General features: G+C 41.5%; 1 protein-coding gene across 2 annotated transcripts; it reads left to right on the top strand.

The window, feature by feature from the left end:
* The first annotated feature begins 35,398 nt into the window (after positions 1–35,398).
* her9 (hairy-related 9) lies at positions 35,399–37,345 on the top strand. Of its 2 annotated transcripts, none has more exons than XM_010741069.3 (4): positions 35,399–35,759; positions 35,910–36,005; positions 36,110–36,197; positions 36,314–37,345. In XM_010741069.3, the coding sequence occupies exons 1-4, from the start codon at positions 35,652–35,654 to the stop codon at positions 36,892–36,894; spliced, it is 873 nt and encodes a 290-aa protein (XP_010739371.1). In that variant the 5' UTR covers positions 35,399–35,651; the 3' UTR covers positions 36,895–37,345. The 2 variants fall into 2 exon arrangements, with proteins under 2 accessions (XP_010739371.1, XP_010739362.1); XM_010741060.3 differs by having other exon boundaries at positions 36,311–37,345.
* Positions 37,346–72,089: the final 34,744 nt, after the last annotated feature.

Here is a 72,089-nt window from a genome sequence, read left to right as displayed (position 1 = left end):
CTCACTGTTTTGTGAGCATATTTTAGTTCACTCCAATGTAAATATATCTGCTGTGCATACGTTGCATGAGGTGTTTTGCAGTTTGGGTGTGTGGTTTGGTGAATTGTGTTAGTATTTTGATAAAACCAGCCTAGTTTGCAAAATTGTGTTTAAGCAAATGGAAAAAACTGTAATAGTCTGAGAGGGGCCGTTCTTTTTAATACTTACTTTTAATTTGTATTCTGGAGTTCAATTTGCTGCTAATGCGTCAATTTTATCAATGCAGCACTTTCCAAAACAAAGTTACAAAGTAGTTTTAGTCATAATGGATTATTTTTTTATAATTGAGAATGGATACTGTTCCAAATCTTGCCTGCACATGTTTTTTGGCAACTTACCAGTCGTCATGATGAGCACTTAAACAGTGACTTTCAACCTGTTACAATCTGGAACTTCCCTGCAGTCATACCGCAAATACCTCTTATGCACAGATGATGACTACACAGCTGCACTAGTCCAGAACACCAACTCGTCTTAACAGATCAGGTGCCTCAACACCTTTGCTTCTCTTCTTCCTGCAGGCTGACATAGGTGTAAAGGTTGAAGAGTGTGTGTGTGCGTGCGTGTGTGTGTGCGTGTGTGTGTGTGTGTGTGTGTGTGTGTGTGTGCAACAATGCAGCAAATGGTCCCATCCTGTTGAGGGAGAGGCATCAGGATACCGTGATGTTTGCAAAGGAGATGAGTGATGTCCAGCTGCAGACATTTTCTCATCTCTCAGAAACTTAAAGTTCTTCCTCCTCAGGCCTCTTAAGAATTTCACTCCACAGATCACACAGTGTTTATTACTCATGACTGTTCACACACACACCTTTACAAATGTTGCAATCCAACAAAGTAACATCATCTTCAGTTTTCTCATCTCTATTATTTTCCTGATTTTTAGGTTAGTGGTAACCCTAACCTCCCAGTTCCTGTTTTCCCGCAGTTGACTTTTTTTTACATATTAGGAAAGCACTGGTAATATTAATAACATTAACTGATGTCTCTGTTGTATTCAGGGTGTCCCAATAAGCCATGAATGGGAGTCAGCATGCACGATACCAGGGCCCTAAAACTGAGGCATCACTGATTTTGTAGTTTACACCTGCTCTTTTCCTTCTGTGACGTGTCAAGACGTCCTCTTATACTGCTCCTCCTCTCAAAGTTTTAGTTTGGTTTTAGTTTCCCCCAGTGGCTTTTACACTGTGTCAGCTGCAGCTGATTACTTCTGAACAAAACATAAACATGTGTAACTTGACTGCAGTGAGGCAAGCACAAGTATGAAATCTGACACACCAGGGCACCTGCAAAGCTGCGATCAGTGATGAAAGGAAATGACAGTATGTGTTGTGGCATCTGTCTGAACACAAGTGCATGTGGCAGACCACAGCCAACTCCTCGATTTACAGTAGTCATTTTAGGCACCACTCCCAGACCTCCCTAATCCATGGATTACAGGAAACTTGACTTCCCTCTGTTAGTGACAGACCAGGCAACACACTTGATCTGATATGATGGGCACCTACAGGCAGACAAAAAACTTCAAAACAAGGAGGGCTGAGTACAAAGTTTGAGGCACACAGATTGTCAAACCACACACGAGAAAATGGGTGCATGTATGAACATTCACAGGGGTGAAATTCATTTATTTCTTTCACTCCTCTGATACAACTCGTTGGCTGAATTCCCCTGGTAGGTGCGGCTTTCTCACAGGTGATGACATACTGGTTCCCTGTTCAGTTCATGACGCCATTGAACCGTACGTCTTCCCACAATGCATCTCTTTATCAGGTTCTACATGACAGCCTGTCAACCAGTTCTGTGCCAGTCTGGCTTTGCAGCCCACATCTCCAGTAAAACCACTCCCAATTCTCTATTATTTGCACAGGCTGCCTAAACTGACGCTCGAGACTTTCAACTCACAGACGATGATAGATGTCAGTGTGTGTGATTGTCAGATCTTTGTTTGCTTTTTTGCATCCTCACATTAATCTTCGATCCTCAAGTTAATCGTATGATTGACTCCAAACTTATTGTCTAATATTTTACAGTTTGTAAGACTGTCTCTTCTAATAGCTGTATGTATCAGTGTACTGATACTTGTCTTCATGGTGGAGACTACATGTCTGAGTCTCAGCTTTATGGTAAAAATAACATTGTTGCACTCTCCTGTCAATTATCAAAATACAATCTCTGCCAAGATAAAGTCAGCAAAGATTCCTCAGTGACAGATTGCATGCTGACAGTTGCAGGTTAAAAACCTCAGTGGACCTTGTAATAGCCTCACATTGAGACACATAATGTTTTATCGCATATCATGACTTTTCAGCATCTTATCGAATAATTACTGGACAGAATCAAGCTTCCTGTTTGACTTGTTTCCTAACGCCAGGTGAACCTGTTGACACATGTGTGGGCCCTTTGTTTTGAAGCAGTTAATGCAAAGTTGTGCCTCAGTACGCCCTTGCCTCTTTCCAAAGAACAGCAGGTATTACAGACAAACTGATCTGAGATAGCAGTGATGTTTGTGACATTGCAGTGACAAATCATTCCTATCTAACTGAACCAGGCCTCTCCCAGTTGGCATGACTTCCGTGATCTGAGGTCAGATCACATTTATATGATAAGGACATTGCCAAATACCAGTCTTGCCTGAATAACCACTATGCATGTTCCCACAAGAGATTATTTCTAAAATTTGTTACTTTCTTTTTAACTCCCACTTACACTTTGGTACATTTACTGCAGTATTTAAAAAATACATCAAGAGGACATTTTTTCTCCTGCTTAATTCAACGTCCCAGTAGGAAAAAACGTCTCATATTCAAAAGAAAAAGGGAAGATGTCCTCACACTGAAAAATATCATTTTTCAATTAATATTGATTTTTAATTTATACAATTTTGCGGCTACAATCTCATCATCAGGCAAACACTTATTGGTTTCTTACTTATCAGACAGACAAAAACATAGCAGCGCCACCTGCAATGAGATCACATAATACTAGTATACACATGTTATCCCCAAATTATGTCACAATTGTCCAAAAAAAGGCAGGCAGAATGTGTGATATACACTTTTCCTTTACAATAATGGTTTACAGTGCATGCAACACACCTTATTTGCTTTGAAAGCATATGGTCCTGTCCTTTACTTGGAGTATGCGGTGAGTAAATGTCCATTTTCTTCTCTCCTGTGCCATCTTGTGGAGGTGAATAGAAAGCACAACTATAATTCAGCTGAAGTGGATCTCAGTACTGTGGAGGGTCTTTGAAGTCATGATGTTACTGCATTTAGTGTGTTATACATAAAAAGAAGATCATGAAATACGCATACAAATATGCATCATAAAATGCTTCCAAGAGGGGAAATTCAGGTGTTACAACAGCACAAAGACAGAGAAGTAAAAGAAAGAAAGATACAAAGATACAAAGAAACAAACCAATTAAAATAATAACTATACTGGAACTATAGTAACTACAGTATATAAGTTAGGTTTATATAAGTTTTATGCAATAGAAATTATTTTTAACTCCTTTTGAGTTAATACAAGTTAGACAGAGATTAACGTGTACATGGAGAATTTATGGCAGCAGAGGGCAGCAGACTGACACTCTTCAAGACTGCTGAGTGAATTCATGAATCTTCTCAGTTTTTGTAGAAACCGCTGTGAGTGTGAGGATGTTTTGACAGTTGTATGTGTTATGTTATGTTATATAGTGTAAAATGCATGTTCCCAAGCAGAGCGCACACAAAAAAGGATACTCAAGTCAATTATTATAAACAACAAACTAACTAACCTAAGAATAATGAATAATGAATTTGTTATTACAGGTTTGGTTTATCTTGTATGATACCAGTGAATGCAGCCTAACAGATATCCCATTCATAGGACAGTTTTTTAAAAATGTTTTTTAACATGTTTCTTATGCAGATAATGCTGCAGGTTTACTCCCTCTTTGCCCCATACCATGACCCCAGACATCAAAAACAAGGACCAGGGATGTAGGCTGGATGATCCTTTATGTGTTGATACACTGTGGGGTGTAACCCATGAATTAAAAGATCATCAAAACAAAGGGGTCTTCTTTTGACCCAAGCATTACATGGATTCAGCCCTAATAAAAAAAAGTGCTTGAGTGCTTGAAATATGTTTTGTTATATGCCCCATGGTGATGCCACGGTTTTAAACGGTAAACAACATCCAGTGTTGGACCTGGTGACCCTTCAGCTCCGTCATTCCAACACGTCCCGTTCCAGATAACTTTGAAGTCAAAGACAAAAAGAAGAAAATGTATCCCTGGGGTCTTTGGAATTCATGTGAGGAACCACAAAAACAACACTTCATCAGGGGCACCATTCAGAAGGGCGATCAGCAATATATGGGGGAATTCAAATGAGAAGCATTGTGTGAGGGAAAAGCCAAAGAGATTTGTCTCATCCCTGGCCCCTTCCTCCTTTTTAACCATCGTCTCATGAGTGACTTTGATGTGGACAAGATGATTGAAAAACAAAGCGGCATAGCTCGATTTAATTCCAGTGGAGAATAGGTTAGTGGGATGAGTGGGTGGGAAGGGCAAGCAAGGGGGAGAATGCAGTTTCATAAGGGAGACACAAGAAAATCACATTTCAGCCAGTGTATCAATCTGCCAAGGAAAGGAAAGGAGGGGAGGATAGAAGAAAGAGGGAGGGTGAGGAGGAGATACAGAGCAGGGTAAAGTGAGCGGGGTGTGAGAAAAGGAGCTCCAGTTGATCGCTCTTTAGAAAAAGCCCCCCCACTCTCCTGCTGGGTCCTGCTCAGCTCTTGTCCTCCTGGTACAATACTGGTGGAGCAGCTCCCCACCCCTCACCACCAAGAACCCCCTCCCCTCCACGTGCCCCCCAACTGCCCTCCATGTGCTAGAGCTACGCTGACAGCCTGGACCCCAGACCTCAGCATATGGGGGCCAGACCAAAAGGCCTGCTCTCCAATGTGCTCCACAGCTGGGACTCTGCTGGAGTGGGCAGCAGAGCTTCATGCAACCACATGTTCTCTGCTGACTTGCTTCACCCACAATGTTAAACTTCTTGATTGGTGTAGACAAGCTGAAAATTGGCGGACTTATCAGGTCAGTTCGCCCAAATTATGAAAAGAGAAACATCTTTTCTCATTTACGTCAGTGATATCAGATCGTGCATATGCTGTTGTTTTTATTTGAACAGACTTTAAGATGTCAGTCTTTGAGATTTCTGCAACCTCACCAACACAAACAGTCTTTTTAGAACATAAAAGAAAAAGCACAGATGGTAATAGTGACATTAATGATGACTCTGTTCTTGTCAAGTCCCAGTAAGTTGTGACAGTGTAACAGTGAAAGTTTATGAATTAAAAATTCAATAACAACATCTCTTTCCTGTTACTGTCCACAGAACACCTATTATACAGTAAACTGACCTCTGAGTAGCGATATGGATGCATAAACACTATCATTAATATATTGTATATTGTTGATAGCGGGTTATACGGTGTGCCACCTCTTGCCTCACAGAAAGAAGGTTCTTGGTTCAAACCCTGGCTGGGTTTCTGAGTGGAGTTTGCACGTTCTCCCCGTGTCTGTTCTGTTCTGGGTTCTCTCTGGGTACCTCAGCATCCTTATACAGTCCAAAAACATACACCTAACAGGTAAATTGGTGACTCTAAATTGCCGGTAGGTGTGTGTGTGAGTGTGAATGGTTGTTTCTCTCTATGTGCCCTGTTATAAACTAGCGATATGTCAATGGTGTACCCCACTTCTCACAAGAAAGTCAGCTGGGATAGGCTCCACCCCTCTGTGACCTTGGTGAGGATAAACGGTTAGCTTCTTCAATCCCACCTACCCAGCAGTGGTCCATCAAGTCAAATTTAAAGAAGTTTATTTTAGATTCTGATCCAAGGGGTGCCAAATCATCAATCAGTCATGTCATGCTGTGAAATGTAGCCTCTCAGAGCTGATCTTAATCCTTTTGGGGCAAATTAAGTCAGGTATTGAGAAAAAAAGTCTCAAGTTAAGTTGCAAGTCTTCATAAGCAAATTTATAATTATAATAAATGGCTAAGTATATTGATACATATTAACAAGACATTATAGATACAGCCAAATGGCTGATTTAAAATTTAGTGTATTTACATATTTTATGCTTTGTATGTTTCTAATAAATAATTCTACACAAAAATGAGGCACTATACGATGTGTGAAAATGGTCCACAGTTAAAAAAGGAAACTTTATTTAATTTCACCATCACTGGAAAGCCGCATATGAACTGAGCTCCAGTAACTCTCTTATTTACACTTCATACAATCATCATGTTGACCCCGTGAATCAAACTATGAACCAAGTCCACTTGTTGGTTGCAGCAAGGGCTTTAGTTTGTGGTGCGACCTCGACCCCGCAATTCTGACATGAACTAATGTTGACTCATGGCAGGAATATGCGGCCATTCTGATGCTAATGGCGGCTTTAACCACCTACTTAACCACATAGCCCTCGCTCTCTATACAGCTCCACTCAACCTGATCCCAGTGTGTGTGTGTGTGTGTTTCTCTGTGTGTGAGAGAGAGAGAGAGAGAGAGAGAGAGAGAGAGAGAGAGAGAGAGAGAGAAGAAGAAGAAGAAGAAGAAGAAGAAGAAGATGAAGAAGATGAAGAAGAAGGTTGACAGAGTAAAGAGCAGAGAGAAAAAAAAAGGAAAAGTGACAAGATGGGAGGGAGATGCTCAGAGGAAGCAGCAATGCAGTGTTTTCTACAAATAAACATGTTGATTACAGCAAGATAAAGCCACTTTTGTTTATCGTTCTGCATCTTAAAGCTTTATTTTTGTCACACAGGATTATTATTATTATGGTTTAGGGTTCGAGGTGATTGTGCTTGTTACCTGTCTGGGTGGCTTTGGCTGTCAGGCTTGTGTTGGTGGAGACAAGGGTCACCAGTTAGCAATATGACCCTTTAATACCACGGGGATGCTTGCTGCTTGGCCTGGCATGGCACAATATAGTGCTGAAGCAAAGACAGGTGGTCATTAAAACTGCTGTAATCCCCTCCATGAATACCTCATGGGCAAGAACACAGAGAGGGGAAAGCGACGGATGGAGAGATAGGGAGGGAAAGACAAAGAGAAAAGAGACAGACAGGGCAACAGGGGGAGAGAGAGGTGAGGGTGGGGAGCGTTTGATGCTTGGACCATGGGGCTCTTTAGCACAGTCTGCGGGCCGTGCTTCAGAGCGGATGTGTTAACAGTTTCAGGCTCAATGGAGGGAGAAATCCCCACAAAGGGAGGTGTACAAATATTGTGGGAAATCCGTCCTCTCTTTAATATTTCATGAAGGCCCACAATCCATTCATGGGACTCCATTCCTTTGGAGGGGCCCACATTCAGGCTCACTCCGCAGACTCAATGGGCAGCCCTTAATTGAGTGCCCGCTCATTCTTCATCTCCCTGGCAGATTGTTCCCCATGAAAGCCCCTGCCTCTTCATCCTCCTCTTCTTCTTTCTGAGAGTGGCCAAAGAAAAAGGGGCATGCCTTGCTGGTGGTGCATGTGGGAGGGTGAATAAGTAAGAAGGGGGCGTGGGGGGTAGTTGTGGATCAAATATGATAATAGGGCAAGAGGGGATGGTAGTGTGCAGAGAGGTGGGGGTAGGGGGCTAATCCTTGGGGTGGGTGATAGAGAGAGAGGGTGAGAGGTGGGGGTTGCATTCCCCTAGATGGCAGGAGTGTGGTAGCGTGTCTGTGGGTGTGCGTGTGGGGGGAATGTGTGTGTTCTGCTTGGCAAAGAAAGGGCGAGTTGGTATCAAATTTTCCGTCATTTCTGTCTCTTTTAGACACAGCTTCAGGGGCAGACGCTCACTAATGTTCATCTAGCATCACTTTTTATTAGATTAACAGCAGCAGTCCACTTAGACACTGTTTGGGATTCTGCTTCTTCTGTGTGAGTCAACATGTGTGTGTTTAATAGTTCAAGGGTTTTACACATGGTGATCCATTTACTCATTAGTACGCATCACTACTCAACCTGTGAAAACAGTTGTATCATGTCTTCTGTGGCTCTGCAGGGAGCTTTTAATATAACTTTAAAAGATGTGTGCCTTAAGGACGCAGGGTAAGTCTAATGAAAGATGTTATTGCTTCGTGTCATGGGAAATAGAGCATCCCTTGTTTTTGGAGCTTTAATGTCAGTATATCTTGGCCTCTGCTGCTTAAAGTTTATTAAAGTTGAGTCCTTCAACTTCATGGAGGTCTAACAAAAGCATTTGTGAATTCACTGCTGATTTATCTGGCAAATATTATCAACGTCCAAGTGTTGGAGCTTTCAACATCTGATCTCATTGCACCAATGCATCCAACCGTCTTGGCACCTCCTTCGAGCGTGATAACAATGAAAGCAAGTTCACCCAAAAGCTTTTCACTAAATCACAGCCAGATTTTTGATCTTCTGATTCATAAAGTGTAAGTTGAGTATGAAGAGTGGAGTGTGGTTTGGATTGGCAACACAGAGAAATCCATGTCCATGGACATTATTCAGACTGTGTGGATGAAGATCTTGCAGATTAATGTTAAGACTTCGTCATAAATGTCCACCTCATGCCTGCACTGAGTGCTTCATCCAGCCTAAGGCTACCTCAGTGCCCTGGCTCAAGGTGGACAGCCAGCTGGGAGTGTGACCTGGGGGCTCTGGCATAATCAGGGCTCCTGTGGGCATCCAGCTGCAGCCCAGGATCCTGATCCCTGATTAAAGGTCATCCTGCTCCTTCTAAGGGCCTGTAAGACCCTAGGAGCCTGGCTCACTCTCAGTGACTCCGCTTCACCCCTCCGATGTGTGTCCAACAGGCTTATACTGGCTCATGAGGGACAGAGAGAACCTGCAGAGAGGGGTCTCAGAAAGTGGAAAATCCTCTACATCCACAGCACAGGCTCACATTCACACGCACAGAAAACGCAAGCAAGGATATACACACACAAACACTGGATGCATAATTTATCCCTGTGGTACCACGCCTGGTATCCAGCTCAAGGAGTGTGGCAGAGCCATGCTAAACGGATTCTGGAGAGGAAGAGATTTAAAGCTTTCATGGCGCTCAGTATGTTCCAGGCGGCCGCATCTCAGGGCTTTGATGGATTGTTCTCAGGTTCATTTCTGGATTTTCTGAGAGATTTTACAGCAGTAACCCTACTATGACTCAGTGCTGCTAAGGTTTAGTGAGATTTGTATGAACACAGGATTTAATTTTGTTTTAGAAGTTAAGGTCCTGTGTGTAATTTTAAACGGGTCCAGAGTTTTGATCCTTTACTTGCACCTTGCAGGAGAAATTTAGAGATGGTGAAGTTGTTCCAGCAATTTATTTATTAACAGAACTATGGCTAAATGAATTTCAAAGTAAAGTAGATATTGCCTGTTAAACATACTATACATACACATAAATTCTTTTATCATGGTCAAGGAGAAATTTCAAATTTCCTGCAATAAAGCCTTCAAAATAAACAGAGAAACACATTGTTTTCAGATGTATAAACAGAAATTATAACACTGTGGACATCAGGACTAAGTCTGAAACTCACTGCTGTGCAAGAACTCGGGAAAAGAAAGGACCGAATCTTGTAATATCATTGTACTTTGCTTGTTAACCTAACAAGTGCAGATGATTAAATTCACTGACATAATCCCCGGCGGCCCATGGGCTCAGGAGGAAGTGGTTCAGGAACAGTCTAATCCAGCCATCTCCGGATATGGGACACTCTCACCATGCCGCTCCACTGGGCCTTTGTATCAACAGGTATTAACACCACAAGTGCCGCCTGAGACGGCTGAGATGGGCACATGATTAAAAGAACTACTGACCGGCTGAGCTGAGAGAGCTGCGAAGGGGCAGATTTTATTCATGAACGCATAACTTTACACAACCTTTATTTTCCATGATTATTTTTTTTATTTGACTGCATCCCAAATATTTAATTTTACCACCTTAAAGTGTGGTAAAGTGAAGAAAAGTGTTAAAAAGCTTGACCTGCCGCAGCCCTGGACTATAAATAATTCTGCTAAGTGGCAGCCCACAAGCCCTAGAGTTATTTATACTTTTACTATTGGTCAGGGTGTCACTTAGATAAACACAGCAGAGGTTCATCTCATCTGATCCACAAAAAGCCAGAGTGTGCCGCCACCAATGGCTCCGCTGAACTTTGACCCTGATGGGTCACAGAGAGCATTTGTCCCTCAGTAATTGGACAGAAGGACCCTTTCGCTCTTCATTTAACCTTTGGGGTCCGAATCTTTCTTCCCCGACTACCATAGAGCCTCTGGTCCTGACCCAGTGTTTTCAGACCTATCTTTCCACCCCCATCACAAGCCTTTGAAAGCAGGAGAAAAGCTGAAGTGTGCTTGCCCTGTCAGGGACAATGGTAGAGTTAGTGACCCCTGACCCCGCAGGCTGAAGCCATTCTTCCTGGATCAGGCACTGCCTTTCGCTACGGTAGGTTATTGCTCCACAGCTTGGCAACAGAAAGAGGGTAAACACTTGTTAAGATTCTTCTTTTCTATGCTCACCCCCACCTTCTTTTCTCTCTTGGTTGCTCAACTTATATATTTTTTTTCTTTTTGGGGGGTTAGTGGGTCTGTTTAAGGATGGACAGGAGTTAAGGCAGGTCTGTTGTTTGAAATTCAGGCAGCAGCTTTAGCATCCATCATTCTGACAGCTCTTTGTCACCGGTCCAATGAGGACAGCAGTCCCAGTTGGTCTGAGCATAGAGAAAAATACACTAGCTAAAGTAATGTAAATGGTTTAGACATGCATCTGCTTGTGTTTAGAAGCCGTTGGAGGTTTCTTGAAAAAAAAAAAAACAGTTTTTGGACAAAGGCTTTTGTACAAATATGTGAGTCGTAGTGTGTCCAATTCTGACATACATAGAAAAATGTGTAACAAATTTGCAAACTCCATTATAAAATTTGCTTTGGTTTTTGGATGTATTTGTGAGCTTCTTTTGTATAAATCACATTTGTTATCCGCATGTGTCCAATTCTGGTCTTCTTGCACTCAGGTTTGCCCGTTGGGGCATTTGCTGTGACTCTAAATCCAACAAAATTGGGATTTCACTCCATCCAGAAGTACTTCCTTTCCTTAATCTCTCGAGTGCTGCCCTGAATCCTTATGTGTCTCTGCAGTGTTGCCAGGGAGACCCTGCTGCCCTCCCTTAATGCTGCAGTGGTCACTGAGGAGAGAGACGGTGGACCTCATGTGTCCAGATGCTGAGCATGCGGCCGCGGTGTGAGGAGCATCCTGTGAGGCGGCCGCAACCATATGGGCTGAAAAAGAGGACTCCTCTGGAGCTGCTGGCCTTCTCCTTGGGGACAGAAGCCTTTTGTCCCAGCTCTGCCCTCCATGCCACTTAATGGTGCAGAACAGCGCTGTACAGGATTGTAAACTGCTCTCTGCTCCTTTTGCCCTGTCGGGCCCTCAATAGCAGGGCCCTCTCCTTCTTTCCTTCTCACTCCGTGGGGGTTTTAGTGCCCTCTTCTTTCATCCCTTTCTTCAGCTGCCTCCTCCCTTTGCTACTTTTGCTGGGTTGCTCAATGTTCTCTTGAGTGATGGTCTAATTGTCAAGGAACAATTAAGCCATCTGATTTCTCCCCTCTCCTCTTGTCATGTTCCTTTGTTTTAGAATGGGGCCGCCTGAGTACAGGAAAGGGCTAGAGGTCACTTCAATATCTGTCTGGGCTTTAATGTAAAGCCCTCACCACGTGGTCCTTAGTTAAACAGAACTTCCCAGATAGAGGTCTAATATATGAGACATAACCCTTTTATTTTTTCACACTGAATTCATTCATTTTCTTACGAATCTGCTGCACTTATCATGAGCTTATGACTCATGGTCATATATGTTCTTGCCAACAAGCTTGTGGAGAGTCAGACCTCCCAAAACAAGAGGACAAGTGATTTATTGGCCCTCGTGTAATAATCAGTCGACTTTAAGGGCTCCGCCTTGTAGACCCAATAAATCTGTCTCTCCTTCTGTAGACTCCAAGAAATATGTTCCCTTTTAATATACAGGTGAATCAAACAGCTGGGAGACAGCTTTGCCTCAGATGGGATGTCTGCACACTTTTACCCCCGCCACTCCTATTGTTAGTGTAATGTCACATCTGTGACCCTGTCTGCTCCCTTCTCCCGTCTTGTCTTTCATCCTCTTCTCTGCTCATACCTTCCGCTCCATTTCATACTGTCTAGGTTCCTCCCTACACGTGGAGGCAAGACTCTGCACCGTAGTGCTGCAATAAGAGGACCAGACCCTCGTGTCTAATCCTGTTTTAATTTGACCCTCCTCCACCGACATGCAGCGATTTACCACATTGAAAAACAGAATGTAAATTAAATTGTCAGACGTTTGGTTTGAGACCGCATTCATACTGTCTGGATGACATTTTCTTCCCATGTTTCTGTAGCTTAACTTAGACACACTTAAAGCTGTAGATGATGTAGTCACAGTCTGAGGTAGTAAACTTTGTTAGTTGATCAGGTCTGCAATTTTGTTTTATATCTTCAGAGTCAGATAAATAAAGATATTCTGGTAGCTCAAGTACAAAAACATTTATTCCACCTTTAGCATCTGTAAATATGCAAAAACTGTAGCATTATGAGTTTAGAGATTTGAGTCCTTGTTGTTTCTAAATGCAATATTGAATCATAATTTTACATTTTATGTCTTGTAGTCATATATATTTCAGATCTGTGAGTGTGGTTTCTGCTCTGGGTGGGAAAGGAAAAAAGCAGAGTGGATGGGAATTGTGGGATTTCTTCGTATGTATTTAAATCCAATGTGCTTCCATAATACATATTATAGTTATGAAAGTGTAAATCAGCCACTTTCTCCTACGAATGCAGAACTGCTAACTTTGGATCAGTCAATTTTTTTCAACCTACAATAACTTTATAACTTTCTGCCAGCCTCCACCTACCATGTGCATGAAGCAACCAGCTACATACAACATATTTATTTTACCATACTTTGCATTCTGCACCATTGCAATAGTGTCATATTCTTATTCTATTATCTATATCTATGATCTATCTAGATAGATAGATAGATAGATAGATAGATAGATAGATAGATAGTAATATTGTAATATTCCTTCTGATTTTCTTTCGTTTTATGTTCCCTTTGTTTAGATTCATAACTCATCACTCAGAGATGCTGTTGTTATCACTTACATATCCACAGTGTGTTAAAACTATCTCAACAGCTTATATTATGTATTCTCCTTCTATAAGCAACATTTCAGATCACTTTTTTTTTAAGTAGCTCAGACTATAAAATGTGGACTGGACAATCTGAGAAAAGTTTTTTTTTCATTGTCAGTCTGAATATTTTTCACATCCCAGCTAGTGGTTAATGATCTGCCTGTGAGAGCTCGCTGTGTGACAGCAGTGCAGGGCACTGTGGTGCTAATGAGAGAAGAGGACGGCCAGGCCTCCCCTACCACACATACAGCCTTTTGTCTCTCCCTCTGCCCCCCATCATTAGCTTAATGTGTCCCTCTCCCTCAACTAAAAAGGCCACTGCCAGTTTGGCAATGGGTTCACAGATGCAAATCACTGCCCAGTGCTAATGGAGGTAAATGAAAATTAATTGATTCTCATTCATAGGCCCTTTTAGTTGCCTGTTCTCCCTCCGTGTTTTCTTAATATGCAGACCTTGCCTCTTCAACAATACACGCTTGCCCCTCCACCTCAACAATTCAAACATATTGCAATTTACTTGCCATTGCTATGCAGAGTGGACGACACAAAAACGAGCATGGAAGGACATCGTTCTGACACCTCGGTATGTATGAGATGTGTACCTTTGCTCTTTGACCCAGACCACAGCCCAGTGTGGCCTACTTGCTAAACAGTAAAAAGGCAGAGTTCAAACTTAGGTTTTTCACTTACCTGCATAGGCATAGTGAACAATGAATTATCACATGAATTATCTTTCCCAGCCAAAATAAAGAACATACTGTATGCAGCCCTACCAATTTCAGAGCTATTTCATCAAGTAGATACTGAACTGAATCTTAAATTTCTGAGCAAAGTTTCTAATCCACCCTAAAGAGTTTGATTAAGCTAAGAATTTGAAACTTGAAATTTTCTTGAAAAGAGAAAGTGTCAGGTGGCTGTTGCTGATTTAAAGACATCTTTTACTGACATTTGGCAGTTGAAAAATAAATATTTCAGACACTTGCATCATGCAGTATCTTCCAGAGCCTCACATATGATGGACTTGTACCAGCAACATGAAAAAAATAAAATCTCAGACTCCTGAATTACTTTGAAAGGAGTGACCATTTAGGCAGGAAAGGTCTCATTAAAGATGTGATCTAGTTGTGTTTGTGTCAAATGTAGGACCTGTATAAAGAGGATTCTGCTTCTCTGATTTTGACCATTTTCTTGTGAGCCCAACAACTTTTTCAAAGTACAATACTAAATCACTTTAAACCTTTAGCTTTAAACCATCTCCTACAACTTCCTCCTCATTTTTTAACATCCTGAGATTTGATAGCAGGCAGGTAGTCATCTCCATCAACACCTCTTGATACAGCTATGATAATGAGGTATGATGGATGGAGGTGTCACATGTGGAAGATAAGGAGGGTCCCTTCTGCTCTGCCACTGCCTGTCCAGCCTGTTTGTTTACCAATCAATCGATCACCCTCTGTTTTCCTTTTGTGATTAACCAAGCCTCCCCTGCTCCTTTTCCTTCTCCCCCTCTCTTGCAGGAGGAAAAAACAGAGGACTCGTGAAACATTAACCAGACGGAGGAGAAGTGACAGTGATGAAATGAGCCTGGAGGGATGATGCCGTTGTTATCTACCAATGGGACGATTGTTCCTGGGCCTGTAAACTGCAACCCGGGTCAGCTGAGGGGTCACAGTGGACTTTCAGCCAGGCTTTATCTTCTGGATGAGACAGGGGCTCATTATGCTGATATACAAGACCATATTTGACAAATATACGACTTTGGAACTAAGAAGACAAAAGCAAATGCACTGGATTTTATGCCTTTTCTGAACAAACAGGATGTCACTTGCAGAAGTAACGCAATTTAAGGAAGTCTTTAGGAGCATCTGAGCTGACAAGACAGGATATATAGCTGTTTTAACTGTGTGTGAAAGTCTCAGTGCTGTGTATCTGGTTGAATTTATGGAAAGCTGTGAAAATTGCACACATGGTGTTTATCTCACCGAATGAAAAACATCACGACCTCCCAGGAAGTGCTATTCATATAAAACTGAATCACATTCACTGGCTTTGGCCAATGACAGATAGCTTTACATCATTCCACAGACCATACCGTGAGACCACAGCGCCCATCAATTTAACAAGCAAAAATGTACAAAAATACACCCCCCCACACCCCCTCCTCCTCCACTCCTTCCCTCTAAACACCACCACCAACACACACCCACACACTCCCCCGCCCTACTCCAAAGTTCACACATACAAAATCACACAAAAACCAACACGTTTCAGAATCTCAAACCAATCAAACCCAATAAAACTAACAAAGCTGGGCAAGTTTTTTGAGTAGGGTATGAAAGAAAACGAGAGATGGCCCTGCAATGAAAGCCAGTGAAAGGAGGGCCATTTGCTAAGCTATCATTCATGAGGTATGGGTCCCATGCCTGTACAAGCTTGCTCCCAGCTCTACACACTTGTTGCCATTGTGACACACTGGCAGAGAGAAGCCTCTGTAGTCCCGGGGATCAATTCAAACCCTGACAACACCACACTAAACCAGGGTGCCATTTGTTCAGAGGAACCCCCCGAAACCCCTCTCCCCATCTGTCAGGGGGCCTCCGAGGCACTTTGTGTCCATGTGTATGTGTGAATGTGAGTGGGTGGGAAAGGGGGAGTGAGAGAGGAGGTTAATCAAGATTTGGATGTGGACGGGAGTGGGAGGAGGGCCTGCATGGAGAAGGAGTACGTGTATGTGTGCGTGAGAGAGTGAATGTGTGGTAGGGGAGCATGGTCATTATGCTGATTTTCCTTTTTCTTTCAAGACATTAGAAGAATACTTTCTTTTACGTTCCTTTTTCCTTCAGCCAGGCAGTCTTCTGCCACCTATGCTGCCCACTTTTATGCTACGGCAAGGGTGGTCAGAGGGACAGAAATCTGGGAATCAGGTCAATTATGGATGGTGGCTTGCTGATAAGACTGAAAGAAAGCGAGCAAGAGAAAGCTGGAGTAACAGGGAGAGGGAGGGAGACTGCTGTTTTGTTTTTTTTAATCATTTGGTTGAATACTGCTGGGTCGCTGCAGCATGCCTGGCCTGACCTGACCGCTTGTTTTGTCAGATCTGTTGTGACGCACCTAACTAGATCTGTTCTCACACAGACCTCCCTCTTGAGTACCACATAAACTTGATTTTTTTTTATTTTGCATGGTAGTACTCCCTCCAGTAGCTTCACACGAATCCGTGCACACCTGCAAATTCTCAAACCACAGCTTTGTTTTCTATTTGTGTCCATGCCATTGATCATGCAGAAAGGACGCGACAAAGCAGGACAACTATTTGTTCTTTACTTAATTAAGAAACCGAAAGAGTCCCTTTCAAACGCTTCCGTGCGGCAAGATGCCTCAAAGCACAACTCCTGTTCAGTTCACACATCCGTGGCCCTAAAAACCAACTGGGCACTGTTTCCCGCTGACCGCGGTGTTCGATTGGGGTTCATGTTGGTTCTAGCTCACAATGGGACAAGTGCTGACCTCTGGCCTTGGAACTGACCCGCACTCTTCCAGGGGTTAGGTACTGAGACAGATGTGGGTAAACTTCCCCATGTGAACAAGAGAATGGGGCCCACTTGTTAAAAGACTCTGTTTTCTCCCTCTTCTTGGAGTAAGTAAACCTCAAAGTGGAAGGTGGGTCTAATTGGGAAAGGTCTGGATATGGGGTTCAAATAGCAGTGAACCAGCTGAAGGGCACAATGATAATCAGTGAGGAAATGGGAGACTCCTGAAAAGGTTTTGGTACAATCCTTCTCCTAATTGGCAGTATGAAGGTGTAATGAGCATTAAAAGAGGCTTTTACTAAAAGACACATCTAATTACACACCTTTCTATCTAACAAAAAAGGAGTAAATTCTCAACCGTAAAATAATAATCTGAAATAGTGTGCATATAAATACTGTCAGCATCACAAATGAAAGTATAATTTAGATGTGCATATCTTTATCTATACCCAGAAGCCAAATAATAAAACTTTTTTCAAAAGAAACAGATTATTATATCTGATTAGCTAAAATATATTTTACATTATGAATCACACTCACATCTCACTGTTTTCCCTGCTGTTCTGAAGAGACACCAGTAGGTGGCACTCCAGGTCTGAAGTGACATAATTGTCTCAACACACAATAAGTGATGAGACTTATTCACCATCCTATACAAAAGAACAGAGTATGGAAATACTTTTTAAAGTTGTCTCCATCTTGTGAAATACTAAATAAAGTTTATTCTCTTCTTGTTTTTTTTATTTGTTGCATCTCAATATATTTCATACATCAATACAAATCATTTTTATTAATTTTAGTCATTTGAAAGCATGACCTACCAAGATGTTAAAGTTAAAGAAAAAAATACAAATTAGCAAATTGTTTCTATTTTATTTATGAATATAGTGTTCATTTTTCTCAATTTACCTGCATCAGTTACTAGATTGTTTGTTTTCCAGAATAAGGTTTTATATGAGAAACATTCCAGTAAGTAAATGAAATATGAGTTCAAATGAGCCAACAATATAGTAATTATATTATATTATTATCAATTAGTGTATAACATATTATTACACTAGATACCTCTTTATTATAAGTTATGTTATTAATAATTTGACCATACTTCACACACTTTTATGTACATTTTAATGCATCTTTAATACTGTTTAAGGATTTCATGCTTTTAAATATAATACTTTTACTTTTTACATGATTATATATTTGGGTTAAAGTAATGAGAGTAACTGAATTATTGTTGACTGCTTCAATCTGCTAAAAATGTTGAGGATTTAGTTTATATTTGTGCTTTTCAGCTGATTCACCTATCAAAGGAAATATATCCACGTACACTGATGAGTCATGTTATTAAATCTTTCCTCATCACTTACTACATTTTTAGTGCAGTGCTATTTTACACAGTGCTATTTTTCTACAGAACATGTCTCTAAATGTGCCTTAATTTGGTTGCCTGGGTTATCACTAGTAATGTTTACATGCCAGTGAAATACCGGGCCAGGATTCTGCTGGCTCCTTTCTAATGAGTGCTGCTGAAACTAATAATTAAAAGCATCATAAGACTGGGATACCAGTAGAGAGACAATGGCTGAGAAAGGTAATAACAGGCCATTTAAATCACCCCAAATGGGACAGCCTGGTTGGATTCAGGGGAGACCTTTTCTTCAGCCTTTCAGACACGGCCCAAAAATGTGAGCAGCGTCTGCCCAGAGCAGCATCTCTCCCAGTGTGTCAGTGGGAGTACGAAACCATGAGTGTCCTGAGTGTGAACCTTTCATTTTTTCCGTGGCCGCAGAGTCATAAATGTCTTGTTCCTATTGTGTGGGAACTCATCTTGGACATTGTCCCCGTGGCTTTACCCACCAGTAGCCAATAAGTGGAACATGGTCTCCTATCGAGCAGCAGTCTAGCATTCCTGGCATTTCCAGTCGGCTGTCTGGCATAAGGTCGGAAGAGACACCGTCAAGCCGAGAAACCTTGTTTTGGTGCCTTTTCCTGGTGAGGAGGCCTTGGTTGTCTCCAGACTGGAATGCCATTGTCTTCAGTATGTTTTTCGGGGCAGAACCAAAACATACTCTTTTTGACCTGATGCAAAGAATGAACCAATGACAACCAACATCTGAAGAACTACAGAATAACAACTACCGATGTGACTGCAAGGACAAGCCTCACATAACCTACTGCTTACATTTGTGACACTTAATTGTCACTTGAACTAAACTATGAATCTCCTGGCTCAACTATATTTTGCATTAGCACATAGACATTCATTAAATTCTCTGCAAGAAATATAATTTAATAAAATGTTTTACTATTCCCTGAAGAACTGTATGGAAGGTTAATCCTTCAGTCAGTGGTTCCCAACCTGTGAATATGGGGTTGCATGATTAAAACAGGAGAGAGTACATCCTTATACCGTACATGAAATTATGCTTGTTTTCTCTGATTTATATAATAATTCCTCTTCTCCATGAAAAACTGGATATCTTTAGATTAGATGGATCTTTTAGACATCATTGCAAAGTCCTTAGTCTGTCTTTAGTTGAACTCTAAACCTTTGACAAGGGATATATAGACCTTGTTTGTCTTAAGGGAAAATGTGCCAAAAAGGTTGGAAACTAGTGCTCTAAGTCCAAATAATACCAGTTCACTACACTGAAGCAGTTCCGAAAGACCTTGATGAGAAGATCACAAGATCACAAGAAAGCTCTTGAGTGGTTTCCACCTAATGTGAGTTATTTCCTATTCAAAGTTGCCCCTCACAGTGTAATATCTTCCATCGCTGGGGTTCCTTCCTGCCTCTGTTGCTTCAGATCCAAATTAAATGAGTAGAGAGGAGAGAGGGTGCAGCATCCCGGGCTGTGTCGGGGTCAGCCATGAATTACAGTGAATGAATTAACTGAGTCCCCGGAGAGTAGGAGACGGGCCTGACGCTCGGTCTTGTAGCCCAGTGAAGGCATCTGCCTAATCAACACTCCAGTGGGAGTCCCTGCTTCATTATGAACTCAACAGTATTTCTCAAGAAAAGTAACCAGGGGCTTTCTTGTCCGAATGTCAGTATGAGTTGGGGATTGATAACTTTCACAATGGTGCCATTTTGCCTCGCTGTTTTTAATGAAAAGTACCTGAAAGGACAAGATGTTACTTTTGTCCTTTACAGCACCATTTGTCATCAGCAATAAAATATATATCTAAGATCTATCTATCTGTAAGATTTTCTCAGCTGTTGTTCTAAATGTAAAAGTAACCACTTAACCGGTTTATTTTTTTTACAAAAACAAACAAGCAAACTATATTTTAACGCTATTTTTTTATTCTTATTTTTGTAGTTCCTTTCTATTGTTGCTAACTGCTGAAATCTGGGAACATGTTGACAAACTTCTAAAGTCTGGTTAAAGACTGGCTTGGTGGTTCAGGTTTGTCCTACATTACTGCATACAGTTTTACTGTACAATGAGGGATCATTACTAGTTCTTTGGGTGCAACCACTTTCAGTTTTTATCACCAAGTGGTTAAAGTGGTTTAATTAATCTGGCTAAACTATTGGCTGGGTATAACTCGTTATATGACCACTTGATTCTTCCTCCATTGGACTCTTTTTTATCAACATAATGTTGTAAAATGTTGTTAACTAACTGTTAATTATCAAAGTCTCTAAATTGTTAATATTGAGTGGATCAGTAAAGTGTTCACTGATAACACATATTTGTTAGCAACTGGAGCATGATTAAACTAGACTCTAGCAGCACTTAAGGGAGTAAGTGTGGTCAGTGACTGCTTTGATGAGTACAATGAGAGACAGTCCAAAGTTGGACTTAACTTGAATTTTCCTTTAATCTCACATCCACAATAAACTCTATTTATTCTGTCATCAGTGGTTTGGTGCTTTAACATCAACATTCACATGTGATCCTTTTGGCAATGCCTTGCAGGTACAAGTCACCACAATTTCCACAACGCCTACTATCAATGAATTTTGCTCATTGCTTGTAGATGAGGGGAAAGTTGATGAGGAACATTAACTCTTACTTGCAGTCATAAAATAAAGTGTTAAAGGGAAAACAGCATGCACTGTGTGTAAGTGAACCCTCAGGCCCAGTGTTTTACCGCTCTGGATTTAAAGTCTCGTTACTGGGAGATTATTAGACTTAATCTAGTAAAGAGGAGCGTGAAGGTCCGATCACCCTGAAGGCCTCGGAGAGTCTTTGGAAACAGTAGGGGAATTCATCCGAGTCAGCCATATGTTGCCTCCCTCATGCCTCCTCTCTGAGGGGGGAGAGGTGTGGCTAATTCTTAAGTGAAGCCCATTCAAACATCACCTGAGGCACTTAGCTGGCAGGTAGCGCCTCAGCTAGCAGTCAGAGCAGTCCCATGTGTTGTGAATGGGCTGGGATGTTGTTGATGGAGCACCGGGTCACCCACGGTGTGGAGGAGGGTGAGCCTTGCCTCAGGGCAGGTGATGGCTGGATAGCAGTGGAACAGTGAGGTGAAGAGGGTGACCATCATGGGAGCCCTTTGAACTGCAGGCTTCAGGTGGAATGTGCTTAGTCAGCAGGTCACTTTTTTCATCCTACTTAAGAGGTGAGCCTGGAGAGTCAAGCTAATGCTAATTGTCCTTGATGTGGTGGTGTGTGACTGAGATTTACCAGTCATCATGACCAATCCATTGTCCATATTCACCAGCATTAACCCACACTCTTCCTCTTTGATCTGCTCGCTCTAAACCACGACTATTTTTTAAGAAGGAAATTGATTGCAGAGAAGATTAAACAAACTGATCTTAAACCAGATTCAAGTGCTGCAAGAACTGACTATGCATATATCAAATTTAGGACTGAATATAACTTATAGGTCCCAGCGATGACCCTGTGGGGTTTCTTTCACCTGGCACAGTTTATGCTCAGGACTGAGGATCTGAAGGAGGAGAGCGCCTGAGGGCCACACAGCTGCTGTTTTTACTAGCTGAATAAAACCATGATGCACTCCCTACTGTTTCATTCAACACACATTTCAGTGCATGTGACCCTCAGTGGAAACTAATTTTGCATAGCAAATGAATGATGAATACATGGACTAAAGTGTCTTGGGTGCATGCATATTTACTGTAAACAACCATATACAATATAATTAGAACAAAAACAGGTGCTTGTTCAGAAAAAGCGTTTTCTGTAATCTTGACACTGTTGAGGACAAATTTCATTGTCCTGTATCTGATCGGTTTGAAAAATACTATGCAACACTCCAAGCTTGTTTTTAGTTGTTGAGAAGTAATGACTTTTTAATGAGGAGATTTTTGTTTTGAAAGAGCATGATTGCTCTGAAATGTACTGGAACTGGACATGAACTGCTTTGTGATCAGCTTAGTGGTTGTTTAGTGTCTATTGTAGTAGTATACAAGCTGGGCAATCAAAAATATAAGATACATGCAGGGTGGTGCAGTGGTTGGTGGTGGTGCGACTGTTGCTGTTCAGCAGGGTTCAAACCTGCCAGTCAGCTGGTGACTCCAGGTGCTCCGTCTATTAACGTGCAGGTTAATAGTCCTTTTTCACAGCAGCCATTTTGACATGAAACAGTAGGATCAACAGGTGTTTCCAATGATACTAATTAAGGTTCCGTTCCATTTATTGCAGCAGAGACATTTCAGTGACCCAATATGCACCACGGCAGCACCCTGACTCTGTTTGACCTCAATACAACACCTATGTCGACCCTACTATTTCATGTAAAAATGACTGCTGTGAAAAAGGTCTATTGGTGACTCTAAATTGCCCATACGTGTGAGTCCTGTGGCCGCCTCTTGCCTGGCTTCAACGCCAGATGAGTAAATATGTTATGACGCCTGATACAAATAGGAATGTCTTGATGTAGAGACAAATCATAATTACAAATGTGTAGTCTTCACACGGAAGGATAATGATGATTTGATGATGGATCAGGTAGCGTGTGGTGCTCAACAGAGCAAGACTTCAGTTCATTCAGACAGGGACAGGCAAACCTGAAATTTTTCAATTAATTTCAGTGGGGGTTATGTATTTCCGCACCAGCAGCCCGCAAAGCAGGCGTTGCCGCAAAAAACATTGCCCGCATCCAAGAGAGAAGTTGAGCCAGATTTAACTTCTGGGAAAATGGAGGCCCACGTCACGCTCCGGCCGTCAATCAGACACTCAGATCGGCCAAACCTCAACAGACAGTCTGAAATGTCTCTGAAGCAGAGACTATCCAGTTGGATTCACGGACTAAACTCTGATAATCTACCTGTGTGTGTGATCTCACTTTGTTTATTTCATGTACCAGCTTCTAAATCCGAGTCCGACGCCGCAAAATAATGACACAAAGAAGTTTAATTTGATATGTGTCCGATGATTAGAGAGAGAGAGGGAGAGTGCTTTGGTAGAGAGACATAGAGCTGTCATTAATCAGAGAAATAAAAAGGTATTTCCTGATTGTTTCACAGCGGTTACATTCAGCAGGTATAGACAGCAACCCACCTCAGCTCCCCTCACCCACCCCTCCACCGGTTGCCTTATCATTATCACATGCTTTTCTTGGGCTATTTCTCACATACTTTCAGTTATGTTGTTTAAAACAAGCAGATGAGTGACAACGGAATGCACTTTTCCAACAGCATTGTGTGAATTTGAAGAATTCAATAACTCCAAAGCTAAATTCCAATGGAAAAGGTTGTTGTTGAGATACTCTGATGCCAAACAGCGATTGTGAATCTCTGGATGCAGTCTGCGTGGCCGGAGCCACAAGACTCATGAGACTTTGCTATTCCTTCAGTGGAATCCCTTTGTGTCTCTCCCAGACTCAGGGCGTCTGACCACAGGGGCTCCAGACCACTGGAGTATTGTACACAGACACACAAGCATACCTCAGCCTCACCCCACATACCAACAACTGACAGATTCACAGCAAACAACTCCCCCCCCCCACAAACAAGGGGATGATTTGTTAGTCAAAATGAAGAAGGTGAAGCAGCACACAGCGGCTGATGAGATATTGAATTTGCATGAGGTGGCTAGACTTCAAAGACAGCAGGCATAAAAGGTACTTGTTTCTCTAATTGTTTTACATACTCATTCTACTGCAGCGATAGCATCAACACAAACAGTTATAAACTCTGTCTGACTTTTATGAGAGTGAATTGGTGAAAGGGGGCTCCGGGTGGGTTAACAGAGAGAGGTGTGCCTCCACTAAGGGAATAATTAAACAGATTCAGCTCGATCAACTCAGGACTGTTGGAGCATATACTGCATATCTGCTCTGTGCTGCAGACTCTGCTGTCACCGCTGTGTGTCACACTGCAGCTCACAGCTAACAGATCAAGGCCTCAGCCACCGTGGTCCCCTGTTAGCCCCCAGCCAGCCTCCAGGTGGGCGCTGCTAATGAGCCCCAGTCGTAGCTCTGGCGTGGGCCTCTTCTTCCCAGGGTTGGAGGGGGCCGCAGAGGGGGCAGAGGGGGTCTGCTGGCTAGGTCAGCACCAGGCAGGGGGCTGGGGATGGGACAAGGAAAAGAAACACAAGAGGGAGAGCTGAAAATCACACTTTTCAGACCTTATTAATGGTGAGTTTGTATATGAGTGTGGGAAGATCGAGTGTGAGGGCCGTGTAAGGAAAAAGGTTGTGCCGCATGGTGCATTATGAAACAGAAGTCCATTTTGTGCTCTTTGATCTGTGTTTATTGTAATTGACTGCACAGTAGTCCACTTGTTTCCATGCTTGTTGAATGGGCCAGGCGGTAGGTTCTCTTTGCCTTTACAGTGAGAGATATTCCAGAGTAAACAACCCCTCCTTCATCCATGATGTAATACACGTGAAAGAGAGTGCAGTGACTAATGGGAGTGTTTGTCTGATGCTGCCAGCCTCCGCTTTTTGTTTCCTGGGCTTTTGATGTGATTGATACATGGTGTTTTCAAAGACACAAATCGTCTCCTCCGCAATGTTTGGGCCAAAATAAAAGTTAAAGGGAGGGTACGCACTGTGAAGTGTATGAATCTCCACATCACAAGGGAAAGGAAGGGCGGTGGTGTTTGGGGTTTAGAGGGGACTTTGATGATGGGATAATGATCGAGTGACCACAAACATGGAAGCACTGTAAATCCTCTGCCCTAAGTTCAACCATTGTGCCTTCTGGTCATTGCTGCATTCAGATGAATTTAGCAATGGCTAACGCACACAATAGTTTTCTTTGCCATTTTATTCTGGACACAAAAGAATCCCAGAAACTTGTCCTGCTAGTCTGTGTCCTTTGCCTTACCTCTGGCCTTGTGCAGGAATGTGCTGAGCTCAGCCTCAGCAAGAAAACTGTGACATAAAGGGTCGAGTCAAGGATCGGTTCTCAGCGTCTTGCAAAGTCAGCATCTCTTGCTCTACAATCTGTTTTTTCATGTTCTTTTAAAGGAAACTGTATTAGTAGTTAACAAAGGCTGATTTTGAATGTTTCAAATCAACCTGATAGGTGGAGAGGGTTGTTCCAGCATTCAGGAGCCAGCACAGTCAAAGCTCCATCACACTGTTTTTAACATGGACTGTGGTCAGATGTCTCTGAGTAATGAAATTCTTTAAGGCTTCAAGCTCTTTCAACACTGAAAAATATTTTAGAAGCAATACAAAATATATTAAAGTTAATGAAATAGTTCAGTTTTATACTCTGGTGGCAGAAAAGGTCTTAATGTAAATAATAGTACTTTAAGATGTAAAAAAAAGCAAAGATGCAATGACGCCAAGATTCAGAGGATTCAATGCAAAATTGACATAATTTGACATAATTTGAAGCTCTGTAATGGCTTGACTGATAAAGTTCTCCACTGATTTAGCACTGCACTGTCAGACTGACAATGAACAATTTAAGAAAGTATCTAAATCGATGCAATAAAACCAATACATTGTTCTCCCTTGTCAAAACATGGTGCCTATGTTACCTACAATGCAATTCGACTGCAGGTAGTTCAGTAAGAGATTCATGTATGTTATGTATGTATCCTTGGGTGTAGGCTTGTTTTAAATATTTGGATAAATATTAAGCAGGATTCCGGTGGTCCTCCATCAGGAAATTCTAACAGTGGGAATGTCTTTATTTATGTAAAGGAAAACACAAAAATCAGGCGCCAGGCGACAAATCAAAACATAATTGAATATTAATGCAGCAAGGCTCTCAGGCATTCTGTATTGCTGTCAAATATTTATTCTCCTGTAGATTAACATGGCACATGAATTATTTAAAGCTGCCGTATGAATTTATAGGCTGTATGTAAATCCAAATTTCTGAAATTCAAATGTCCCACACTGTCAGCACATCACATGCTGCTGTTCCTTTGACTGTCTTTGGACAGCAGCTGTGGAGTTACTGCTAAAGTAGCTTGTCCATTAGCTTAGTTAGCAAACTAGCAATGCATCATTCTAAATATTGAGGGGGACACTTCCCATGCATCCTAGCTGAAATCCACGCATATGCTAATGGTGGCTATTATAACCTCGGGCTCTTAGCAGAGATGAGGAACGGGCTGGTCACGTCTCTCTAACTTTTCAAGCTTGTCCTCTTTAACAGACTTTGCTCAGCTCCTTCTGGTGGAGTTAAAGCAAGTTAATTATGCATTACAATAATCTAGACACAAATGCATACATAATTATCTTAACCTGTTTTTTTTTTCAAACTGTTTAAAAAAATGTTTTTGTTGTTGTTGGGGTTTCTTTATATTCCTCATCTGATAATAAAGAGTTGGTAATAAATCTGTCAGTATCATCAGCAGTCTGCCACACAGTCTGCAGCCCATCCCTCTCCGCCTGTCAGCTCGTCTCTCAGAAAGTGGGCTCAAGAATGGGCAAAGATGAAGGATTTTTTCGGTTCTCTAACCTCCTTTTCGGGTGTAAAAGGAGTTGGTTTTACTGGGTCACCATTTCTGAACGTGTTGGATCTCCTGTGGTGCTGGTCAGTCAGTGGAATACCCTTCCTTCATGGGTTCACACCAACGTCATAAAGGAGTCTTTGTCGGCCATGAGAGGGGTCATCTCTCTCTTCCACCGGCCAATAAACGTTTGCATTCTCCACCTTTCTTATGATTTTGTTTAGCTCACGGGCCCCAAACAAAAGTGCAAAGACTTGAATTATTCACAGGGAAATGAATAAAGGATTAATTTGCATTGATTTTGCTCGTCCACAAAAAGAGTCATTTTTTGTCCAGAAGAACTAGAAGGCAAAGCATTTCGTCAACCAACAAAATTGAACAAAAAGATCAATAGGATCTTTTAATATGGCCATCAAGGAGAGAAAAACCTCAAAATTGTTGCTTTGTTAGTTTGTTAGTTTGAGAGATTTTCCACCTGGTCTATAGGCATGACTTTTGTGTGGAATTTACGCTTTTTGGTCACAAAATTGAGAAAGCATCAGTCTAAATTTGAATAATTTGGCCTGTGAAGGTTTGGAGAGGTTCTTTATAAATCAAAACTGATTGAGGAGTCGGTATGTTAATGCAGCAACAAACGTGCCTTTTTTCTGCCCTGTGTTTGTCTGTTTGACTCATTGAGCTTGCATTCACCACAGCCTGTGAAAAATCTTGTTCTCTTTTTATACTTGTTTGGTTTGGCTGGAATGGATTAGACACAAGCTCAATTTAAACCAAAAGAGTAAAAGAGCTGATTTTCTGCCTGATTTTTTCTGTGTGTGTATTGGTTATTTTGCAACCACACTGACAGGTAGGAATAACTAAAGCACAAGAAACATTATTTTTAAAGATTTGAAGATTTAAAGATTTTTACTTGAAGTTTGGACAATTACAAGCAAATAAAAGATGGACACAGCCTCAGTGTGCGTTGTAATAATGCAAAACCAGTGTACCCTGTGTTCTTGATATTTGTTACAAACTGTAAACATGTTCTCCTTATATAAATAACTTAAAATTATGTTGTATGTTATATGTAAAGCAAGCGAGCTTCAGTTGTGACTGTTTTTTCTAGACAGAAGGTTGCAAAGACTCAAAAGGTTGATTTTAACCAAATAAAAACCAAATCATCACCCTGCATTTGTCTTAATTATTTATTTGATTTTCTTGATATCCTTTACAAACTGTAAACATGTCCACCTTATGTAATAAAATGTAAAAATACGTTGGACAAATCAAGTTTATGCATATTGTTGCACTCAAACGTAATTTCTTTGACACTAAGTCACTTTTTAGATTTTCTTTGCCCTCCACGTTTGATCCTTTGTCTTTGCAGTGCCCACCCTCTGTTTTAAATCTAAGAACTTGTATGCAGAGGGATGAGGGGGGTTGCCAGTCCCATGGAGCGCAACCTTGTTCAAGAGTGCCCAAGAGGGCCATATCTGTCATAGCACATTCCACTGTGGAGCTATGATATGAATGAAGTGCTGTGGTGTGCCCAAGCTGCAAGTGTGGAGCTCAAAGGGCTGCTGAAATGCTGTAATGTAATTATGTGGACAGTCTCTCAGATCCATTAGCTTGAAATGGTTCTACAGCCCCCATTCAGTCAGTGGGCTGCCATGTCTTTTCTCAGGGGGGGCTCTGAAGTCATCTGAAAAGACCTCCTCTGTACTCATTGTGCTCATTGTCTTTGTAAGCCTGTTATTAGTGGGGGAGTCAAGTTACGGCACACCACTGATGAGAACTTCAGAGATTTTACAGTTACAGGTGGGGGGTATATTCTTAAGCGGGCATCTGTGCGTATTAATCAAATCAAATCTGAAGAAAAACAATTGATTTCACTGTGGGATCGAGGACTTTCCAAACTTTAGCTTCCTTTAATGACGCCTTCCAATCACTAAATCTGTTTAAAAGTTGAGTTCTTTATTAGTACACAATAAGTACACTGCTGTAATTAATTGTGTAATTATACATTTGTGTCACTACTGTTACCACACTGTTTTTAATCATTTAAATTACTTTCTTGCCTACACCAATAGTTTATGCCATGAATGGTTCAAAACAACAAAATCAAACTCTCATTTTCATTTTACTGTAAAGGTTTTGAAGTTTTGTTTCCAGAAAATCAACAAAATGCACATAATAATTTAATGGTTTATTTTATTTAATTTTTTTTAAATCATCCGCTGAGAATAACAGTCACATCTTGTAAAAATTAAACAATAAAATCGTATTTATTTCACTTAAAAAGTATTTAACAAGTTGGCCGTGAAAACACTACTCTCATCCAAGTGTCTAGATAAAAGTGGAGATTGCATTAGTCTTGTAGTTTACAAAACATTTATTTAGGAATCAAATTAAAGGTTCCAGCAATTTCCAAAATTTGATTTAGAGCTTTGTGTTTACCTAATCTCTGGCATTCACACAGACACCAGTGGAAATGTCCAAATGCGTCACTGCACAACTTTAAAGGCCTTTCCCATGTATAGCAGTCTAGTGACCCATTCTAAATAACCTATATCATTGGGGAACTGCGGTTTATAAAGGAGTCCATTGGGACCTCTGCTGAAAAGGTTTTTTTGGGTGGAAGCCTGGATGAAAAGTGCAAAGAGGAGGATAAAGAAAAAGTATAGGAGATGTCAGGACGCCTTTGGAAGGAAAACAAACTGCAGAGACCAATGTGAGTTGACTTAATCTGATTAGACTAACCTCATCAACAGCCCACTTAAAAAGGAGAAGAAAGCCCTGAATTGGGGCGAGAAGCAAGAGAAAAGGGTCCCTCTCTGTTCAGAAAGCCAAAGAGGCTCTGTGAATACACCACATTGTACTGGACATGCTGGTCTGCAGATGGCAAAATGACAACAAGCCGCTTGAAAAGTGAGGCAAATATAATTGATCTCAGGGTTTTTTTCTGCAGGTATGAAAACAGCCAAGGGAGTAATGAGATTAAGGAAGAATAAAGTGAAAGTCCATGAAAAATACCACTTTCCCTCACGTTTGTGGTGCAAACATGCAGCTTTGAAGCCTTTCACTGAATGCACCCACCCCTGTAATGCCATGAGAAATATTTCCAAATTCATATTAATTTATTTAAATTCTGACTTCTTATAAAGCACCCCGTCGTCTTGGTAATACATCAAACATGGAATAGTTGAACAGGAAAATAGCTGTTTTAACACCAGCACAATTGATGGGTGTAAAAAACTTTTTAATACATCTGGCCACTCCCAAATTTAAGAAATCCCTAGCAATAATACGCATGAAATATCTCGTCCTGGCAGGGGAAAATCCCTTCAGATCTTTTGCCAACAACTGCGAGGAAAAGAGCACATATTTTTGCACAAATATTTGTTAACCCGAATTCTTCAATATTTGGTTTAATTAGATTTCATAATGAATCATCAACCCTGTGTTTTTGGTATTCTGCAAATCCCTCTACTTAAAGTGGGAGGTGAATGCAGCAGCCACAGGTGTCCTTTCTCTCAGAGGCTTAGATCTTCTCATGTTGGGATTCTGGCTTTACTTGTTTCAGAAACTTCACAGCACTAACTAGTACTAACAGGATCTTTGAAGTCCTGCTGTCATCACTGATTTGGAAACAGAACATCAAATGGTCGCATCCTGATAGTAATTATGTCTCTGGATTTGTGTCACCGGTGGTAGAGGAAGTATTCAGGTACTTTATTTAGGTAATAGTTGTAATACCACGCTGTAAAAACACTCTGTTACGAGTACAAGTTCTGCATTATTATGTTACTAAGCAAAAGGTCTATTAGCTCACTGTTCTCTATTAAAAGTACTTAGTGCCAAATGTCTCTATATTTTATCTGGGAATTTGGGGTTATAAGCAGCATTAAAAACTTTTGCATTACATTTTACAGCCAGATTTCTGTATTTTTACATTTAGTATATTTGAATTTGACTAGTCTTAGATCAATGAAAAAAAAAAAAAAAAGATTCAGCATTTTTCCACCAGAACTTGAGGCTTAGAGCTGAGCTTAGTGTTGGGAAGTACAAGATACACAAACACAAATTTTAAACATTTTACAGATGGGTGTCGGGGTCTTGGATTAGTGACCTCAGTATTTGTAAAAGGCATCGCCATGAAACTGACTATGATGTATGTTATTATTGGAACATTATCAATGATGCATTATAGGACATCACAATATCAGTTTTTCAATGCACGGTTATCGTGGCTGAAAAAAAAAAAGATCTATATTATTGCAATATTTGTAGAAAATGTGAAAAAAAAAAAAACATGCTATCAGTCAGATACATATTTAACTTTTATTCTATGTGTTGTCTCTTTTTGGGCAAATGAATTACACTCAACTGTAACTCTGTTACACTGTTGAAGTGTGAACAACAAAACAGAAACAGAAAGAAATGGAGATGATTTAAGAGGCACTGGATTATTTACATTATTCACATTATCATTTGTGTAATATTAACACAATATCAATATTTAATTTTAAAACATCATGATTATCATCAACAGCAAAAGCTCCTTCATCAACAGACTGCTACTCCCACCATATAAGAAGGAGCGCTACCACAAGTCCTTCATTCTAACAGCTGTCAGACTCTTTAACACCACACCATGACTTCACGACTTTTTCCTATATATTTCTTATTTTCTATCCACCTTGTGTATATGAGGTGCTGTGACAAGTGGATTTCCGCTGTGTGGTATCATTAAAGTCTATCTTATCTTATATCTATATGCATCACAACGCTCCTTAATGCATCAATATGTATAAAAAGCATTTTATTGTTGTAGTTGGTGGAGGTGGAGCTAATTTAACTAAAGTTGTCAATTAAATATAATGCAATAAAAATTTCAATCTTTACTCCTGAAATTCAGTGAAATATAAAGTAGCATTCTCAAGGAAAGTACCGCAAATGTGTACTTGCCTAAAGATACATGGCTTTCTTCCACCACTGTGGATCAAATTGAAACTCTTCTGGACACCCATCTTTTGGGTTGTAACATCCTGCTTTGTCACTTTTCTGCTGTGACTCTAAAATGGTCACAGCATATGAAACAAAGTGAAAGCCACCCAAACAGACATTGTGACTGCTCAGTGTTGGGGATTCGTTGTGGTAAACACATCTACTAGCACTTGATTGGGGAGTGTGTATAAAGGGATTGTCTGGCCAACACCAGCTAATACAGATATAATTGACTCTCCTTCTGCATTCTGCTCATGGATTTGGAGAAGTGCACAGGCTCATTGTACAACAACAAATTAAGCAGGCGGCAGTCAAAAGGAGCTGCTGAGCATTGCCCGGATCTGGACAACAGACTACTGAACTCTGCTAAATCTGCAAACACAGCTTCTCCCTCCTTTTGGGGCCTTTCATCTTGCCCGACATCTCCTCCTGCAGACCCCTGCCTCATAAAACTAAGTCAAAAAGCAAGTACTATTGGCTCTTGTCTGGTGAATGTTGATCGTCTCTTAAAAACAGCAGTGATTTCTGTTCTCTGCATTCCTCAGGCCAGCATCAACTTTAATGATGCTCTAATGGCGGAGTCACTCAAAAAATGTCTTTCAGTTGAAGGGGAATTCCTGTTCTCTTTGTTGTCTGAGCCTGAGATCTTTGAAATGCAGGAATGAAGAGGGGGAATTATTGATGTATAGGATTTGAAATACCAAGAGTTGTTAGACTTGGTCTGACTTTAGATCAGGTTCAACAGGTGCTCCTCTACCTATACAGAATTATTAAACCAAAATCCCATTAACTCCACTGCTGCAGGGAGCAGTTGTGTAATCTGTGTGCTGCTCTGTAGAATTAGATCTGCATCATTTGGGCCGATCCGAAAGCAAATAAAGGCGATGTGAGTCCAAGCACACACAGCTGGCCCTTAAGACTCAGGATCCTGGGTAAACAAGTGTCCAGCATGCCTCAGCACAGCTCACCCATGGGGGGACATGAGCCACTGAACAATGACTGATACTCGTCTAGAGACTGGACTGAAGCAGGGCTTAGCAAAATTTTATTACATTTGGTCTGTTTCAATAGACTGCTGACCAAAAGAGGATCACAGACTTTGTCATCAGTTTTAAGATTACTATGACATCTACGCCTCCTTAGACTTTGTAATGCTCCTATTGTCGCAGTACACCCACTGATTTAACATGGAAATCTGCTGTTCACTCACATAAAGTTTTCATTTGTGTCACAATCGCAGACATATCAAAGGTGGTTGTTACATTGTCTGTGTTTAGACTCATGTCTGCCAACCTCAAATCTGACTTTTGATCTTTTGAAATGTAATAACTATATTAGTGTTTTTGCATGCATGAGCTCATTATAAAACCGTCAGGCTTCACATTATTGTTGTTTAGTTTCATTACTTCATGAAAGTCAACTTGTGGAGAGTTAAAAACTTCACAGTAAACATGATAACTACTTTTATTTCTGTCACAGTCACATCATAGTGTGTATTGCAGATGTAATTGATCTGAAAGGTCTTTGCTGCATTCCAGATATTGACAATAATACATACACACTTTATACATAAAAAAACATTTTTACTCATAACTTCCAATTAAACAAAGTGACATGCAACCTTTTTGTATGTACATTATGTTTGCAAGACAGGTTACATGTATTTACATTCACATAATCTGAACAGGCATACAGATCCAACTGTGTATGCACAGGGAGTGTGTGTAGCCTATGGATGCATGCTTCTAAATATAGACATACTACAAACTATAACAAAACATAGATGTTTTATTTCCTCCTCTCATGTTTTTATGACCTCATTCATTATATTGTTCATTACCAAGTTTTCTACATTAATTTGGACAGAGATGTGCCACCTTGTGGTCATCTCAATACAACAAGCATAAAGGAAAACTTTTCCCTGTTTTCCTACAGCGGCTTCCTCTTTTTTACTTATGCCTTGTGCATATGCCTGAAAGACATCACAGGAATCATGGGTGATTATGTGAAAGCGTAGACAAAAGGATCACGTAAAACATCTGTAAACACCACTTCTATCACCTATCTTCATCTATCTTTTCACAGCACCCATTTTGACATGTAAAAGTAGGGTCAACACCGGTGTTACCAATGATACTAATTTAGGTTCAGTGCTATTTAATGCAGCAGAGACTTTCCAGTGAACCACCATGCACCACAGCAGCACCTGTTTGACCTGAATAGAGGAGCTTTAATTAGTATCATTGGTAACACCTTGTTTACCTATTATTTCATGTCAAAATGGCTGCTGTGACAAACTTCTAATGGTGTTTACATTGCACATTGACTACAGACTCCACTGAAATTACTTTTTAAAAGTTAAAGTGTTTATTTTGTTACATCCACTGAGATCCATCGTTTTAAGTTGGTCATCTTCTACAAATCAGTCACTAGATGGCGTTCTTCTCCTTCAAACTGTCGCACTTTGTTTCAAACACGGACACAAATCTGGTGTCAACAATCAAATGTCAGGGAGAATGTGTCCGTGTTTTCATGGTTGCACCCACCCAATACAACAATTCTTGAGAAAAACACACACCAGTTTGAGTCACTGACATTAAATCTGATCAATACATGGTATTTAATTCATTTCATACTGACATTCACTTACATTACACAACAATCATTACAAGTTGTAAATTTATCTTCAGACATCGCAATTCAAAACAATGATTTTATGTAATTAGACTGCAGGGTAACTAAACTGATCACAGGAAAATGAGCTTCGGCTGCCCAAATCTATTCCTAATGTCATCCAGCACAGTACCTATTCTATTCTATTCTATTTAATGTTTCCTGCTTCTCACGCTTGATATTATATACTGCTTGGTCTCCAGGCTATAATCTGCAAGTTTTGGCACGTGCTCCGCGTAGACCGGAGAAGACATTGCGGGAATGGCACGCGGACAGATGTGCCCCCCCCCCCCTCTTTCCTCCTCCTCCACCACCACCTCCTCCTCCTCCTCTTCCTCTTTGAGCTGCTCCCGCTCAGGGATGATTGACACAGAGCCGTTCACGCAGCCAATCAGAGCACGCCTTGTTTTATTTGCATAAAGTGGCCGCATGCCATTGGCTTGGTGCGTGCTACTGCAAAACCGCCTCGCGTGCCATTACAGATGTCTTCGAGTTGGAGGAGTCTTAAAAATAGACAAAATGTGTATTTGTTATCATGCACGGCCAAGATAATGTTGATGCCTTAAATAAATAAACACTGATGTTATTAGTCACAGCAGGCATGTTCAACTGTGGGAAGAGGGGGAAAAAATAAATATTATGGGTTTATTGTAACGCATCACACGCCCGTTATCGACCACTTCTCTTATCAATAAATGCAAATTTCTGTAGTTCTTTGACTAAATAACTAACACTGTGTCAGTACAGTACAGACTCTACACACACACACACACACACACACACACACACACACACGCACACGCAGCAGCAGCAGCAGTATTAACAGTTCGGAGTAAAGTTGGAAGCAAACATCCAGCGCATTCCCCTCCCTTATCACTTCACAGGCCGGCCCGGCCGCTGCTGCTCGCTCCGCTTTGTTGTTTGTCCCTGCAGGGCTGATTGAGCAGCGCGTGACTGACGGCCCGCGGGGGTGTTGTCCAATCAGCGGTCTGCCCCGCGCCCAATGGGTGAGTCCTCGCTGCTATTGGCTGAGGCGAGTGTGGGAAAGAATGCAGAGAGGGTTTCACACGAACTGGGAGCACGCGAGCCGTCTATAAGTACCGCCACGGCGTGTGTCGGCAGCAGAAGCGGAGAGTCGCCCCGCACGGTGCAACGCACGCCTCCTGCACTCAGATGACAGCTCAGTGATAACATAACGCAAAGTGATCGGTGGGACTTGTCAGACATCTCTTATTATATGCTCTGAAGTGGCTTGTGAAGATTTGAAAACATCTCCAGAGTGTTTCAACATTTTGTTTTTCTTCCAACTTTCCAAAGAGGATTTACTTCTTTACGCTTTTTACCTGTTTTGATCAACAATGCCAGCTGACACTATGGAAAAGCAGACGGCATCTCCGATTGCTGGAGCCCCAGCAAACGGATCACACACACCGGACAAACCGAAAAATGCCAGCGAGCATAGAAAAGTAAGGATTTATATATTTTTATTTGTTCATGTTTGCTCGAAGTTTATAAAGAATTGCACCTTTGTTGCAATGATATGACATGCAAGTGTTTGTGTTGATGTGTGTAACTGGCGAACAAGAAACTTATGTAGAACTGTTTATTCTTTGCAGTCATCCAAACCAATCATGGAAAAACGCCGGAGAGCGAGAATAAACGAAAGCCTTGGGCAGCTCAAGACTCTCATCCTGGACGCACTTAAAAAAGATGTAAGTTCATTTTAATGCATTCATTTCTATTTATTGTTTATGGATCATTTTGTTTTTAAATGTGCCTTGAATACAGCCTTAACTTTTCATGTTATGTCCCACAGAGCTCCAGACACTCCAAACTGGAGAAAGCAGACATCCTGGAGATGACAGTGAAGCACTTGAGGAACCTGCAGCGCGTACAGATGAGCGGTAAGTTTATTTAATCATCATAAGTAGATCAAAAACATTATGAGGTCATGAGGAAGCTATTGAAAAAGTCACAAGTGCGTCACTAATATCCGTCATCTTTCTTTCCTCTCCAGCAGCGCTCTCAGCAGATGCCACGGTCCTGAGTAAATACAGAGCCGGATTCAACGAGTGCATGAACGAAGTCACCCGCTTCCTGTCCACCTCAGAGGGGGTGAACACGGAGGTGAGGTCCAGACTCCTCAACCACCTGTCCAGCTGCATGGGCCAGATGATGTCCATGAACTATCCCCAGCAGGCCGCGTCCCAACAGGCGCACCTGGCTCAGCCTCTCCATGTGCAGCTCCCATCCACTCTGCCCATCAACGGTACTGCTATGAGCTCCAAACTCAGCCCTGCCGAGGCTGTCTCCCCCAAGGTCTTTGGTGGGTTCCAACTGGTGCCCGCAACCGATGGACAATTCGCTTTTTTGATCCCAAACCCGGCCTTTGCCTCCGCCACAGCCCCTGTCATACCCCTTTACGCAAATGCCGGAGTGCCTGTTGCGCTCAACGCAAGTCCGGTGCATGGCACCTCCGCACCTACTGCATCATCTCCAGTCCACGGCATGACTTCCTTCTCCGGGGGATCCCAAGCGGTCAGCCCGGTCGGGGTCAGCACCGGCTCAGAGAGCAGCGAGCCTGTGTGGAGGCCTTGGTAGCGTAATGGACCCAGCAAGAGACTCATGAGAAACCAGTTTGCATTACTTTTCCAGTTTAGACATTTAACTGACTGCACGCACAGCTGTTGCGGGGGTTAAACCCGGAACTTTCCGCTACGGGACGGTAACTCTAACCACTTAATACCCCCCAGTAGTTGTCATTGTTTCGTTTTATGGAACACGGTTTGTCTTAAATGGCGAATGTTTTTTATAATTTGTTGCCTGATTCCAACATTTGGAGGTCGGTGAGAAATGCTGTACATGCAGATGGAAGATTTATAGGAGATGTTTTGTTATGAAGTACTTTTTATGAAAAGGTTTAGTTTTGTACAGAGTTGTTATTGATTGTTATACCAAAGCTGTGTTTTATATTCTTTGTTGTTTTGTGTTGAAAAAGAAAAAAAATTGGGCGATGGCCCATTGTTTGAATAAACGAGATTTCAGAAACTAAGTTTTTTTTGTCTAAAGCCTCTTTCTATCATGTCCATGTTGCTTTGTTATACTTTATTTTTTATAGTAAAATTGTCACTGACGCCGTGCGTAAAAGTGACTTTTCGTGCGTAAAAGTCACATTGATTATTTGAAGGTTTAAACAGACTCACATCGGTTATAGCTGAGACCAAAAAGATGCTGCAGCTTATCGATTATGTTGCCAATATGAACTCATTTATCAATTAATTTACTAACTTTTAAGTGGCCACCTTGTCACCACTTTGGCGGGAGCTGTTTACATCTGGCCTGCTGGAGAATAGTCCAAGGGACAATGGGGGTGTATTTTTCTATTGCTATAAAGGTAATTAAAAGTTTGAAAAGGGTCTCATCCTGTATGCAGCGGGAGCTTTAAGAAGTCTTAAACCCTATTCATGAGCCTGGGAAATGCGCTCAGGGGTTAATGTCACTAACAGATTGCCTCAGTGAAAGAAGAATATGGAAGGATCCTCGCTTCCTTTTGTGTATCAATTGTTCAATTCCACTCCCAGTGGGCCTACACCTCAATAAAGGAGAAAACGAGGGAACTTGGTTCGACTTTTGTTTGATGGCAGGGAAACCTGACGGAAGTCAGAGTAGATAAATGAACTTCTTGAAGATCTGAAACTTTCAAACTCCAAAAACTGGCAAGATCATTTACACACTCTGTGGCCTACATCTGGTCAGGTGCTTTTTCCCCTCACAGTTTTACAAACTTTTCTGTGTATCCCCCCACCCCATGTCTCTGTTTATCCCTGGGTGTAAACTTATCTTCCTTCGGTGAGTGGGGTCCGGAACTGAGGGCCGCGTTTCTGTGTCGGGCGGCGTGGCGCTAGCCGTGTGTCAGCCACTTGCAGTCAGTGGGCCCCTTTTCTCGGGATTAGGTTACAGTCCTGGTGACCGCCGGTCAAAACCCCTCAACATTTAATACTCCATCGGCGCGCCGTGGGTGCGCATGGCTGGCACAGGCCGGTCGGTTTTTAAAGTGTTTCCTAACCCTGACCACCACCAGCGACAGCACAAGATAAACATTCTCAGTGTTTTCTTCTATTCACAATATTTAGGTTGCAAACTTTAAGTTATGCGCAAATCTCGTGCGTAAATATGCCCACAGAGTAAAAACCCTCCATGTCTCCTGTTCAATCTTTTTTTCAACTGGAATATCTGCTCTCAAATATTGTGTACAACATGCATGCAAAGATCACACGAGTAAAGAAAGTTTGGGAAAGTTTAGGAACATATGAGAACTGGCCTACGTGACTTGTGATAGTTATTTTTGCGCTGATAACTCCAGTTATTCACCCTTCTCCACGATTTAGCTAGACAGTTGGACTGTCTTGTTAAATCGTGTAGTTGCATTCTCACTTTCTCTATGCTGCGTGCCAGTGCCCTGCAGATGACACCGTCAGTAAATGGCATACTGAAACCCCACTGCCATTGATGCTTAAGCAGTTTCCTTCTGTGTGGAGGCATACCGAAACACCAGTTGGCAGCGTGTGTGGGTTCTGCGGTTGTTCCTACTGCCTTCGTGTCTGAGTTAATAGTTCAGAGATGCCTTTGTGGAGCTGAGGTCGTGAGAACCGAGCGAACTAGTCTGCCTGCGGTCGGGCACTGCGCCAGTCAGTAAATCCCCGCTGGCAGGCCGGGTCGTGCAGCCGCTCTGCGGAGGTGAGGAGGCGAACACACATACACACGCCGCCAAGAAGCGAGCCTGGTCCGGTGTAAACACGAGGGCATCATGGGTGGACGCGGATCCAGCAGTAAACAGTCAGAAAAGTCAACTGTGCCCATCCTATTTTATAAATGTTGCGACTGCTGTGCGTTCATGAGCACGAAGGAACATAAAAAAATCTTTACTGAGTGTACTGAAGAAATCAGGTAACCATGAAACAGCATTAAAGGAGAAAGGAGAGGGAGCTTTTATTATAAGATAACTGTAAGAAATATGAACACATAATGCACAGATGTCCGTAAGTGAAAGCAGTGTGCATCCAGATGTGGTGTGCACTCTTGGTCTGATCCACTGGCTGAGATGCAACACTATTATAACACAAACAGTAAAAACAAGAACAACAGTATTTAGGAAATTTCTATCAACCACATATAAACCATAAAATCAGGCGGGAATCCCTATCTGCTGGATAGGGATTGAAAAGGATTCCTATAGAGGACTGACTGTCCCTCAGGGACCTGCGCCATCACGTCCCTTGGGAGCAGTCACCATTGAAGGGGGCAGGGGTCATCAGAGGAGCCACAAATTATCATTCTCATTAGCGAGTGAATGGAAGAACGCGCGCACAACGTTGCCGCCAAACCTTTAACATCACTTCTCCCTCCAAATTTACAATTGCCATTGTTGCAGTAGGTCGTGTTTAGGCAGCACTTAATGCATTTGGTATGCAGTTTCTACTACAGTCAGTTACACTAAGTATTGTATCATTCATGCAGGACTGCAACACTCCAAGGACACAAGGGGAGATTTTCCTCCTTATTAGTATTTTCAGTAAGGACATCAGCTAAGGTCATAAAATGAATGAATGTGAACAGATGAATACATACTGTATATGTTGCTTTTTCCCATGACAGGCTAAAGTGAAATAAGGAAGTCATGCAAGAGTTAACCAAAAGTTTTGTCAGTCTCAGTTGAAGTCAGTTGATTATTATCTTAAATCGTTTCTCTTTGTATTTTTTGGCAGACAAATATGACACCAATTATTCTAATAATTAAAAAAAAACTTCAGGTATTTCACTCAGTTAATTAAAAAAAATAGAAACTTGGAAATCATAGTTGCCTGTGTGAGGACAGAATATGTTTTCTGAATGAGACCTTTTTTAAACCTGTGGTAGGAAGCCATGTGCATGAAGTGCCCTGAATGTTTTCATTACAACCAAAGACATAATCAGATAATTTATAGTTTCTGCTCACTGGTTGAAGGCTTAAAAACTTACATCCCCTTGACAGATTTCTTATACGCTCTACATTAATTTATGTTTATTTGCAATAGCTCTGAAGCAGCAGATCTCAAGCACAAAGAGGCCTTTTGCTTGGAGTGCTGACAGTTGTGAACATGAATATAGGAAATATGGCCACCCCTGTTGCCTGTTGGGATTGCCTGCTCTGACTTTCACATGGATGACAGGCTATATTTGCTTCTCAATTTGAAGACGCTGCAACTACGGGGACAGAAGGAAATGTTCTAGATGCTTTGGCCGCAGGTTCTGGTAAGGGAAAGGCAGGGCTGCAGCAGGAATCACACATTAAGTGTTTATATGTGTCAGCCTGTGTGTGTGTGCTGGACACTCCTCCTTGCACCTGTTTTCTTGAGAGAGGGCGATAGGGAGAGGCGGATAAGGATGAGGAGACGGACGGACAGTATGGCTGAGAGGGGTGGGGACATGATAAAAAGGTGTTGAAATTCAGGAAAGTACAAAATGATTCCTTCAAGTGTGTGATTCAGCGTGTGCAGGTGTTTGATTTGAAGGGTGTTGAGGGTGAAGGATAAAAACAGCAACACTGGATTAAGCTGGCAGATTATACATTTATTTTTAGTGTCACCTCACATTTGACTCCTTGACACCTTATTAACAGGTGTTCACTTTTCATGTTTTAACCATACTCGCCTTCCTCCTCCCACTCCCCGCTCTGTTTTGGCTCCCTCCAGGCTTCCATCCTGTCTCGTTATTTATAGCAAGGGACCACTTATCCCTGGGACTGGGTGTGAGGTGTTGGGTGTGTGCAGACAGAGGAGGTGAGGCATGGTGGGCAGACGCAATGGGACGCGTCAAGCCTGATTAAATATCACAGGGTCCTGGTGCCGCGTGGGCTGCGTTGATCCTCGCCCCTTGTCTACAGGACGTATTTCTGAGGCCAGGTTTGGCTTTTCAGCAGCTTCTCCAGTTTCAAGGCATGAGGCCTGTGGCTTATAGTCTTTGCAACCGGTGCAGATTCCACAAGAGAAAGTAAATGGTCCTCATGACAGGGCTAGAGGTCATTCTGCAGACTCCTAGGTGGCCTAGAAGGAGCCACATGTAGACACATTTTATTTATGTATTTATCTATTGAGGGGTCGTCCCTGTCTTTCCCCTGCAGCTTCAGCAGCTGTTGCTCTATTTCAGCTCTCGTTCAGGGTCCAGTCGCTCTAGTCTTAGAGGTAAAAGCTTAACTAATGTGCTCTAATGTCAGAGATGTGAAAATGAAAGAGCTTAGATATGTAATGATGTTGCAACCTTTGAGTTAAGAAAGAGCAATAAAACTATTTTCCCATGAAGAGTAGAGATTCTTAAACTGTAATATAAGTCGACCATTAGAGTACATCTGTGATTTTGGGCAGCAAAAATTAAAATACCGATAGACTCGACTTAACTTGACTTAACACTGAAATGATATGTGGATGTTATTATTATTGTTAAAGGTAAATGAATTAAGCTGGTAATACAAAATAAAATGTAATATATATATATATATATATATATATAAAAGATCAAAGTCTCATGAGATCAATGATGTATTATTGTGTTCATTGTTGTTAATATAATCAGTGAATCCAAGACTGCATTGATATGTGTGTGTGTGTGTGTGTGTGTGTGTGTGTGTGTGTGTGTGTCTGCATGTGACTCACCCTGTGTCTCACCACATGCCTAGACTTGTCCCCAATTTGACACTTGAGAACATCATGGGCAGTGATCTGACTCATATGTCATATCTCAAGACGCCACCGTCTGTGTCTGTTGTTTGTGTGTCACTGTATTTCACCCTCTTCCTGTCCATACTCACCCTCTTGGTGTGTGTGTGAAGGGTGACTGAAAGTAGTGTATTCAAGTGTGCACATTTGCATTTAGTGGTTGGGTGACAATGTGAGACAGAAAGTGTCCGTAAGACAAATATATATTTGTATTGCTACTAAATACAAGAGGTATTGGCCAACATCTTTTAAGAAGAAAGAAGAAGGTATACTTCACACAGGCCTGAAAATACACACATGCACAAACCGGACAAGTGCATTAATGTAGAGAGAGATGTTAGCGCACTGGGGCTGCCTCAGAGGATGGCGATGGCGAAATCAGGTGTATGTTCAGTGCCTTGCTCAATGGAAACTTGGTTGTGCCCTTGTTTGTGCAAGCTGGCAGCCCTCAATTTCACTTTAGTTCTCAAGCCAAGTCCCCACCGTAGACTGTGTAAAACATGGACATAGTATCTGTTCTCAAGCTCAAAGTTTGGTGACTCTAGCCATCCTCTTTTTTGACAGCTCCTCACTAAGGTGGAGCTAAGGCAGGCTGAATGAGAATTGTGAAGTTGGACATTTTAACACAGGGTACTATGGAGATTGGCTTGTTCTGCAGCCAGCCTCAAATGGCTGTTTGAGGAAGTGCACTGGTTTCACTTCAAAGTCTCTGGAATTGCACCCACGGTCTGAGCTACTGCTGCCCCCAAAATCTCACTTCCCATACCAGGAGTTGAACCCAGTCCACCTTGGTGAAAACCAGCAATCCTAACTGCTAGACCATAGCAACAGTGTCTGTAGCTAAGAATTGAAGCCAATGTGTTCACATGTTCACAGCCTGTTTAAAAAAAATAGCCATCTTTTGCTTTGACGACAGATTTGCACTCTTCTGATTTTCATCAATTTCAAGAGGTCGTCACCTGGAACAGTTTTCAATTAACAGGTGTGCCTCGTCAAAAGTTAATTAGTAGAATTTCTTGCCATTGTTAACTAGTTAGCTCAGTTTGCTGTACCACATACAACCCCGCTAGCAACAAATAGACACTGTAGTGTAGCTATATTTTGGTTAATCTGGTGGAAAAGAGGATTATCCTGCATGCTTGAATTTTTGTTACGACTGGGCTGTTAAATTGTTTCAGCATTAGCTGTTGTGCCTGTTTGTACAAGGACTCTATGGCTGTTTCACCAGCCTGCACCAAGCATGTAATATAACATAATATGTAATATAAGGTCAATAAGTATCTACCAATTACAAACATTGGTAATTATCAAAGCTAAATGTTTAATTTGTCAGCATTCAAAATTAAAGGCCCCATTACATGTTTACTTGTTATATATCTGTTTCTTTGTCCATGGTAGGCTCCCACTCCTTTCCAATGTCATCTTTCAAACATTTTAGTTATAATATCTGCTTTCTAATGCTCCCTGTCAGCTCCTGTTCCAGATATGTCTTCCTAAAATGACCTTTCCTGTCCACAAGTTTTTTTTTCCAGGCGTGGATTTGTAATCATTTGAATTATAACAAATGTCAAATTGGTTCTGAATGAGATTTTGTTACTTCTGGGTCAGAACCCTCTTCCTCTGAGTCTGTCTTCTCTTCCCATCACATTATCACAGAAATATCAAGGAAACTCTTATATTTAGCCAATGAGATCCAAGCTTATTCGACAGAAGGATATTTTTCTGTGGGAGGTGTTGAAAAGCTTTATTTCCTGACCAGCTATCCCACAGTGCTGAGACCTGTGGTCTTCTCTGGAGTTAGGTGGTGACATCCGCTCTGTTGCAAGAGCATTATCACCTTAGCACTGTAGAAAGGGGGGGTATTGTCCCCTAAACAGGATGTCCTGGTGTCTGGTACCATCTCATATGGGCTATCCTTTGTGTGTCTCTGTCTGTGGACATTGGGGGCAAATCCTCAAAGCAGATGTGATCAGGGTTTAAAAAGTTCCCATCACCTTTATAGAGTGTCAAGCTCTTCCTTCCCTTACCATGTCAGTAGCTCAGCTTGTTTTTTTCCTTTCTTTATCATGAAGTTTCCTACATGTGGCTTTTAATGGAAAATGCCAAGCAGACACAGAAAATGTAGCGTGATTGTGTCTTTGCGTTGCGTGTGGTAGGGAGTTGGAGTTATGAGATGAGCCCTTGTCTTTCTCTTTCTCTCTCTCTCTCTCTTTTTCTTTCTTCCTCCCCTCGCTGCCTCTTTTCATGCCCTGGGAAGGTAAACACTCATCCTCTTTGCTCTTGTTTTTCTTATGGTAACTGTTGAACAGTGTGTGCTCCACTCGTGGTTTTATTGCCTGGATTGTCATGCAAGAGGCAGGCGAGACAAGTGTCAATAAGTGGATGGGCTCACTCCAAACAAATGCGCCTGGAGAATGGGTAAAGAGAGTGGAGAATGCAGCTGGGTACACACACGCACGCACACACACACACACACACACACACACACACACACACACACAAAACAAATGGTGCCTTAATGCCCAACTCCCTGAAGACATTAGTCAAACATCATTCAAACAAAATATGGTAACAGCACGGCTCAAACAGTTATAATTTCCATCTTTTTAATAACCTCTTTGGGACATAACGCTGAAAGATGAAGCTTTTACATCTTTATGGGCATGGCTCCCTTGAAAGTTTAGAATTATAGAAGTCAGGTTTTGAAAGTAAAATGACTTTAATCTGCTTAAACTGCAGGGATACCTCACAACAGTCGAGAAACAAAACACTGTAGCACAAGAACCCAGAGCCTACAATACAAACAATTTAAATTAATTACGAAATGTTAAAGGTCTATCTTTAACTAATATTAATTATTTTTTTCTGATAATTAATCATTAGCAGTAGACAGATCTACTGCAGCTATTGTAGATTATGCAGCTAAGTGGATAATGCAACCCAGCCACTATCATGTTCAAATCAAAGAAAAATACTGTTGAGAAATCATGTGTTGCTTTGAAAACTATGACCGACATAACAGGAAATTTTAAACCACATAATCTTTCAACACTTTCAAACCCCCCTGCACACATTAATCTGTCCACTGTCATACTCTTATCTTTATATCTTTATGACAAACAACCTTTTAGTGGTGCTTAACAATGGCTGACAGAAAGTAAACAGTGCCTCTGCAGCCATCCTGTGGCTCTGTGGTGGCGATCACTCCAGGATGGATCACCCGTCCAGCACAACCACTCATCTCCAGCCACGTTCTGCTCTTGAGACCTGAAGAAACAGGGCCTCATGATGAATACATGGAGCCATGATAAGATTAGCACAGTCCAAACACACATGGGGCACTGTCTCGCATGTTATTCTCAGTCGCAGCCCATTCATGAAGGCATCCCTCCCTCTGTGAGTGTCTGGCCGTGTGTCTGTCACTGACACCCTCTCTTCATGTCTCCCTGTCTCCTGCTTTATTTGTAGATGTTTAAGAGCAATGCTGCATTTGTTCCCCTGGTTCTCATGTGACAGTGGGTTGCTTCACCCAAAAAAACAAACAAACACTTAACCCTGGTAAAGAGGAAGATTGAGACATTTGCCTCTATCTCACTTTCTTTTTGATGGTCCTAGAAACAGCTTTCATGTTAGTATCGATAAAACAGTCTCTGAATCACTGAATCTCAGTGTTGGGCAGTAGCATCACTACAAGTAGCAACGTTATTACTACATTTATTAGTAGCGTTGTGCTTTGCAGCTATTTGATTCAGAAGTAGAGCAGTAGTGTCCACACAGGATACATTGAGAAAGTTCTGTCTCAAATAAAACTGCTACGATCAGGGAAATACAGACACACAAGCCTGAGTTAAGCTTAAATTGTCATAAACAGGGAAATTACCTATAGCGAGCACCAAGCTGTGAACATGTTTATTTCTGCTGTGCAGTTGGGCATTTTTATATGGGCGATTATGCAGGTTGACTCTTTCTGTAGCCAGCCTTTCAAGGAACTGCAGTTTTTGGCACTGGCTTCACTGCACAGCCAGTTGTTCAGATGGTAATACCACAGCCATCATCAACTAAACCAATCATCAAAATTCCACTTTTTGTTAGCAGAAAATAAAATAATAAAAAGGGGGAGGTGAGGTGTAAAGACAAACTTAAACCATTAACCAGCAGAGGTAACAACAAAGTGCAAGTCTCTACAAAACCAAAGTATTGTGGTTAGTCAAAATAATTTTCTTGAAGTGTATGATATCAGATCTATTAAATGCTACAGTGTAATGCTGCACATTAGTACAAGCCAGGTGGATATTACCATTGTAGTAAGGTGCATGATTTTCTATTTGTTTGACTGACAGTTTTATTGATGAATGAGATATAAGATATTGACTTAGACTATAATATAGCTTTCATATGTTTAAACGACATTTGCCATGTTGCTGTAGCTTAGCTCACTATGTTTGTGTTAGAGGTAATTTCAGTAGAATGAAGTTTTATTTAATGTAGAGTAACTGGTAGTTTACCCAATACTATGCTTTACATACTTCTAGGTATCTGTTTCAGTATCTGTATTATTGGTGTTTCTGGTGCTGGTATTACTGTACTTGGCACAACATTTTGTAGTAGGTGTAATATCTAATCACGGCATGTTTTGTTTATCCAGTGGAACAGGAACATTTTTGAGCACCACAAGCAAATCCCTTTCACCTCTACTTTATATAATGTTTCAAAGACATGAAACTCAAAATCCTGGCAAATACATGTGAAACCCTATGTGGATCTCATGGGATTTTATTTGCAATTTTTTGGGTAAACTGACCCGTTAAATGCAGGAAGTGACTGAACCAACCACATAGTTTCTCAATCGAAATGATGAATCGTTTTTTGAGTGAAAAGACATCTGTGGGTGCAACAGTTTCTAAGAGCTGAATAACCACTGTAAGGTCTGGGAACCTAATCTGAGCGGTTAATGTCTGGGTGAGTGTGTGTGTGTCTGTTTTTGTGTGAGATACCCGGCCACCCCCTGCAGTGTCGCCCTGCGTTGAATGACAGCACCAGTGCGGCTGTACAATAGCTGATCTTTGCTCTGTGTCTGACTGTATAAACACAGAGTGGGATGGCTCCCTCATGCAGAACTCCAGTATTGATCACTTCAGCGAGATCCCACAGCCACACTCATTGTCCTCTGCCCCTTTTCTCTCCTGCCAATCAATAGCTCTTTGTGTTGATTTTTACCCATTGACAAATCACTCTGCCCCACTGGCTTTGTTAAGCTGTCAATCAAGCAGAAGGTATTGCCTCATTTGATCCTCATCCAGTCCAGAGTTTCATATTCTGAGTTGGAAGAGTACAATCAGTACTAAACAGGAGGAATGCCTGATACTTGTGATTACAACTCATATCTATATCATATCTTGTAAAAACAATTGTTTTGACAAAGATCAGTATTGTTGTTGTTTTTTGTAGGAACATGTTAGCTAATTATTAAAAGAAATAAAGAAAATCCTGTCACACACATTCATAAGCTATAAACACTATAATGTTTACATTACATACGTCTTTCTCTTATAAACTACGCGCATTTAGTTAATTAGATCTTTGTGATACTGTTTTACATGCTTCATGTACTGATCTACAACAACCAAAAATTTCTCAACAAAGCTAACTGCAGATCAATAGCTCGTAATATTACCTTCATCCTTTTTGGGTCTGACAATGCCAGTGCCCATCAAGCTGTCAGCAAATAAAAGTCTTGCGAGTCATTAAACCTCATTGTTTAAATGAGTGTTCCCGAGAATGCGGCCTAAGCCCTGCTGTGCCCATAGACGATGATGACGTTGGTCACACAGAGAGTCCATGCACCGACATTATTAGCATATGGCTGAGCCACATTCACAGATTCATAGGGTATAGTAAGTCTGATAAACCTTTTAATACGACTCTTTTGTTTGTTTGAGATGTAGTTAAAGTTTGCTGCTTTCCAGATGAAGTAAACTTTTTTTTTTTTAAATGATACAGACAGATAACATCTGCAACAGATACCAGTCTTAAGTCTGTCTTTTGAAAACTTTATTAGTTTATATACGAATTTGGTTTGCTAATAACATTTTGCAAGGAAATGTAAATCCTTCCCGGATTATCTTCTCTGCAAAGAGTAGGAAAGAGTAGGCGCTGTATTCAGTACTGAACAGGAGTCAATATGCTGGTGCTCAGTGTGGGTGTTCAAAGTATAGGGCTTTCACATGCCTACATGAGTACAGCCTTGCAGAGCTGCTAGCATGGTCGAAGACTCTTCTAAATTTCTAAAAATCTATTCCTAGATGTTCCTCATGATTAGGGATGGGAATTGATAAGATTTTTACAATTCTGATTCCATTATCGATTCTGCTTAACGATTTGATTCTTTATCGATTCTCTTATCGATTCTCATTTGGGAAAAAAAGGAGAACAAACAGTTTGATCAGCATCCACTTTGTTTAATTAGAAGTATCACGACCTTACAAAACCAACAGCGATGTCAAAAGAGACCCACAGCCTAGTAACGATGTGTAACTGTGGCTAATACTCAAGAATGTGTAACATTTTACTGACACATTTTTCTAATAGAAATTAAAATTTACCTTCCGTAGTAACTGCAGAGGTGCTCATAGCCTGGCTGCTGCTAGGTTGAGATTCATCTCCAGTCCAAGTGTGTCAAAAACACAACATTCATTTAAAAATATTGCATGTTGTGTGCGGAAATGTTTCTGCATGTTCGTCATGTTCCCTCCCGATGCTGTTATCTCCACTTTGCAACGATTGCATGTCGAGCTGTTGCCATCTGTTTTGGTAAAATGCAGCCGAACTTAGGAGCGTTTGAACCGAGTGGGTGCCATTGTTTACCACTGATGGCACTGCACGTGCGAAACTTGCATAAGTTATGCAACGTAATTCGTGCTTTCTGGAATCGATAAGAGAATCGTTAGATAAACTGCCAAACGATTCCATGGAATTGAAACACATGGAACCGGTTCTTGTTGAGAACCTCGATTCCCATCCCTACTCGTGATGATAAAAATCTGAACACAGAGTACGTGATCGACAGCGGAAGATGTCTCCAATGTCCACCCACACACATTCACACACACACATTCATATACAAGATAGGTCAAGCCAACGTGTCACTTGATGTCAGCTAAGGTGACGGGTTGTGATTGATACCCGGAAGGAGATCTCACTTGGTGTGATGCAGAGGTGACAGGTCCTTCTGGATATGACCTGTCTATTGCCTGATTTCACCCCAGCCATCCGCCTGGCTGTCCCCTGCATGGACGCCTCCATTGACCACTGTCAAAGAAAGAGACCTGGAGGAGAACATTACCCTGGGAGGTCAGAGACCCCCAGGTGACCCAGTGAAGCCTCTTGAAACACTTCAGCGAACAAGAAGTGTCCAGACCAGACCTGCTTTCAGCAGACGCTCTGCAGTTCAATCTGGAGCTGTCAAACCGGAAACAGTTGTTAAACACACCGTGAAATTTCGAGCAAAATACAGGCAGAGCATCCATCTCAATCAACACTTTGAGTATGATACTCCACTCTTGCAGAGCATTTCCCTTCATCACTCTTATCCTAATTTTGTATAATGATTATTTGAATCTGCATGAAATTATACTGCACAGGTTCCAACACAAACACATAGACACACATATCCTCTCTATGGGCAGACACAGATTCCCACACATGTGCATGGGTGTACAGACTCCACCCTTAGACCCCACACTGCACAGCATTATGCAGAGCTCCCTTGAATCCACACAGAGATCTAAAAATACCCGCGAGGGAGGAAATCCCCACATTCCGCAGCAATGGACCTGCACTACAAAGACATCCAAACAATAAGCCTGTCCCGACTCGGAATCATCCCAGACAATATAGGAAGACTGAGGCATCAGAGAGTTGTTTTTCCCGGATAGACTGTTGTGTCTAGGAGTGGAAACCTCTGACCATCACCGCTGACTCATGGCAACTGGCCATATGTGAAAGAATGGGTTGCACCATGGGATAAACACATATGTGGAAACCAACCTGAGTCCACAATTGCACAGCCGTAGCCAGAACATGGTAAAGGCAGAGTCAGTGAGAGGTTTCTTGTAGGTACAAATCCCATATTCAGCCGGTGGCTAATTCACGAGTCAGATAGGGCTGACGCGGTGAAGGAATTTCCCTTGCGGTGTTTTATGGTGGCTCAACAGCACGGTAGGCAGTATTAGCGGGATAAAGTTTCATCCTAGCAAAGTTTCTTAGCTCAGTACCTTCTTGTACCACCATAATCACCTTCACACTCTCCTCCTGCCTTCTGGGTCTGCTGCTGTTTCCGTTTAACAAGTGAGTGACCCTGCTAACTGCTGACTTTCCGCTGAATAACAATGTGGTGGTAATAATGGCACGCATTCAGCTGAAAGTCACCAGTTAACTGAACTTGTTAAACCAAAACACTGGTGAGCTGTGGGATGCCAACAGCACAGCTGTGACAAAGTGGGATAATTAGACAGCATTTTCTATTAAAAGTCACGTGATCTAGAGCAAGTGAGTCTGAGGCTATGTGACTTTCTCCTGTATGACAAAATTCAGCTCACAGGACACTTTTGTGCATGTGATTCTGTAAATTGAGGGATATTGAGTAGCAGAGAAAAAGTCTGTCTGCTGTGTTGAGTCTAATAGCTGCTTTTGGACACGTTTCTGTCTTAAAAGACAAAGACTGATGAGTTGATGTGACAGCATGTGCAGTTGTGGTCATGACTTGCCATGCCATGCAGTTGGTTTGTCAGTAGTGTGGTATTTCATGCAGTTACCGCAACAGGCCTAGAGTCAGCTTCTGCAGATTCATTTTGTTGCATCAAATAATGGCCACAAGTGCACCAAAAATCTGAGTATAATGTGATTCTATAAACAATAGACTCACAACATCAATGTACTATTAAAACATTCAACGTTCAGATGAGAAAGTGAATATGGTATAATTCACTCTCAGTTTGTAAACTAAATTCTTATTTCTTAATACAGAGAAATTTTACTACTGTTTTGATGAAAATAGACTTTCTCTGGGGACTTATAGAACGACAGACCCAACCATCATTGCCAGCCCTTAAAATTATCAAAGAGAATGAATTAAACTTTACGGTTAAACATATACATTTAGAGCTGCACCTTTAAACTTTATCAAATACAGTTAATTAATAGGAAGTCTCTAAAATGCTTCCATAAACTTGTAACTGTACCTTGATTGTTTCTCATTTTGTGAGTCACTTTGGATAAAAGCGTCAGCTAAATGACTAAATGTAAATGTAAACTTAGGATGGTATCCTCAGACTCTTTGTTTTGTGCAACCAATAGTACCAATAGTAAGTACTTCACTTACTTTCATACTTTTATACACATATAATTACCTAAATGGCTCAAATTATATGAATGTCTTCCCAGCCTCTACAGTGGTAGTTGAAAGCAGAGCATCTGCACTGCCTTAAGTGAATAGTTGACCCCATACAGCCCTCCCACCATACAAAGCCTGGAATGACATCATCACATATTTCAGTGGTGAGTAATGAAACAGGTCAACTCTTAAATGTCTTGTTCACACACTGCTTATCTTTCCTAATGGAATTAGGACTCCTCTAACCACACGCCTGTTCTCTGTCCCCCCCCAAAAAAAAAAAAAAAAAATCAGCAGGCCTGTGCTGATTTTCCTCATCTTTTATCTTAAAACCACTGAATCCTCTTTAGATCATCACTGACGTCTCACTAAGTTGGCAAGAAACCCAGAAACCCATATAGAAAAACATGAATTATGTCAGTTGTAAGATGATATATTTACAGATTTCATACTTCTCGTCTACTCATTTAGTATATATGTACACTATACCACTGGTATAGGTATTTAAAGTGTACATATATGCAAAGAATATAAAAAGAATATAAACTATAAAAAGTTCATCAACTTTTGCATTTTTGGTAGAAACAGGAATATGTTGGAAACAGCCAGTTAATCATTAATCATTTCTAAAGTATCTGGTAATATATTATTTTAATTATTATTATCATAATACATATTTAGATTCTTATTATTAATATTCCATATAATAAACCCAAAACACATGCTTGGGCATCCTAACAAAGAAAGTAGTATAAAAAAATCATCAATAAATAGTAACATACATATGAAGAGTTTTGGGTCAATAGATGTTGAAAGCTCTTAACATATGCATCATTCTATTATGTTTTTAAGTTAATGCTTTTTTCCTCCATATCTTCTCTTTCACCTTAAACAAAAAGAGGGGCCGTTAATGTGCGTATTAATGTAGAAGCAGGTGGTAAAGGAGCCTTTGTTAATCACTTAATGATGAATTCCCCCCACTTTACATGGTGGCTTTTTCACCAGCCGTTTACTTCTTGTGCATGGGCTGTGGAAACTTTATAAAAAGTTTATTTTACCATGAAATGAGTAGGCACGGATAAATGGCTAACGTGGGGTTTTGTCCGTCAATGCAGTCAGCCTATTGGGGGTCCACCGACTGGGCAGGTTTGGACCATATGTCATCATTCCGACCCTTTGTGTGGGCGTGTCTCTGTGGCAACCACATCAGCTGTGGCCATTGTGTGTTGGGATTCAATGGCCCATATATTCATTGCAGGGCTAGTGTGGGCCTCGCAACAGAAACAAATTGATACATACAAGCCCCAGCCCCATTTGGCTCGCATGACACATTTCAAATGGACAAAAAAAGGACATTTTAGTCTGTTGAAAATCTTGAGAAAAGCTTGGTCGCCATAGTGACTGTGCAGTAAAAGCGGCCATGGGCCATTAAACTCCAATCAGATGTAAATTTGGGCTGCCCCCAGGCCCACGGACGGAAAGCCCCCTTCACACGGCAGACACAAATTAAACAGTTTGTTTGCCAATTCACATGTCATCTTAATGGGTTTTTATTCGTTTGCCCTTTGTTTAAATGAAGAGAATTACAAACCGTCATTGATTTATAATATTGGACCACTTCAGCTGTCTGCATATCGTCTGTTCATTACTCAGTCCAAGTCAGATGGTTAAAGGAGATAAAGGACACTTTAAAAACTGTTAAACAGGAGCCAACAGGAAAATTATTTTACACAGGATAATCAAATTGTTAGACCCAGTAAAACAATATTGTTATGTAACAGTGGTATACAGTTGTATTATTTATTTTTTCTTTGCTTTTACTTTTATTACATCTCATTCTAGCAATATATTAACGACTGGTCAGTTGTATATTGTACTTATCCACTCGTGATGAACAAGCACTTAATCCTGATCTCTTTTTATGAATATGCCTCTGTCTGAGCCACAGATGATGCCAAATTTCCAGTGATCAAATTTCCTGTTCAAGTTACACCAATGTCCTCCGCTCTGCCTTGCTGAACTCTATTTCTATTTCTGTTTTAAATACTGTAAACATTGCACGAGTAAGTGCCTTGTGAGAATTTTTTTCTCCCTCTATAAAAATGCCCTGTAACACAGGAAACAAGGTTTATGGAAAACAAGGAGGCATTGGGTGACACTGTCTCCAGGACAGGAAGCAATGTGCCCTTGTGATTGGGCAAAGAAAATATTTTGCTTGACTTGATGGCTGGAGATTTGTCCGAGCCTGTCATGCCATTCGATTCACATTCGGGGTCACGTGGAGCGTCTGATGTTATTGTAATAATCAGGATTATTATGTTTCACAATGGCTGGCCTCTGTCAAAGTACAGGCTAACAACGGGGTCCAACAGCTGGAGGATTAGACTCCAGAATGAACGCTGCTACAGCTGGTCAACACACACATTCAAACTACCTCACTTACTTTTTCTTTTCAGATTGTACTCATTAGGAGGGGCAGATTCCTGAATGCTGTAATTACTATTAAACACATGTAGCCTTAGGACATACTATAATTCATATCAGTAAACAAAAGTTTGATTATGTGCAATAATGGGAATTTTTGTGTGTAATCAGTGTTGTAGTATCACTTTAATTAATTTAATAATGACAGATTGATAAGCAATCCGCAATTGGTTCCATTTTTCCAGCCAAGAGTCATTTAAGCTCCACACTGCACGTCTTGTTGCTACTCCTATTAGGTCCATGTCAGAACATGTGAAAGGAAAGAAAAAACAGAACAAAGCAGCTGCTGATGTTAATGAGAAATGAATGTGTGGTCCTGTTGTTCTGTCTGTCTTCAGGAGGCTGCAGCCCGTTTTGTCTCTCCTCTGGCCTCATACAGTAAAAACGCTCTGTTATGACAACACTGGACAGGCAGAGCGCAGCATGGGCTTCCACTGGCTCTGGACCAAGCTGACCTGGGACCTGACATTACCAGTATAGCTGCAGCCTCCCCATTGCTAGTCCTTTGTTGCACATTGCAGCTAACGATGCCCTGTCTATCTGCCACGGTGTCTTCCATGCAGGGCAGGGGGAATGCTAATTTGACAGAGGGATGATTAACTACAGCAGCCACAGTAGCAAACCGCCTCATTTTCATGTGTTATTGTTTTCAGTGTCCCACCTCCCAGAGAGATTTGACTGCTCTATTAACGAGTTATCTCAAGGGGATATTTACATGGCACTGCAGCTCAGCAGTGCATCATAAACTTGTATGCCACCCAGGTCCACTGTTGTTTGTCTAGTATATATCTTTTAAATTGAACATGTTTTCTTTGATATTTAGTCTGATATGTCTTCCTCTCCATAAAGTGAGGGCAGAATTAGAGTTCAGGAACTACACAAACTACACAAAACCATGTTTCTTAGACTGCCAAAGAGGCTATGAGGCCACAAGAGAGGCAAAGAGAAAGACTGAAAAGGAGGCAGGATGGTGTACTGTCTGGCTGTCTGGTGTCCGCACAGAGCTACGTCTTGTCCACTGGTGGCTGTGGAGGATTCATTAAACTCCACATTCACTCCCCCTGCACGTGAGTGACAGGTCCCTACAGCCAGTGTCATCCTGTTCTCTAAAGCAAGCAGCACAGATCGTCCCACACCGCTCTCGCCCATCTGGCTGCCTGAATCTAACAAGGGGTGTCCTCTAGTTATAAGAGGGTATAGAGAAAGGGAGGAAAAGTTAAAGACTCGAAGATCCCATCAGATTCTCCGTGGTCTGTAGGCTCCAATTATTCAGAGCTTATCTTTTCAGCTTGACTGATCTCCAAATGAATAAAGTGCGGGCCGTATTACTGCCGGGCGGGTGCACCTCTAAAGAGGCTGAAGGAGGATCAGGACTGTGGGTTATGGTGTCAATCTGGCCCTGACCCCCGGGGTTAGGGAGGTGACATTATGTAGTGACAGTGCTTAGTCGTCCCCTTGTAGCACCTCGATTTAGACCCTGCCTGGATAAATGGAAAAGGGCAATCACATTAGAAGAGGTTTCTTTCAATTTCAGAGCAAAAAAAAAAAAAAGAAGAAAAAATCTCTAAACAACACAAAGCGACTGACTCTTGGCTTTAAAGTCAGCTCCAAGACTGTGGCTGGAAAAGATAGAAGTCAGAGGGTTAAGCTGGCACAGTGAGTGCTGTCGCTTGTGTCAAGATCTGCATCAAATGGTTTTAGGAGAAGCCTCAAGCACTGCAACAGATGGCTGATACAGACATATACACACATAAAAACACAGTACACATATAAACTATAGCCTGAGTAAATAAAGCTGAAAATGTTGCATCTTCCACTTTAACTTTAACTTTCATTTATTTTTATTTTTTTCGTGGTGCAGGACTTTATGCATGGCATTTTTCACCAGGCCCTGAGGCTGGGCCTAATATTAGTCTAACATCTGTCGCTCATGTCCATCTCGACTTACTCACTGAAACCAAATATGATCTTCAAATATTTCCTGAAGATGAAGCTGAATCTGTTTGGAAGCAATATCTAAATATAATCCACATCGTTGCAGCATTTTAGGATGAATTTTTTCCTTTACATTACCAGTTCAGTACATTATCCAGATATTGAATAATATAACTTTTCTAGGAGGATTTCAGAGTTCGTTAGATGCCAGGATACACCTCAGTGTTAAATGAAGTGACACCCCTGGACGAGTCCCACTCTGCACTTGGCACCGAGCCGGGGCACAATGTGAGACTGGTGGTCCTTCGTTTCAAGGCGGCCCTTCCGTCCCTGAGAATCTCCAACTCTCAGATCTTCCGACAAGTGTTGCCGATGCCTCTCTTTTCTCCTGCCTTCATGGGGATGGCTGGGAGATTCTCATGCCACTGCACAATGCCTAAACAAGCGGGTATGTCTAATTCAATTAAGTCCACAAGGCTGTGCCAAGTGGGCCCAGGTCCCGTGTGACAGGGATAATGAGCGGGCAAAGAGGAGGAGGAGGGCAGTCGATGGTGGGTTGTTGGGGGCTGAAGAGGGAGACTTGAGCTCATTCAGATGTTCATACTTCATTCTTTTCATATTCTACTCTGGGCTTTAATGTGTCCAGGATGACCCGGCTCATTTAGTGCCGAATGGAATATTTTGCATTCCAGCGTCAGTGTTCAAACGGGGCTTGATGAGCGGCATTGACCGATTGGGAATTATAAGCAGCGTGACCTCTGAATTCCTACTATTCAGCACTTAGAAATGTTTCCAAATGTGGTTGTTTCCCACTGCTGAGGACAGTGTGTCATAGAAAAGATGTATTGGAGATGGAAATGTGACTCAACAAACATGGTAGACACCTGCAGAAAGAAGCAGACTGTCTCCTTAAAACATTTTATCGCCCCAAAGTTCAATTAATAATCTGTTTTGCCAGCCATCTCTAAACCTTCTTGTTAATATTAATTAAGTGTTTAAGAATGAGCACATAGCACATTTCAAGTTGAGCTACTTTTTTGCTGTCTACCCAAGTAGAAAATGCTAACATCAGTCTTCCTAAATTCGACAAATATTTACGTTCAAGTGACAAAACCCTCAAGAGGCTGTAGGAATTATGACTCATGTCTGCCGGGAGCAAGTTTAGTGAATGTTTGCAGCAGTTCCTTTCAGTATCTTCCTTTACAGTGTGTATATATGTCTCATGTTTTATGGAATTATTGAAATGAAAATCACTTGTCTGGATACAAATGTTTGTAACGGTTTGTGACATCCACTTATCCAATGTCAGAGAAGAAAGTCACTAAATAGCGCAACAGTCATGGTTTGACAGGGAGTTAGACATTGTTTAAGAAAACCTGCTTTTCTGCATTTTCAACACTTTTGACTTCAGCTGGGAAGTATCTCAGACCTGAGAGGCCTTTAGTTTCACTGAAGTTTCCAAAAGGACTCCTGCTGCTCCTCCGGGACCCTTGTACCCGACCAGCACAAAAAAGCCCCTTAAACGTTTGACTTTCTCACAGAAACAGCTTGCTAAATGGTATTTCTGTAATGGACTCCTGCTAGGGTTCATATGTGTTGTATAGCCACATTGCACAAAGTTGAGTCAACATGATTACCATGAGAATGCTCCCAAAGAAAGGCCCAAAAAGGGTTTTTTGAATAAAAATCTGAAACTATAGAATTCTTTGTTTTCCTGGGGTTGAAAAAAAGATGAAAATCAAAGACATCGATGGTCATTTTTTCAATCGGAAAAGTGCTGCCGAATGAATGTCTTATTTACATGCCAAAGGAAAGGGCCATGGTTTTAAAAGGATGGGAAAGCAGGGGCCTCCATTATGGTGGTGCTGGTCGCAGAGGCCGTGGCTACTCTGGCAGCCTCCCTGCCAGGCAGCGGTTAACAAGGCCTCGGCTGAATTAAAGAATGGCAATGAGTTTTTAATTGGTGACACATTATATTTATCAAGCTGACAGCGGAGTGACTGCGCTGCAGCCTTCTTGTTTTGTCCTTGTGCACGCATTACTTCCCCCTATGTGCCCCTGCATGATACCCCCTATCTGCCGGGGTCCCTCACGTGTGAAGAAAGAAGAAAAACGTAATAATCGAGCATCAAGTTGAATGATAACACTGAATTATTCATTAGGGTCCCTTAAAGTGTTGGATAAATCAGCCCCCCCGCCTCCTTCTTCTTTTTTAACAAAAGCTTCTCTTTGTCACTCAGTCCAATCACGCCAGTTTAAGGCTTAGCATAAAGACAAGTCCTTTTCAGCCCTTTTATCCATCGTGACAGAAGTTCTGCTGCAGGGCCGGAAAAGTTATTAACAAGTGTTTAATATTTGGATGGGAGTGTTTGGTCACGTCTTCTATACATGGCATTTATGAGTGGCCGTCCTATACACCGTGCTGCTTGTGACTTAACACTTAAGAATGACAGTCAATGTTGCTAATGTGACCATATGTCATGAATATATTTGAAGTTCCACTGTTTGGATTTTATTGTCAGATTCAATATACTCAAAAACTCTTTAAAAATGTTCATTCACTTCATTTTCAACAACTGTTGAAACCTGATTTAAGAAGCTGGTGCAAGTTATAAAGGGGGTTGACTGTCAAGAATGATTTTATTTAAACAACAGTATTTTAAGATACTGTTTAAACAACAGTATCTTAGTTATAAAGTTTAACATTTGTATTTTTGTAGAAATCACAACACCTTTTATAAGCAATAACCCATCAGATTAAATTACTCCGCCCTGGATGAAAATTGTTGTTTTTTTTAGTTTGGGAAGAGCGCTCGAATCATAATGTTGATGTTGTTGTCGGTGAATTTAAGTTTTGCCATTTAAGCCTGTTTAAGTAACTACTCCTGTTTCTTTAGTAGTCAAAGTCATATAAAACATTAAAGCATCCAGATAAAAACATTAAACATGAGCAAAAGATGTACAAAAAAAAAAATTAACAGCGTAAAAAGACAACATATGCACATACATGCATATACAAATTAGCAATAGAAATACTGTGTGTATGAGTGCTGGGAGTCTCTAAAGTGTTCCTTAAGAAGGAACTCATAAATCACTTTTTCTACTAATATGAATGCTTTTTCTAAACGTAACATGTGCATTTTCTTCTGTTTAGTCTTAAACACTGGTTGTTTTTGAGTAACAGCAGGTTCAAAACAGTTTTGGAAGAAATCTTTTGTTGTTTTCAGAGCGTTACTAAAGCGAAGGGGGGTTAAGAGTAGAGGTCCTGGCGATGCTCTTCAAACCGGTAGTGAAAGAAAGGGAGCAGGGTGAAGGAGGCCTAATGAAATATTTAAGATTTAGGCTAAAAAAGAACTCTGAAAAAGTTTGCAACAAAAGGGTCTGCTGAGGGCCTCCATTGTCTCGAGACCTGGCGGAAGCAGGGGCCAAGTTGCTACAGATATGAGGAGGGCCCATATTGAGTCGGGATGTGTAGGCTCTGCTCACAGCTGTGTCGCCGTATTCCCGCCCCAGCCACCAGCCCCCTGCCTTTGTGAGCTTTTGTGAAGGCCACAGAGCGGCGATTTTACACCGAGCTGATTGCACAGCAACGGCTTTGTGTTGCCAACAAGAAGGCCCCGCCCAATCCTGACCATCGGCACTCACTCCTTCTGCATCATAGACACACACATTCATCCCAATCTCATCAGCCTACACTGAAATTCAGCCTCATAGCCTTTTTTCTTAAGAATGACAAGGTGATGAATCCCCTTTCAGTGGGCTGATATGAACTGTGGTGGTCGTCAGATGGGGCACGGGGGCAGGGGAGCTTCTCTTGTCCAGAATCCTCATCCAGGATCTGCCTATTTAGCGCCTAACTGCTTTTGATTAATGGAGGGCCCTTTCTATGTAACATATGCCATTTTTAGGAGCCAAGAAGGACACCACATTGGCTGATGTTTTTGAGTAATGATGTCACAAGGTCACAGAGAGCGGTTTAGACACAGAATGAGTGAAACGAAGGAAGAAATTGAGTTTTTTGTTGTTTTTAGTTTTCTATTTGTAAAAGAGCAGCCAACCCTACATCTCCTGATAAGTATGTGTTTAACTCACTGGTTATGTGTTTAAGGTGAGGGGAAGAGAATGAGTTTAAATAAGCTGTGTTCACTGAGCAAAACAGTCAGTAGTTTGGTGGTTGTTATTTCTTTTGAAATAAAGACAACTTTCCCATGAAGTCATTCTCTTTCCATAGCATCTGGCCTATTGTCTTTTATTGAACTAAATTTGCCTCAGAGATGACTTGACCCCTCAAATAAGACCAAAACCTGTTGAGTGCTCGGCCATTCCCTCTAAATCCCCCGGTGTCACTCAGAGCTGCGAGGCGAGTTCAGGCCTGAGAACAACAAGGGCGCAGCAGCTTAACACCAACCTTAACACATGGCTCACTCCATCCAAGCTCATAAAGTCTTCTTAATGTGGCTAATGTGATGAACAACATAGCTGTGCCCCAGGGAACAACTGGGTCAGGGACCTGGAATAATACAACCCCTAACAAATAGAAAAGAAGTATCTTTTGGTTTAATCATCACATTTTAACTGCAGGCTACAAGTTTTGAATTTGATTCAAGTCAATTATGCAAATGCTGTTTCCATGACTAAATTCAAGTATGGTAATCCGGCATTAATTATGCATAAACCCATGTAAATGTAATTTGAGTAGAATATTACTGTGTAGGTGATGGAAAACCCCTGTTAACACTCTCTAATGCAGCCAATAATAAGTACCCAATAATCATTTAGAGAACATAGTCCATGTATTTTATGTTGATACATTTTCCCAGAGCCCCTTTTGTCACCTAACTGTCTTGCCACAGTTTTAACATATTCTAACAGCGTTGAATAATAATAATACTAATAAAATACTGTTGCAGTATTGGTTCTCCAGAATATCAGTCCTGTTAATCAGTAATTATTAAATTAGACTTTATTGATCACACACTCACAAAAAATCTGCCCATAAAGGCCAGCTCCAACTCTGGCCTGTGGTCCTTTGCTGTGTGTGTTTTGGGGGTGGCCCTTTGCTGCACAGAATGAGGCCATTGGAGTGCTATGTTGTTACTGAAGGTGTTTTCCACCACAGAAGATATGTTGTACTGCTAACAAGAGGATGTATATGAGTGCGGCAGCGATGACATCACTGAAGCTGGAAAGTCTTACCTCTAATGATCCCCCTATATTGTGTCTGTTTGGATCTGCCCTGCCAGAGTTATGGCTAACAGTATGGACTCACTCTACTGGGATTCCCCTAATATCCCCTAATAGATCTGAGGCTGTTTGAGCGAGTCAGGAAGCACGGCAAGCTTGACACAAACCAGACACAAGCCTAGCTAACCTGGTAGCCTCCGCTTTATTTAAGCAGGGGTTTTCTAGCTGCACTTTCCTGGGAGTTTGTCTCTCTGTTCTTCACAAAGACCTGTCACGTTTAATGGCCTGTTGGCTGAGTGGGCTGCTGTAGCCCTCTCCAGAAGAAAGCCCTACGAAGAAAGGCTCATGGTCAGCTAATGCAGCTTAATATTCTTTAAAAAGGTTTGGGGGGACAATTAAGAGTCGTTTCCCATGGTTCTCCCCCCAGCGGTGCGCGGCTGCCTGTGCAGCAACTTGTCTGTTTAATGGACTCTGAATGCATCTTATTGATGGGGGTCAGAGATTTAGAAGCAGCCATGAGAGGGGAAGAGAGAAAAAAAGAGGCTCCCACATGGTGGCCTCGATGTGGTTTAGACACACACACACACATGCAGACACACACAGAGAACCACTAACAACTCTTCCACTTGTCTGTCTGTGAATGGTATTCATCTAAGCTGAATGAGTGATTGAGTGTTACATGTCCTCTCATGGAGATTCACAGACACAAGTATCTGTTTGGAACCACGTTTTTGTTCTGCTTTTTTTTTACTTAATCACTGTCACATCTTTCACCCAGCATCTTTAGTGATAAATGTTTGTTTGCTAACATCAAACCAGTCTCCCCTAGAAGCCTCCAAAAGTTGGCCACCTGATACGTTGAAGTCGTGCTGTTTCTTCGTCTGTGTCTGCCTACACATGTCCTATCAGTCGTCTCGCAGGCGGAGAAGTGCTCTGGCATGTGGCTGCCATGCAGATGCCACATGTATGAATGTGCTGGGTCATGACCCTGAGAGTGTGCAGAGAAACCACGCATTTCTTACTGCAAGTACAAAGAGCTGACTGGAAGGAAGAAAACTGGAGGACAAAAAGCATGGCATACTGTAATGCAAAAGTGATATCTGTAGGCCGGGATGCATGTGAAATATGGAAAATTAAATTTGTTGCTGCAAATGAAAATGAACATGCAAAAAAAAAAAAAAGGCTGCTTGCAGTACCATCAGGGAAGTGGTCTGAGAGTAGTGTCACATGAGAGTATACCAACAAGTTTCCTGTCATATGACTTGTTTTGAACCTTTTTACCAACATTGGTAAAGCTTGCCTACATGGCACAGAAGTAGAAACAATGTTGCCACAAATTTAGGAGGTAATGAGCCTGTGATACTAAAGTATAGAAATAATTACATTCTTCTGATTTATTTCTCCCCTGATGTACAATTGTATGTTTATCTTATAGTGCTGTGTGGATTTCCGGGTGCTCGACTATACGATAGTCCACCTACAGCTGTAGCTGACCATGCAGTGGCAATTAGAGGAGTGTTTTGGGTCAAGGAGAGAGCAAGGGTTTTGTTTGCCTCCATCTCATGATTGAATGGCCATGTATAGGACCATGAAAGAAAAGAAGCCAATTAAGTGCAGGGCGGTTTGATTTTTTTGTCCAGGTTGTAATTAGGACCAGGCTCCAGAAAACTTCCTCAAGTACCTTTTGGGTTGTTTTGTTGTCGGGCCATATCATTAGGGCCAAAATGATCCTCCCAGGTGCTCACCGCATGAATATGTTGAGAGATTATGTAAAGAAAAACTGCTGCCCGCAAGCTTTTGGGCCTTGTAACACACCCTCTGGTTCATACACATCCACATGAGTGGAGTCCTTAAATTCTGCCAATCAAGCCGGTTCAAACACCGACGAACATGTTTCCCATTTGGTTGATCAGAGAAAACAAATGGACTTCTTATGTCTGTGATGTACATTCAACCTGAGACTCCATACCGAGCGCATTCTCTAAAAGATGGCCTAAAAAATGGGAGTAATTATTTTTTGTTCCTAAGGCATTTCAAAGGCACTTCAGAACTTCGGTTACTTTTGATGATGCAGAGCCAGGAAGTGAATCATGCAGTGGCTCTAAATGGCTAGTTTCATTCAAAACCACATTCAAGTCAATCAAGTTGTTTTTTTTCCATCACCAGTGTAAGTTTGTGCAGATCACATTTCCCTGGTTCTTTCTGAACTCCTTATATGAAATATTCAGCGATTCATACATGCATATCTTAAATAATCAATCGACTACTGATTGATTGACTGACTTTCTGCAGAGAAACTGTGTGAGACTGAAGATGACTGATAATTTCTCTAGCGTTTTGCTCAGACATAAAGTCCCAGCTGTGTCGAGCGATTAGACAATTCAGCATGAACCGTAACAGACAAAACAGGAACTGTTGGTATGCATATCTAACTAATTAATCAGATACCCTGACCCCATAAACTCCCCACCCTGAGACACCCACACCCACCCACACACACACACATGCTGACACACTCCCTGCTCCCTGACTCTGGGAAACTGAGAGTTCGACAGCTGCTGTCAGAGTGGGCGGTTTAAGGGAGGGGGAGCTGAGGGGGCATGGGAAGGATTTGAGTGTGCCATGTTAATAACTCACAAGTGGCCTGCATGGGCCAGTGGTCACTCTGTTATTAATGTGCCACCACACTCCTGGCATCTGACCCAAGGATACATTCCTGGTGTAATGGGCAGCAGCTGGACCGAGGTTTCCGGGAGGACAGCTGAGAAAAAACTGGGGCGACCGTGGGGAACACCCACCATTATCGTCCCCCTGAGACCCAAAACCTACTCCCTCCCTGTTCACTGGTCCCTCCCAACCAGGAAATCATCTCAGATTGTCTGTTTATAGAAGAAGACGGGACAGAAAAGTGATTATTTAGAGTAACACACCTTATATCTTGAATTTAGTACAAGATGGCAGTGGATATGAAACTTTCTGTACTTTACTGTAGTTGGATTCTACTGGTTTTATTTGGTGTGTACTAAAAGTGAAAACCTGTGTGTTGACTAGGCCCAAAGTATTAAATAAGTATTTCTCTTGGTAGGTTTTGCAAGTTTATTCTTGACAGGGAGCTTCTGTCAAGCATGTTTGCTGTCCATCTGCATTGCGATTTAGTTTGTGAGAATTTCTCTCTTTTTAAATATGATAAAACTGTTTGAACATTTTCTCAATGTAAGAAGAGGATGGCAAAACATATAGAAATTACATTAAAATGACAATTTCAATATTTTGATATTCAAATCAAAGAAAATGTAAAGAACTGCATCATGCTGCTGCATATTTCAACAAGTTAAAAGCTGAAATGTCGAATATAAAAACGCCTTTATTATCAGTGATATCACTTCAGCGTGCTGTATTTCTGACACCTTTCCTCCCGTGAAACATTGAGCTACAGTTTGGAAAACTGACCCTAAAAAAAACGGTGGTTTCACTCGATTGCCAGGAATTTTTATTTTTTTTTCAAAAGCACCTTCTTTCAGTATGCATGTGTACACAAGAAGTGGGGGCTGACATACAGACCTCAGTCTTGGCTGACGACCAGCGGCCGGAGCAGCGTTGGCAGCAAGACCGTGAGAAACAGGGGGGCGACACCCAAATGTCATCACAGCTGCAAAACTGCTGAGCATAAAAGCCAAATTACAGAAATATGTACCCCGAGGCCTCCCAACAATGAAAACAGAGCCGCGTTTGAGTGGCTGCTGCCCGAGGAGTGCAGTGGAAGTTGTCCTGCGTTATGTTTCGTGGGATTTACTATGAGCAAGGAACTCCAGATTCCACAGCTGCTGGCAGACATCAGGGTGCACGTGTGGGTGGTTGTGTGGGAATTCATACTGGGTCAGCCTCGCTGTTATCATGCCATGTTATTGCTCATCAAGCCTGTTTGAGGGAGGGCCGGGCTGACAATTGGCTACATTATGCAGACATTTATCCTAATGACATAGATGTTTTGAGTCACAGTAGCTTGAATGTCTTAATCACCTCATATATTATGAAGACCTTTGGGAGGAAGCAGTCATTATTTCTTATATCATCAAAGTGTATTTTTGTTTTATGATTATATGGAGCTCATTAAAGCTCAGTTTCACAACTGTCATCGTGCTCACAAACCCCTCTTTGGCAGGAAGTCTTTGTGTGGTTTGCAGGCCATGTAAACAGTATGTGTGTCTGTGTGTGTGTTTGTGTGTGTCAGGAGATTGGGGGAGGTTTTGTATATCAAAACATCTGCATTCTACATAGCAAACTGTTCTTCTTTATCAGATCAAACAAGTAGTGCAAAACGTTGCTAATATTCACATCAGACCAAACTGCAGTGTTCTTTTCTTCTCCAGCGCAGCCTTTGTTCTTCATGTGTCCATGAATATTACATAAAATATTCATGGTTGTAGTAATGTTATTGTAAAAAAAATGATGTACCCTAAGTAAAAAAACCTGTACCAAATAGGAAAGACCTGAGTGTTTCCTCAGTGTAAACTTTTGTTTGCCCTTGTTTTGAATGGGCAGTTCTTCCTGCAGCAGTACTTGTTTCTACTAACTCACACTGTCGATGGATTGTGTAGACAGACCAAACAGTAGGAGTCACCATTTCTGTAACAAGGACAGGATCCTTTCAATCTCATCACCAGACAAGAATGACAATATCGGACAATTCAACAAAAGTGCAGTCCTGCGACAATGATGTTTTAAATTCAATGCCAAAGTTTTTTTGAATTCTCGCTTTCTACGATATCTGTTCATGACAACTCCTGTATGCATGAAGTTGATTGTAGCAATTCAATTGTGAATGGCTTGCAGTGTTTGGTTAACGTCTAGGGAAAGGTTGTGGCTGCTTGAATCCATCACACCAAGCTCCACACCCATACTTTCTGAAGTAGGGCGTACTACTTCCTGCAATGGCACAAAACGTTGGCATTGATATTTTTCGGAAGAATTGGCTGATGACTAATGTCAGCTGTGCCCAACAGGCTGGAAACTGCTCCTAGATTTTCAACGAACAAAACTGTGATGCTGTTTTGAAACCTTCTGTGTGCTCAAAGTGCATCAATTATATGCAGGTTATGGAGCAAAATGTACTTTTCATTACAAATATATATCTCTGTGTTTGTGTGTGTAAAGAAAATCCTGCAAAGTTAAAACATCTATAGCCTTAGTGTCACGAAATAATAGGCGTTTGTGTATTTACATATACACAGGTGAGTGTCTGCATGTTTATATATGCAAGTGTACTATGGTAACACAGTACAGGTTGGTGTTTATTTGTGCATGAAAGTGAAGCTGGGAAAGTTTGAGAGTGGCTGTAGCCAGGCGGGTGGCTGCGAGGGAGGTAGATTCGTGGTTTGGGCAGGTTGGGGGTGTTAGCGATGTGAGCTTAAGGAGGCAGATGAAGAGAAGGGGTGTGCAGAGAGGCAGAGAGGGTCTGTGCTTGTGCCTTTCAAGGTGTGTTATTTGTTCAAGGCTGTCCAAACATTTACAGAGCGCTGGCAGCCCTGGAATGCAGAGGCAGGGCTGAGGCTGAGAGCAGCAGCCGTGGGAAACCGCTGCTCTCCTCAACCTCTGCAGACTCGTTCCCCCTCGGGCAGAGTGTCAACACAGACAGTGCCAGAGATGTGTGGGCCTGATAATGACAGGTCCCGTCAGCAGCCGTACACACACACTTACTCACACACTCACACACACACGCGCAGCTACAGCAGGCACACAGCCGGGCTCATTGCCTCGCTTGCAGACTGACACACATTAACAGACAGAGGCAGAAGCCAGAGGCACCCTGCCTCCCACACACACATGCACGCATGCACGCACGCACACACACACACACACACACACACACACACACACACACACACACACACACACACACACACACATTTAATTGTTCAGTCACACACCTGCATACAGGTACATACAAACAGTAGATAATATTTCGCAACTATGTTGGCAGCTTTTGTATTGATTAAATATGTTTTCCTCCATTATATGCTTGAGATTTGTTCTTCTCATGTCATGGTTAATGTATCTTGAATAAACAGTGTAATTCACGGGTGTTAAATGTATGTGGGACCCACTACACTTGCAGTGTAAAACAATCTTCAATAAAACGCACTGCTATTCCTGATTTGTCCACTCGGGGTTGTGCTGTACAAATAAGAGTAACAGGCCTTGTGCTGCATAGACAGATGTCATGTGCTTTTGTACAGGCCAGGCGATGCAACACTGTCAAGCATCGGCTACTGTTCATGCAGAGTCATTGCGGCAGAAAATACAACAGCTTGCAAGGACAACCGCGAACAGAGAAGATAAAAGTGTGCAGGTTTGAGGAAACAGCAACTGTTAAAGGTAGCTGCCTTATTGCTAATGAAATAGCATCAAAGTATTCTGAGTTTGTGAAGACATGCATGCGAGAAAGTGACGAGAAAGTCTGTGGCAGATAACATTTAGAATGTTGATGAAAGATTTTTTTGAGATTTGAAAACAAATTAAGCAGGAAGTGAAGTCATTTGTTGCATTTTCAGTTGATGAGAGCACGGACAAGATGTTGCTCAACTGGAAACATTGTGGTGTTGATGAAACGTTGACTGTGACTGATAAGTTCCTCAAGTTGGTGCCGTAGACAATAGAGAATGACATTTTTACGTTGGAGCACTGCACTGTGCCAGGTTTCAGGAGCATATTAAACATTGTGTAGCCTATGCACACTGACTAGGGCTGGGCGACATGGACCAAAAGTCATATCTCGATATTTTTTTAGCTGAATGCCAATACTACTTTTTTCCGTGGCGGATAATTTCATATGTCTATTATTAATGGCCCGTGGGTAAATTGCACCACCACTCATACTACAAATCCCACAATGCACTGCAACAGCTGACACACAGGACAACACCTGTGCACCACCTCTAACCCTGCTGCTTTGGTTGTTTATTGACACACTAATCAGTGGTCTAGTGTTGACACTTTAATGACTTTGTCACTATATTTAGCAACTTTTCAGACCCTCTAGCGATTAGTTTTTTTTACCAAAAAGCGACTAGCGACAAATCTAGCGACTTTTTCTGGAGTTGTTGGAGACTCTGACGTGACGACGTCAACGAGCTGCGGGAGACGCAAGAGCGTGCAAAATAAACTATATTGATATTAACGATATAGTCTCGTGCTATATCGTGTTTGATATTAAAATATCGATATATCGCCCAGCACTAACACTGACCAGAATACAGTTCATACACTCCTACTCATACACTCCTGAATTAATGAAGCAAAAAAAATGACATAATGTTGAAACTGCACTGTTTTTTATTTAGGATTCAGGCTGTTCATCATCTGTTTTGTAAATGGTTGGTTAATTGTAAACTTGTATGTGGCTTTTTGACCATCCTGGTGTAATCTCTACACTTCAAACCCTCCAACTGGAATACACTGAATCCAGGAAGTGTGAGGGATAAAAATATGTCAAGCAGAACAACTTGTTTATTCAGATATCATCTAACATGACACACTAGATTACCCACTATTTTTCCAGTCTAAAAAGCATAAGGAAAGACATCAGTCCATACGTGTCAGTCATCTCACCCAGCCCACTCCATCCTGTATTGAGCCCAGCCAAGTATTGGGTGGCAGAATAGAGCTTTACTTTGATATATCTAAAAAATACTTCTGCACTCATGTGTGCATGCACATGCAAATGTGTGTCTAATTATCATGAATGTGCATGAAAATATGAAGAGTACTGAACAAAGTATTGCACTCATGATGGACAGTTAAACGAAAAAAGATTTGATACTGATGCATCACAAACAGAGATATTGTCTTTGTCTTTTCCCCACAGCTTTCAAAACCTGGAGCCAATAATACCCACAGTGCTGCTTGAACACCAGCAGTTTGGTTGTGGATTTGGATGTCTTATGTTAGTAGTGGTAAATGTAGCCTCGTGCTGATAGCCTCAAGCAGAGATGAAGAGTGGGCTATAGAAGTCTGGTAAGCTCACGTCTCTCCGTCTAACTCCATTTCACACTCCATTTTGTGGCACCGCTTGGAACAATTTAGAAGATTTCACGCAGCTCCATCACGAACCACAAGAGGCTTTATACAACTTTTTTTTCACATAGTACCCAACATCTGTAAACAGACTTTAAAACTCTTGTAAATTCCCCTATAGCGGAGTTAGCTGTACTATATGCAAATCTAAGACAAGCAACAGGTTACAACCATAAAAAGAAGCCACGAAAAAGAAATAAAGTCTGAATTCTTAATGATTTTCGCTCTCATCAGGTCAGACCTGGTTGTACATATGAAAAACACAAACCGTTTCAAAACATTTTGTAAAAAAAAACAAAAAAAAAACTCTTTTTATTTAACTGCAGAAGCAGTGAGTGGTTAAACATTCACCTGTTATTTCTCCTTATGAGTCAGACTGAGGTGACAGTAAACATGTCTCCAGGTGGGGACCCGCCGGTGCCAAGCATGAGAACCATGCCTTGTCGAAACCCACACCAGCAGGAAGTCAGCTGTCACTGTAAGCTGTTGAAGTGATATCCTGTGATAAGAGCTGACTTCAGGAAACTACCCGGTAGTTCGTGAAGTTTCCAGGTGTAGAGTGAGTTCACTCATATCTTGGTATACCTGTTCTTCATTCAGAAACAAACAGCAGCCTCGACTGAGATAATGCATGACTGACTTGTTGAACCTCACACCTTGGCCTGAACTCACACAGCTTTCCTATGAGTAAAAAAAAAACAATGCCATTGTCAATGCCACAGTCATGTTCCGTTTCATATAGATAGTGAAAGGGTTCGCCTGTATGAGTCAGCTTTCTAAAAACGATTGAGATCAATACTAGAATTGAAACCTTGAGAAACTGCACCACATTTTGTGATTTGAATATGTGAACTTTAGCCTCACATTGTCAACAAAATTGTCACCTGACCACACTATTACGTAAGAATACAAACATGTACGTGATAAAAGTTTCCAACCACAACGGCATTTCCAAATCTTTTTCTTCTGCGAGGCAGTTTTTACCAAAGTTTTTTACAACCCTTTTCTGCTGGTTACAGAACAAACATAAAGGAACGAATGACAAACAGTCAAGATATTATGACAGTTATGTATAGACTTGAGACTGAACACAGGTAAAGTAGACAAACTGAAAAAAAATCCTTTCCAGCTCCCTTCTAAGGCGACAGTGATTGTGAAAAGCTCTGTGGGAACCGCCACCATTTGATTTAAGAGGCTCATTTGCCTATGTATTGGCAAAATATCCAATGCTTGTGTACACCTGTCTTCAGGTTGGTGGAGCAGCTGCTAAACAACAAAGGCAAAAGGTGAGATGAATGCCCCAAAACATGTACACACTATAGGTGATCAACAATGTCTCACACATGTATGATACTTTGAGAGTCTGGAGGTATGACAAAGCTGAGTGAAACTTGCTCATCACCCCCCTCCTTGCATATCTCTTTGTCCTCGTGTCTAGCACACACACTTACCTGCTCCTTCTGCCCTGCAGCCTCATACACCTGCCTGCACTGCTGTACGAGTGTCACGTTTCAGCGGTGACGCAATGTCCAACCAATGAGCTGCGGTGAGAACAGTTAGGGAGCGTGGTGGGAACTCTCCTCCCATCTCTCCTCTCTACCTGGGAACCGGTGCTGCCTCAGGGAGGGGCCCCCAGCCACCCGCTGTCTGAATGAACACCAAACAAAAACTCTCACCAACAGGTGAGTTACACGAGTCAATGTTGTTTTTTCTGTAGTCTATTATTTTTCCCTCCCCCATCCTTTTTTTCATTCATGGCTGGCACACTGCTTTACATTTTGGCAGGATTGAAAAAATAAAGAAAGGACTGGAAACAGAGAGAGAAACAAAACAGTCAAAGTGTGGGAACTTTTTCTTGTTCCTTTCTTCTTCTTCCAGGAGCTTTTATCAGTATTAACTCTGCTTACACAGGTATTTGTGCACCTGTGGCACTGGATTAGTGGATCAGCTTCTTCATTGTGTGCAAAAATAAGCTCTGTGAGTTATATTTAATTCCAGGTTTCTGACTGAAAACACATTTAATCATGTGCTGAATAGCTGTAAAAGCTTACATTTTCAAAGGGAACTGTATTCTTGTTTCACTTTAGTAAACTGCTGAGTTTAGAGCTGCTGATTCAAGTCTTATTCTCCGTTTTACAACGTTTGTTTCTGATCTTTAATGACAAGGTGACACGACTGACAGGTTACTCTTGTTTAAAAGACTGAAATGTTTCAGCCAGAGCTGAATCACCATTTTAAAAATGCTCCTTAATGATCCAACAAATCCAACAGTGCCTCCCTCAGTACAGAAAAGAGTAATACCCTAATGGAATAACATCCACTTAATTTTTTGGCCCTTGCATGTTCTGTTTGTTTATAACTGAATGTGAGGGTAAAGGTGAAGAAGTACACACGTTATAACATGTCATTGTTTGGCATCAAACACAAAACATAAATTATGTTACAAGATAGAGAAGTAATTGTTCTGCTGTCAAGTTTGAGTCCACGGATGGTAAATAAAAGTTCCTCTCTGAGGATTAAGTTAAGCAGTTAAATAGCAGGTACAGGTTAGGCTGGGACTTGTACACGATTATTGGGGTGATCATAGTCTGATTGATCAATCCCAACAAAAAAGATGGAAAAATCCTGTCAGGTAGATTACAAGCCTGACTAGCATCACCCTTTTCTGACAAAATCAAAGCTTGTGGTATTTTAATAGTCACTGTGATAGTTCTTGACGTTTATTTGTTCAGTTCATAATGTAAGGATCAAAGCTGTTATGTGTGTGATTGAATGAATTTTCTAAATTGATTCAGATACTACAAGTCTTATAGTGTGTTCTTCCTGTACAATGATTCAAAACACTGATGCTGTGATTATTGATCAGCTGTTTCATTCACACATCAGTTGCTTATTGCATCCAATACATCCAATATGTGAGCATCCATGTCAATAAACTTATATTCTCACTATCACTCTGCTAAAGGCCTCATGCCTAT

Source organism: Larimichthys crocea, chromosome XV (genome assembly GCF_000972845.2).
Source record: "Larimichthys crocea isolate SSNF chromosome XV, L_crocea_2.0, whole genome shotgun sequence".
In the NCBI taxonomy this organism is placed as follows: Eukaryota; Metazoa; Chordata; class Actinopteri; family Sciaenidae; genus Larimichthys; species Larimichthys crocea.
Note: the sequence above shows the minus strand (reverse complement) of the source record. Positions and strands in the feature narration are given on the sequence as shown.

Bases quoted from the DNA above. Each gene is read 5' to 3' on its own strand.
- her9 (XM_010741060.3), top strand. From the start codon at position 35,652: ATGCCAGCTGACACTATGGAAAAGCAGACGGCATCTCCGATTGCTGGA. The intron at 36,006-36,109 runs GTAAGTTCATTT...TATGTCCCACAG, and splicing joins TGGACGCACTTAAAAAAGAT to AGCTCCAGACACTCCAAACT. The intron at 36,198-36,310 runs GTAAGTTTATTT...TTTCCTCTCCAG, and splicing joins GCAGCGCGTACAGATGAGCG to CAGCGCTCTCAGCAGATGCC.